At 42.7% G+C, this 53739-nt stretch overlaps 2 protein-coding genes across 6 annotated transcripts; one reads left to right on the forward strand and one right to left on the reverse strand.

Moving 5' to 3' along the window:
- Nucleotides 1–10145: 10145 nt before the first annotated feature.
- LOC124034508 (protein FAM219A-like) lies at nt 10146–43861 on the forward strand. 5 transcript variants are annotated; one of them, XM_046347795.1, is made up of 6 exons: nt 10146–10384; nt 34652–34754; nt 35831–35933; nt 36167–36247; nt 40283–40358; nt 42193–43861. In XM_046347795.1, exons 1-6 carry the CDS (start codon nt 10370–10372, stop codon nt 42349–42351), a joined length of 537 nt encoding a protein of 178 aa, XP_046203751.1. In that variant the 5' UTR covers nt 10146–10369; the 3' UTR covers nt 42352–43861. The 5 variants fall into 5 exon arrangements, with proteins under 5 accessions (XP_046203751.1, XP_046203745.1, XP_046203746.1 ...); XM_046347789.1 differs by lacking the exon at nt 10146–10384 and adding an exon at nt 32974–33301 and having other exon boundaries at nt 34637–34754; XM_046347790.1 differs by lacking the exon at nt 10146–10384 and adding an exon at nt 32977–33301.
- Nucleotides 43862–44228: 367 nt separating this feature from the next.
- On the reverse strand, nt 44229–48075 carry klf9 (Kruppel-like factor 9). The gene is made up of 2 exons (XM_046347788.1): nt 47241–48075; nt 44229–45400 (listed from the first exon to the last, which is right to left on the reverse strand). The coding sequence occupies exons 1-2, from the start codon at nt 47680–47682 to the stop codon at nt 45123–45125; spliced, it is 720 nt and encodes a 239-aa protein (XP_046203744.1). The 5' UTR covers nt 47683–48075; the 3' UTR covers nt 44229–45122.
- Nucleotides 48076–53739: the final 5664 nt, after the last annotated feature.

Below are 53739 nucleotides of genomic sequence, written 5' to 3' on the forward strand. Positions count from 1 at the left end.
CAGGGAGAGAGACAGGGAGAGAGACAGGGAGAGAGAGACAGGGAGAGAGAGACAGGGAGAGAGACAGGGAAAGAGAGACAGGGAGAGAGAGACAGGGAGAGAGACGGAGAGAGAGAGACAGGGAGAGAGAGACAGGGAGAGAGAGACAGAGAGAAAGACAGGGAGAGAGACAGGGAAAGAGAGACAGGGAGAGAGAGGCAGGGAGAGAGATGGAGAGAGAGAGACAGGGAGAGAGAGACAGGGAGAAAGACAGGGAGAGAGACAGGGAAAGAGAGACAGGGGGAGAGAGACAGGGAGAGAGACGGCGAGACAGGGAGAGAGACGGAGAGACAGGGAGAGAGACGAAGAGAGAGACAGAGAGAGACAGGGAGAGAGACAGGGAAAGAGAGACAGGGAGAGAGAGACAGGGAAAGAGAGACAGGGAGAGACAGACAGGGAGAGAGATGGAGAGAGAGAGACAGGGAGAGAGACGGAGAGAGAGACAGGGAGAGAGAGACAGGGAGAGAGACAGAAAGAGAGAGACAGGGAGAGAGAGACAGGGAGAGAGACGAGAGAGAGAGACAGGGAGAGAGACGGAGAGAGCGAGACAAGGAGAGAGAGACAGGGAGAGGGAGACTGAGAGAGAGACAGGGAGAGAGACAGGGAGAGAGACAGGGAGAGAGAGACAGGGAGAGAGACAGGGAAAGAAAGACAGGGAGAGAGAGACGGGGAGAGAGACGGAGAGAGAAAGAGACAGGGAGAGAGACGGAGAGAGAGACAGGGAGAGAGACGGAGAGAGAGACAGGGAGAGAGACAGGGAGAGGGAGACTGAGAGAGAGACAGGGAGAGAGAGACAGGGAGAGAGACGGAGAGAGAGAGACAGGGAGAGAGAGACAGGGAGAGAGACAGGGAGAGGGAGACTGAGAGAGAGACAGGGAGAGAGAGAGACAGGGAGAGAGAGAGACAGGGAGAGAGAGAGACAGGGAGAGAGACAGGGAGAGGGAGACTGAGAGAGAGACAGGGAGAGAGAGACAGGGAGAGAGACAGGGAGAGAGACGGAGAGAGAGAGACAGGGAGAGAGAGACAGGGAGAGAGACAGGGAGAGGGAGACTGAGAGAGAGACAGGGAGAGGGAGAGACAGGGAGAGAGAGAGACAGGGAGAGAGAGAGACAGGGAGAGAGAGATGGAGAGAAACAGGGAGAGGGAGACTGAGAGAGAGACAGGGAGAGAGAGAGAGTATCTAGTGTGTATGTGAACTGTGTTTGTGCGTAACCGTACGTGTTGTTGTTTTTTGTTTGTGTTTTTGTGTGTGTGCATGTGAGTGTTTATGTGTGTGTCTGAGCGGGCATGTGTGTGTTTATTTGTGTGTGTTTGTGTTGTGTGCTTCTGACAGACAGCAAATTTTGTGTTAGGGCTAGGATCCTTTTTTCAGAATTTCCTCCTGACTGACGTGCCCAAAGTAAACTGCTTGTTACTCAGGCCCAGAAGCAGGGATATGCATATAATTGGTACCATTGGATAGAAAAATCTTTGAAGTTTGAGTTTTGGTACAAAGAGTCACAGTTGGAAATCAGTCTGTGGGTGCGCGACGAAGATTGAACATACTTCTTTCCGTATGAAATATTATAGTTTAATTACATTTTAGGGTACCTGAGGATTGAATAGAAATGTAGTTTGACTTATTTTAACAAAGTTAGGATTCCTTTGTTTGCATGTTGAACGAGTGGATTACTGAAAACGATGGCGCCAACTAAACTGACTTTTTGGGATATAAAGAAGGATTTTATCTAACAAAACGACCATGCGTGTTTTAGCTGGGACCCTTGGGATTGCAAAGAGAGGAATATTTTCAAAAAGTACGTGATTATTTAATTGCAATTTGTGATTTTATGAAGCCTGTGCTGGTTTGAAAAATATGTTGATGTGGGGCGCCATCCTCAAACAATCGCATGGCATGCTTTGCTGTAAAGCTTATTGTAAATAGGACAAAATCAGTTAGATTAACAAGAACTCAACCTCTCTGCGCATGGAACCCGCTTGCGGACTGAAATTCCACAACATACGGTGATTGCTACATAAATAGTCATATTAAACATTCATGAAAATACAAGTGTCTCACGTGTATCGAAAGCCTAGAATCTTGCTGATCCAACTGCGTTGTCAGATTTTAAAAAGGATTTACTGCGAAAGAATACGATGCGATTATCTGAGCATAGAGCCCCATAATTTTTTAAAATCCAGCACAGGCGTAACATAATCACAAACTGCATTAAAATTAATTGTTTACCTTTGACGATCTTCGTCTGTTTGCAATTCCAATGCTCATTGTTACACAATGAATGATCTTTTGTTTGATAAAATCAATTTTTATAGCCTAACACCAAACATTTTGTGAACCGCTTGTGTTTTCGACGACACATTCCAGGTAAATAACCCACACAGAACGTGACTTTTCCAGTCATGTTTGGTTTCACTGCAATCAACTGGTTTGTTTGTAACACAATCAAACGTGATGGGCCATTTTGCGGGAAGTATTGACAGAAAGAAACCGATTTGAAGACAACAAGTCATAACATCATTGTGCACCAATGATTTGCCCGCTGTTTCATTGATTGACTGTCTTTTAACCCAATGACCACTGATCGTCTTGAAATCTAGCTGGGTAGATAGCCAATGAGCTAAGCTAAACGGCAATACACCATGTTAATGTGTTGCAAGACCAACCCATGCAGTAAGCTTCAGCGTAAAGTGAGTCATTCGCTATTGAAGTTTCATACCGGAAGGAGCTACACATGCACTGCATTGTTTGGTGAACGCGCAGGTTCAGCTGTTTATATATCAATCATTATGGCGACTAAGTAAGGGAAAGCTAAATCTAAGTTTAGATATACAGATGTACACACAATTTTTGAATAAATTGATTGGGAATGTTAGACAGAGATTGTTGTAGGACGCTTCATTTAGCGATTGTGGAGGAATATTTTTTGAACGGGAGAGGACATCGTTTTGGACTGGTAAGTTCTTATCATGCTAATGCCCTTGTTTGAAATTAATAATATAAAATATTATTTTAAATTTAGAAGCAATATAGAAACATGTAATGTCATGAAATGTGAGATGCGTGAGTCTGCCGCCCCACCCCAACCCACTTGAAATAGCCTATTTGAGGCTATTGAGGAGAGGGCAGGACCACATCAATGGCCAAAGTGAAATGGAGACAGTAGATACAGCTGGTCTGTTGTAATATAATAGAGACAGTAGATCTAGCTGAAATGTCATAATATAAAAGAGACAGTAGATCTAGCAGGTAATAATAATATAATAATATATTCAACCTAATATATTCAACCTTCAACCTTCAACTCACTATATGTATCTGTTTATTATACCTGTTGATCCAGGGCTCATATGAGAAATTATTCTAACTGAACATTTTCTTTCACAGTGACACTGACTCCGAATGGGAGTCTTATCCGGTGTCCTGTGTGAATTTAAGTATGCTCTCTCTAATTCTCTCTTTCTCTCTCTCGTAGGACCTGAGCCCTAGAACCATGCGTCAGGACTACCTGGCATGATGACTCCTTGCTGTCCCCAGTCCACCTGGCCTTGCCGCTGTTCCAGTTTCAACTGTTCTGCCTGCAGCTATGGAACCCTAAACTGTTCATTTTTACTCTTGAGGTGCTGTCCTGTTGCACCCTCTACAACCACTGTGATCTCCACCCGGCACAGCTAGAAGAGGACTGGCCACCCCTCATAGCCTGGTTCCTCTCTAGGTTTCTTCCTAGATTTTTGCCTTTCTAGGGAGTTTTTCCTAGCCACCGTGCTTCTACACCTGCAATGCTTGCTGTTTGGGGTTTTAGGCTGGGGCTATATACATTGATTTGATTTCATAGAGTATTGAGGGTCTTCCAAATATTGAAAGTGTGTAAATAGTTACCCATGTTATTTTGTAAATGTATATATGTCACGCCTTGGTCATTGTATTTTGTGTTTTTGTTATATGTTTGGGTAGGCCAGGGTGTGACATGGGTTTATATGTTGTGTTTCGTATTGGGGTTTGTATTATTTGGGATCGCGGCTGATTAGGGGTGTGGTATAGGCTTGGCTGCCTGAGGCGATTCTCAATTAGAGTCAGGTGCTTATCGTTGTCTCTGATTGGGAACCGTATTTAGGCAGCCTGAGTTCGCTTTGTATTTCGTGGGTGTTTGTACCTGTCTCTGTGTTGTAGTCACCAGATAGGCTGTAATTAGTTTCACGTTCCGTTCTGTTGTTTTTGTATTTAGTTTCAGTTATTTCATGTACCGCGTATTTTCTTTCAATTAAAGTCATGAGTAACCTACACGCTGCATTTCGGTCCGACTCTCTTCTTTCAACAGAAATTATTATTTTTTCCATTTTTTTGTCTCCCATTTTTTTCCTCCATTTTTTGGGGGGGGTGTGTTGGAATACCGTTTTGGTATTTTGTATATAGTTATTTGTTTCAAAATGTATACCTTCACAAATTTGGCCACTTGGGTACATTTGGGCTACTTGTGTGGGACACCTGGGTGACTTCATGATAAATGTTATGTAGCACACTCATTTTGGAAGTTATCATTCTGAAACTTTGCACAAGTACTGTTGCCCTCTTATATTATTCACTGAAATTGTCTCCATCATCCTATCTGAATGTTTGTTTTATCTTGTTCGTTTTAAAGATGATACAAAAATAAAAATAAAAAACATGTTTTTCATTTTTTTATCTAAACCAGATCTATTGTGTTATATTCTCCTACATTCAATTCACATGTACACAAACTTCAGTGTTTTCTTTCAAATGGTAAAAGGAATATGCATATCCTTGGTTCTGTGCCTGAGCTACAGGCTGTTAGATTTGGGTATGTCTTCAGGTGGAAATTGCACAAAGTAGGGTGGGAGCTGTAAGAGGTTAAGCTTTTAACTGATATAAGATACTAGTATGTTCATAAATGTTGAATATTACGATTATTTATTGGAATTGCGCGCCCTCCAGTTTCACTGGATGTTGTCGACTGGTGTTGCTGACAGGACGCCTAGCCCTTAAGTATTAAAGCCCTTCTCTCTCCTATATGGGGACTCTGGTGGCCTTCTAAACCGCAAGAACCCAGAGGGACTGTGAGAGGTCCACGGTACTGCCCGTTTGTGTCTGGTCTGCAACTACGAGAGTAAGCCTACCGTATTCACGTTCATCTCCAACTTCAATGACTGGATCGACCAGGTAAAAGAGAGATAAACCATGATCTCACACACAGGTCATTACAGTTTCTCAATTGCTAAAACACAATTTCTGAAACCTTGCTCCATTTCCTCAAAACATTGAACACAAAACCTCATCTTCAAGCACTATATACATAACCTCTGACTCCTCTCGCAAAATGAAACTTTCGCCTCAAAACAGTTTTACCTGTGTTCAAAATCAAACACTGCTCTCAAATTATAAACAAAGTGATCAAAATGATACTCTCAAGCAGTCAGTAAACAATACACCGAAAAATAGAAAACACATTGTTCAAAACTTCAATTCTCAGGGAGAAGTACATTTTTATATTTTTTCTCAATTGCTAAAACACTAAAACCCATTACAGTTTTTTTTGATTGCTTAAGCACGATTTTCAAAACAGGGCTTGTGTTTTCAAAACACTACACACAATTAGCACAACCACACACCCAATTAGCAAAACACTACAGATCATTTGCAAAATTAAACACTCTTGTAAAAACGATACACTTCTTTTTAAAAACCACACTTTGTTACCATATGAAACACACACATTTCACATTACTATACTCTGTTTGCACGAGTTACACTCTGCTGTGATAAACCTAAAACACTTTTAGCACTTCTACTTCCCTATGATTAGAGTAGTCTACTATCAACAAAGTACAAATATAATGTAAATTCACCAAACACTACACCAGACCAATGTTGCAGACTGAAGAAACTCATTTATTTCTCAACACGCCCAAAATGTTGACATGGAGATTCATAATACTGTAACCAAACGTCACTTTACGTATTGTAAGATCAAAAAAATCAAATAAAAATAACTAGACATTGTCTCTTCGCCTAGCTGGATCTGGCCAGAGAATTTCATCAACATCGCAGGCAATGTTGTCATTAGCAAGACACCTTGGAAAGAAACGTCTTGAATGACGAATCCATCCGTGCATTGCTGCTACCTCCATCTGGTCACAGGCCTCCTCCATGGCTTGGATGAGGGGTACCTCAGCCTGGAGACGGAGATCATATACCTTCCACCGCCATGCTGAGAAAAACTCTTCTATAGGGTTGAGGAATGGAGAGTATGGTGGAAGATATAGGACGGTGAAATGTGGATGTTGCTGAAACCAGTTCTGAACCAGAGCAGAGCGGTGGAAAGACACGTTGTCCCAGACAACAATGTATTGCATATGATCGATTTGATTTGCTGCTGTTATGTTGTGCAATTGGTCTAAGAATGTAAGTATGAGTGCTGTGTTGTAAGGGCCCATATGGGCATGGCGGTGGAGGACCCCATTCTGTGTAATGGCTGCACAGAGTGTTATATTACCCCCACGTTGCCCTGGGACATTGACTATAGCCCTGTGGCCAATGATGTTTCTTCCCCTCCTTCGTGTTCTCGTCAGGTTGAACCCAGCCTCATCTATGTAAATGAACTCATGCTGAATCTCCTCTCCATCCATTTGTAAAACTCTCTGAAAAACAGTGTCAGGCAAAATTGTGTAGTTCAGTGTATATCTAGTATACATATTACAGTACAGTAAAAGATTATGAGACAGTATGCAAGATCACACTGCTAAAGTGAATACATACCTCTGCATAATCATGCCGCAGTCGTTTCACCCTTTCGGAATTGCGCTCGAAAGGCACTCGATAAATTTGCTTCATTTGAATATGTTTTTTTTTTAGGATGCGTGCCAGTGTTGATGTTGAGACCTGATGGATGTCGTTGAAAATGGCGTGGTTATTGACAATGTTAGCTTGGAGCTGCTTGAGTGTTATAGCATTGTTGGCCAAAACCATGTTTACTATCTCCCTCTCTTGCTGTTCTGTGAACATAGGAGGCCTTCCCCTTGTCGTCCCTGACCCTCAACCCTATGTAGAAAAAAACAGTATAAAATAGTACAGTAATTTCACAGGAAAAGGTAACAGAAGTGCTGATAGTGCATAGAATACAGTACTGTAAGCAGTTACTGAAACCGTGCAGATGTTTTTGACATGATGATATTTTTACAATACCTATTTTCCAGTCTAAATGTTCTCATCACACTTGCCACTGTATATCGGCTTAGATTTGGCTGTACTCCCAGTCCAGCCTCCCTCAGCGTCAGGCCGTGGTTGACAACGTGGTCAACCAGTGTTGCGCGGATCTCATTTGTCAGATTCGGTCCTCTTTGAGCACCTTCTTGTCTTCCTCCTCGTCCTCGTCGTCGTCCTCGTCGTCATCGTCCTCCTCCTCCTCCTCCTCCTCCTCCTCCTCCTCCTCCTCCTCCTCCTCCTCCTCCTCCTCCTCCTCCTCCTTCTCTCTGACTCTTTCCATTGTGCTTGAAGGCCGATGAACTCACCTGCTGCTTTTTATAGTGCTAATACACCTGATTGGTGTGTCTACAATTAAGCAAACGAGTGTTTGCACACCTGATAACTGTGTTGAACCAATAGGTTGGAGGGTGTGGTAATCTGACAGTCAGTGCTTTGGTATTGCACGGATGTGACTTCATGATAGATTTTTGTGTGTAATGTATGTTAAGTGTGTTTAATGTTTTGCAAATCACTGTGTGTAGAGTTTTGCAACAAGTGTGAGGTTGACAATGTGCTTATAGTTGTGCAAATATTGGATTTAGAAAAATGGCTCTGTGATGTCTTTGTGCTTATTCTGTTATTTCAGGAATCATTTCATCTACTCCAGTTCACAAAACGTTCTAACAGTCACCACAAGATGTCCTCAGTCACTCATGAGAAAAATAAAGGATTTCTATAAGATGTTTGCTTTGTGGGAGATATATATTCCTATACATTTATCTTCACACACACTTAAAAGCCCATTGCAGTTAAAATGTGATTTTCCTGTGTTTTAAATATATTTCCACACTATAAGGTTGGTATAATACTGTGGAATGGTGAAAATGATGATAATGCCCTTTTAGTGTCAGCTGTTTGAAAAGACCACCTCAACTTTCAGCCTGTTTTGGTGGCATGGAGTATTGGCCTGCCTGGTGACATCACCAGGCGATAATTTAGTCAATAGACTAATAAGAAAGAGAGTCCCACACCTCTCTGACAATAACAGCTAGTTTTCAGTTTTCCACCCCACACTCAGACACTCCCAGACAGTCCTAGCAAAATTAGTTCTTGAAAAATTACTCTTTGCTAAGAAGCAATTCTTTTCTAATAAGTTACCATTTTAATTGAAAACAATTACACTAAGGTACTTAATTGTTACCCAGAAATTATTTGCTATCGAAATAAAAAAATGGCTTTGTGGAACTTTAATAATTTCACAATTCAAAATAAGTGGTTTTGTTCATGCTGTTTACTTAATATTTGCTAATAGGAAAGTTTTGAGACATTCCTCTGGACGATTTGTGAAGATTATTTTCTTCTCGAGCAATTTGGGCCTGTTTTAAGAACAGCAAAATGTAACCCTGTGTGTTCACCCCACTACAGAAAGATAGACATCTAGTTCTACACTTTATTCTGTCAGGCATATTCTGCGAATAAAGAGGTTTCATTAAAACCCTAATATGCGTCTGGGTGAGCCAGGCTGAGGTATGCTCTCCCAACAGTCTTCTTTCATCTTCAGCTTTTGATGTGATTACACTACACAGAATTGGCAGACAGGCTGTGGATGAGAAAGCCACAGAACAAAGGCAAGGGGAAATTAAGTTTACATTTGAATTTAGTCTCTCTCTCTACCTCTCTTACTCACATACTGTATACACTCGCTTGCTCGTACACACACACACACACACACACACACACACACACACACACACACACACACACACACACACACACACACACACACACACACACACACACACACACACACACACACACACACACACACACACACACACACACACACACACACACACACACACCGACTTCCTGTGTTTTGACAGGGAAATTTGTATTTGAGGGAAGACATTGATAGGCAGACAGTATGTCATGTCCGATTAGAGCAGGTCACTGTCACACCGACTGTGTTTGTGTGTGTATGTATGTGTGTGCATGTGCGTGTGTGCATGTGTGTGCATGTGGTGTGTGTGTGAGTGCATACATGGAGTTTATCAGTGTCTTAGTGTATGTTTTCTGTGTCTATGAGTGCACATAATAGTTGTAAACATATTTTGAACCTACACATCAAGGGGTCAATTAAAGTCATTCAATACAAGAAGTATTACTTGCTGTTTGGTGTTTTCAATAAACAATAGCCCAAGCTAAACTGTTTGTGTGTAAACAAACCTCTTTTGTGCTAAGCCCAAGCAGAATTTTAACTGTCTATCCTTCAAGAATATATAGGCCTAGACTACATAAAAAAATCTATACACTGGTTGAATCAACCTTGTTTCCACATCATTTCAATGAATTTGCTTCGAACCAGGTGGAATGAATGTTGAATTGACCTCTGTGCCCAGTGTGTTATGACCATTGGACAGATCCCAGATCACACCTTTAAAATAGTTGATTGAATCTGTTGTTGCTCCGGGGTTTATCCTGCTTTTCCAGGGGAGATTTTGTCTGGCGCGGGGTCTGGTCTGAAAAGAGCTTTGTCTTCACTACCACCCCTCCCACGCTCTGAAAGGACCACAGGGGCACAGCTTGCCGCCTTGCATACTAAATGTGCAATGCCCGCCTCACCAATTCGTGCAATGACATAGCTGTTTTTCAATGTCAGGAAGTTCACTATGATGATTTTCTAGGGCGTTATATATAACGGGACAGTGTATATTACAGTAGCCTATACACCACAGTGTGTGAGATAGAAAGCCATTGATGGGATGTTCTTGGAGTTAGCCTATAGGCTACTTAAAATAGCTGAATCTCCTCTGTGCCTGAGCAGCGAGAGGGAGGAGAGGGAGAGAGGGAGTGTGCGACATCACAGTGATCCACATTGACAGTGACATCACTACTCAACTAACGGGTGGGACTTCGCAGGCTTTCTCATTCCAGCAGTGTGCTGTGGATATTGAATCACTACCTAACTGTCAGGAAAATGTGCCTGGTACTTGGTGGCAACTGCCTTGTCAAACAATAATAATGCACTTTTGTGCCTTAACTTTATTCCTGAGAATGAAACCGAATCCGTTGCAGAGTCTGCTCGATGTTGGATCTGTGCATCTGTTGATTCCGGATGGTGCGATCTGCTGAATGAAGCGGGAACAGGTGAGTGAGTGAGCGAGGGTTTGTGGGCGCATTTTCTAAGTACCTATTGGTCTAAGTTATTGATGATGACTATCATTAGAATAGAACAAGTTGAACAACAGTAGCACAAAATGTTTTTCTCCGATTTTCCCACACTGTGACGGAAACTGTAATTTATAGAGTGGTTTTAGGTATTATCAACAGTGAAATACTCTGAGATATTTTATTGCAGCATACTGTAAATGATGGTACATTGTGAGAAATTTGCTGTGTTTCCAATGGTGCTGTAATTCCACCCCACAGAATACAGTACCAAACCAAATCTATGGATCGCTAAAAATCTTTAGACCACTAGTGGGTCCGTGGTATTGTTGTTTCTGGCTCATTAACCCTTTACACTCGTGGGAATTTGGCCTATATGGATAAATTGAATTAATCTGATTTTATTAGGATCCCTGTTAGCCGAAGCCAATGGTGACAGCTAGTCTTACTGGGGTCCGATATATAACGAAAAATATTACTGACAAAATACTTGACAAATTACATACATTTACAAACATTAACATGTCGTGTGCATGTGTGTGTATCTATCAGTTACACATACATGTCAATACATGCACACATAAAGTAGGTCACATGGGGGAGAGGAGTTGTGCCATGAGGTATTGCTGTATTTGTTTTAAAAAACAGATTTGTTGCCCTTTTGCACTATATGAGATGGAAGGGTGTTCCATGCAATCATGACTCTGTATAATATTGTACGTTTCCTTGAATTTGTTCTGGAACTGGGGACTGTGAAAAGACCCCTGGCGGCATGTCTGCTGGTGTAAGTGTGTGTGTCAGTGCTGTGTGTAAGTTGACTATGCAAGCAAATTGGAATTTCCAAAACATTGTTTCTTATGAAAACAAGAAGTCTATCCACAAATCTTAGCCTAGAGAGACTGGCATGCATAGTATTGATATTAGCCCTCTGACTATAATGAAGAGCAAAACCTGCCGGTCTGTTCTAGGCCAGCTGCAGCTTAACGAGGTCCTGACCATATGAATGGATAATAATCGAGATAAAACTAGACCCTGCAGGACTTGCTTTGAGGCGTGTGGTGTCAAAAAGCCAGAGCATCTCTTTATCACGGACAGACCTCTCCCCATCTTTACAACCATTGAATCTATATCTTTTGACCATGACAGTTTATAATCTAAGGTAAAAACAATAAATGTAGTCTTCTCAACTTGCTCAACAGCCACACCATTCATTACCAGATTCAGCTGAGGTCTAGAACTTGGGGAATGATTTGTAACAAATACAAAGCTCTTAGTTTTAGAGATGTTCAGTTCCACTTTATTATTGGACATTAATTCTAAAACTGACTGCAACTCTTTGTTTAGGGTTGTGGTGATTTCACGAGCTGTGGTTGCTGATACAGATAAGGTCGAATCATCAGAATACATAGACACACAAGCTTTGTGTAATGCTTGTGGCAGGTCATTGGCAGAAATAGAGTAGAGTGCCAAAAGAGCTGCCCTACAATTCACCACATTTGACATGTTTAACATGAAAGAAGCTTCCATTAAAGAAAACCCTATGTGTTCTATCAGAAAGATACAGTGCCTTCAGAAAGTTTTCATACCCCTTGACTTTTTCCATATTTTGTCATGTTACAGCCTGAATTCAAAACGTCTACACACAAATCTGTACAAAGTATCCCATAATGACGAAGTGAAAACAAGTTTGTTTTTGTTTTTTTCAAATTTATTGAAAAAAATGATAAAATAATATCTCATTTACATAAGTATTCACACCCCTGATTCAATACTTTGTGGAAGCACCTTTGGCAATGATACCCAGCTGTGAGTCTTTCTGGTTAAGTCTCTAAGAGCTTTCCATACCTGGATTGTGCAATATTTGCACATTATTCAAATCGGTGGTTGATCATTACTAGACAACCATTTTCAGTTCTTGCCATAGATTCAAGTAGATTTAAGTCAAAACTGTAACCCACCCACTCAGGAACATTCACTGTTTCTTAGTAAGCAACTCCACTGTAGATTAGACTTGTGTTTTAATGTCTTGCTGAAAGATGAATTCATCTCGCAGTCTACAGTCTCTGGTGGAAAGCAGACTGAGATAGGTTTTCCTTTAGAATTTTGCCTGTGATTAGTTCCATTCCGTTTCTTTTTTATCCTGAAAAACTCCCCAGTCCTTAACGATTACAAGCATACCCATAACATGATGCCGACACCACTATGCTTGACAATATGGAGAGTGGTACTCTGTCATGTGTTGTATTGGATTTTCCCCAACCATAACACTTTGTATTCAGGACACAAAGTGAATTGCTTTGCCACATTTGCAGTATTTATTTAGTGCCTTGTTGCAAACAGAATGCATGTTTTGGAATATTATTCTTTTCACTCTGTCGATAAGGTTAGTATTGTGGAGTAACTACAATGTTGTTGATCCATCTTCAGTTTTCACCTATTCTGTGTGTGTGTGTGTGTGAGAGAGAGAGTTACATGATACATGCATGCTCACAACCGTGCACACACACACACACACACACACACACACACACACACACACACACACACACACACACACACACACACACACACACACACACACACACACACACACACACACACACACACACACACACACACACACACACACACACACACACACACACACACACACACACACACACACACACACACACACACACGCACAGATAGACTCTTATTGTTCGGTTGTGTCCAGAGAACACAATCTAATCCCCTCATCCACATCCAGCCCCATCCCATTCTAACAAACTCTTGTTGTCCATAGCCATTGCATAACAGTCAGCAGTGAGTTTCTCACTGTATTGACCCTATGGTATTGACCATGTCTGGGGGTGAGGAGACCGGCCTATATCCTGCACTTTGACTCACTTGTGACTGTAATCAAATTGACATTCCCTCAGTCAGTCTGTCTGTCCCTAGTTACACCTGAGGCATATTCAGGATGGTAGCAAATAGATAGAAAAGCTTTATGTAGAACAGATATGAATGCCTGTCATGTAGAATAGGGAATCATGTTAGCTCTATTCATTGCATTTCTATCTGAAACATTTTCAAAATGTTACCTCGCTGAATATACACCTGGTCTTTCAACCAGCATGCAATTCCTCCACATCAACACCAGTGGCACCACTGACAGTCTTACAGGGATGGGCAACTAGTCCTCGGGGGCCGGAGTGGTGTTACACTTTTTCTCCATCCCTAGCAAACACAGCTGATTAAACTGATGTTATTCTAAACTGAAGATCATGATTAGATGATTAGGTGTGATATCTGGAGCTGGGAAAAAAACTGTGACACCAATCAGCCCTCGAGGACTGGAATTGCGCATCCCTGTAACAGGACGTGTGTCATCCTCAATAGATCCAATACGCACCAGTCCACCAGGTTGGATCCCAAAAAGAATGAATGACTGATGTGTGAAACATGATGTGATATGATCCTTAACTCTGCGCTACTACTTTGCATTCTCCAACACTACCACAGTTCAGATCGGAAGTGAACAGACTCAAGAATTAATGTATATTGATGCAAACCATTTGGCTTTCCATACTGTATGTTGCACATGATAACCTCCAATGCCATTTTAACCTGCTGCTTTCTTCTTTTCTGTCTGTCTCCAGTCAGATGTTCATCTAATCTACTCTTTCTCCTGTACTCTCTGTGGTACCATGTGGTCTCATTTTCCCTCTCATCGGTAATAGTTTTACAGAACATTCTGGCAGAGAGCTGACAGGGAAATTGCGCCGAAAAACAGTTTAGAGCTTGCCTGGATCTTCCGTGGCGTGATGCCACATCCAATAAACCCCACCCATTCTCATTGGTATAAAATTAACTCTATTACCGGGAGTCAATCAAGTGCATCATTGCCACGACCCTTACTCAAAAAAATACCTGTCTTGATTACGATTGGCTGAGAGTGGCAGGGAGAGAGGAGAGAAGTTTGAAATGAGTTTGCCTCACTCAGTCGATGCATCATTGCAGGCCTCATTGGAATGCATTGTAGAGGGATGCATAGATCAAATCAAATCAAATGTATTTATATAGCCCTTCGTACATCAGCTGATATCTCAAAGTGCTGTACAGAAACCCAGCCTAAAACCCCAAACAGCAAGCAATGCAGGTGTAGAAGCACGGTGGCTAGGAAAAACTCCCTAGAAAGGCCAAAACCTAAGAAGAAACCTAGAGAGGAACCAGGCTATGTGTGGTGGCCAGTCCTCTTCTGGCTGTGCCGGGTGGAGATTATAACAGAACATGGCCAAGATGTTCAAATGTTCATAAATGACCAGCATGGTCGAATAATAACAAGGCAGAACAGTTGAAACTGGAGCAGCAGCACAGTCAGGTGGACCGGGGACAGCAAGGAGTCATCATGTCAGGTAGTCCTGGGGCACGGTCCTAGGACTCAGATCCTCCGAGAGAGAGAAAGAGAGAATTAGAGAGAGCATATGTGGGGTGGCCCGTCCTCTTCTGGCTGTGCCGTATGGAGATTATAACAGAACATGGCCAAGATGTTCAAATGTTCATAAATGACCAGCATGGTCAAATAATAGTAAGGCAGAACAGTTGAAACTGGAGCAGCAGCATGGCCAGGTGGACTAGGGACAGCAAGGAGTCATCATGTCAGGTAGACCTGGGGCATGGTCCTAGGGCTCAGGTCAGTTGAAACTGGAGCAGCAGCATGGCCAGGTGGACTGGGGACAGCAAGGAGTCATCATGTCAGGTAGTCCTGGGGCATGGTCCTAGGGCTCAGGTCCTCCGAGAGAGAGAAAGAAAGAAGGAGAGAATTAGAGAACACACACTTAGATTCACACAGGACACCGAATAGGACAGGAGAAGTACTCCAGATATAACAAACTGACCCTAGCCCCCCGACACAAACTACTGCAGCATAAATACTGGAGGCTGAGACAGGAGGGGACAGGAGACACTGTGGCCCCATCCGAGGACACCCCCGGACAGGGCCAAACAGGAAGGATATAACCCCACCCACTTTGCCAAAGCACAGCCCCCACACCACTAGAGGGATATCTTCAACCACCAACTTACCATCCTGAGACAAGGCTGAGTATAGCCCACAAAGATCTCCGCCACGGCACAGCCCAAGGGGGGGGGGGGGGAGGGGGGAGGGCGCCAACCCAGACAGGATGACCACAACAGTGAATCAACCCACTCAGGTGACGCACCCCTGCAGGGACGGCATGAGAGAGCCCCAGTAAGCCAGTGACTCAGCCCCTGTAATAGGGTTAGAGGCAGAGAATCCCAGTGGAAAGAGGGGAACCGGCCAGGCAGAGGCAGCAAGGGCGGTTCGTTGCTCCAGAGCCTTTCCGTTCACCTTCCCACTCCTGGGCCAGACTACACTCAATCATATGACCCACTGAAGAGATGAGTCTTCAGTAAAGACTTAAAGGTTGAGACCGAGTTTGCGTCTCTGACATGGGTAGGCAGACCATTCCATAAAAATGGAGCTCTATAGGAGAAAGCCCTGCCTCCAGCTGTTTGCTTAGACATTCTATGGACAATTAGGAGGCCTGCGTCTTGTGAGCGTAGCATACGTGTAGGTATGTACGGCAGGACCAAATCAGAGAGATAGGTAGGAGCAAGCCCATGTAATGCTTTGTAGGTTAGCAGTAAAACCTTAAAATCAGCCCTTGCTTTGACAGGAAGCCGGTGTAGAGAGGCTAGCACTGGAGTAATATGATCAAATTTTTTGGTTCTAGTCAGGATTCTAGCAGCCGTATTTAGCACTAACTGAAGTTTATTTAGTGCTTTATCCGGGTAGCCGGAAAGTAGAGCATTGCAGTAGTCTAACCTAGAAGTGACAAAAGCATGGATTAATTTTTCTGCATCATTTTTGGACAGAAAGTTTCTGATTTTTGCAATATTACGTAGATGGAAAAAAGCTGTCCTCTAAATGGTCTTGATATGTTCTTCAAAAGAGAGATCAGGGTCCAGAGTAACGCAGAGAGATGTGTGGTCTCATTGGAATGCATTGTAGAGGGATGCATAGAGAGATGTGTGGCCTCATTGGAATGCATTGTAGAGGGATGCATAGAGAGATGTGTGGCCTCATTGGAATGCATTGTAGAGGGATGCATAGAGAGATGTGTGGCCTCATTGGAATGCAATGTAGAGGGATGCATAGAGAGATGTGTGGCCTCATTGGAATGCATTGTAGAGGGATGCATAGAGAGATGTGTGGCCTCATTGGAATGCATTGTAGAGGGATGTATAGAGAGATGAATGAGTTGGTTCTCTATATTGAAGTGTGATTGAAATATCATTCACTGACACAAAAACCATCACACACTCACTCAGACACACACACACAGGCCCAGGTTGATATCAACACATCCACAAGCCTGCATCTAAACACACACTCACTCAGACACACACAGGCCCAGGTTGATATCAACACATCCACAAAACTGCATCTAAACACACACTCACTCAGACACACACATACAGGCTCAGGTTGATATCAACATATCCACAAACCTGCATCTAAACACACACTCACTCAGACACACACATACAGGCTCAGGTTGATATCAACACATCCACAAACCTGCATCTAAACACACACTCACTCAGACACACACATACAGGCTCAGGTTGATATCAACACATCCACAAACCTGCATCTAAACACACACTCACTCAGACACACACATACAGGCTCAGGTTGATATCAACACATCCACAAACCTGCATCTAAACACACACTCACTCAGACACACACATACAGGCTCAGGTTGATATCAACACATCCACAAACCTGCATCTAAACACACACTCACAGGGTCCACTACACAAACAAATAAGAATGCGCAGTTAGATTACATATTTATAATATCTGTAGATTACATTTGGACATGTTTTAAGTATTGTGGACTCTTAAGAAGACTGCTTTCAGTGTTTGAATCAAGTTCAATGACATCTATTGCTCTTAAGACACCTCATGAAGTGAATCAGCTGTTAGTGATATGGTCATCCATCCCCAGTTAAAACCTGTCGTGTGCTAGTCTGGCCTGGAGAACAGGTCCCCTTAGGAAAGAGCATGATCACCTTGAGTACATTGTCCCCTCTCCGGGAGGTCCGGACCTGGAGAAAGACTGCCCATTATCTCAGTGTGTACTATATGTTTGTGTGTAAGGCGGTTGTTCACATAGGTGCATCTACATGTTTAAAATGTGCGTGCATTAAATCTCACATTTTCCTCTTTGCTCAGGGACCACTTGTTGGGGCTAACACAAGAGACAGCAGAGTATGAAGCCCACAGCGGACCGTGGACTAGGATGTGCCAGGAAACCTCTGAGTCGGGCTTGAGTGGAACGTGGAGGATTTGTATTCATTGAACTTGAAATTTAGTGTGAACCAGGACGCTGACCATGGGGACAGAGTTGAGCACTGGTCTATCTGCATGGACCATCATGGCCATTGTGTGTAACTCTATAGTGGGCATCCTCACCCTTATCCTCTTCGTCATCCTCTACAAGGCCTGCAAGGTGCCCTCTTGCCAAGAGAGGTCAGCAGTGCTGACAGTAGCCCGGGAGCAGAAATGAGGGGCGAGCAGAAATGCTTACTGACTACAGCCTGATGATGGACGCACAGAGGAAAAAGACTTCTTGGCCAAACAGACTGCCACTGACTGTTAACTAACACAATGAGTGAACACTAAAAAAAACTATGTTTCGGGGTCCTTATCTGTCAAGTCATTCTCTCCATCGATCTCTCTATCACCCCCCTCCACACACCTCTTTCTTTCTGCCTCTCTTTGTCTCTCCCGACCACATTACGTAAACAAAAACACCAGCATAAATCCTCTTATCTCCTTGGCTCTGCTCTGGGACTGTCCATCTGTCAGTCTGTTTACACTCAGCAGTCTGGCCTCCCCCTGCTCATCTGCACTAAACCACAATCTGGGGAATGAGGAAAAGGGTAAATGAGAAAGGAAATGAGGAGAGAGAGGGAGTGATAGAGGGAAAGAGAACAGCCCTCATCTCATCAGAGACAACTTGATGTTGACTAACTGGAGAAATAATGATGCCAGGGATAGTGAAATAGACCACAAGAGACAGAGCAGAGAGAGAGATAGAGAGATAGATGATGCCAGGGACAGTGAAATAGACCACAAGAGACAGAGCAGAGAGGGAGATAGAGAGATAGATGATGCCAGGGATAGTGAAATAGACCACAAGAGACAGAGCAGAGAGGGAGATAGAGAGATAGATGATGCCAGGGATAGTGAAATAGACCACAAGAGAGACAGAGCAGAGGGAGATAGAGAGATAGATGATGCCAGGGATAGTGAAATAGACCACAAGAGAGACAGAGCAGAGAGGGAGATAGAGAGATAGATGATGCCAGGGACAGTGAAATAGACCACAAGAGAGACAGAGCAGAGAGGGAGATAGAGAGATAGATGATGCCAGAGACAGTGAAATAGACCACAAGAGAGACAGAGCAGAGAGGGAGATAGAGAGATAGATAGATGATGCCAGAGACAGTGAAATAGACCACAAGAGAGACAGAGCAGAGAGGGAGATAGAGAGATAGATGCGGAACAAAGGACGGACGTGAAAGACAAGAGGGAAAAGGATGTTTTGATGAGGTGTTGTTTACTAAAAGAACGCTCAAGGCCTGAGTTCAAAGTCTCCAGCATCCACAGATCAACTCTCAAGGGTTTATGAAAAACAACGACTGAGGGAAATGAAAGGAACACTTTCATATGTCTGTCTGCCACTGAATGGGCTCCTACAAAACACTAAAGTATTGTTATTTATAGACAAGCTTCCAAAGGAGTGACACTCGAAGAGATAATGAGACTCAATGTGACTATTTTAAAAAGTCTCCTGTAGCTAACGGTGGTGTGACGCAGAAAATCAAAATGACTTCCTGAAACAGATGGATCTACCATGTACTGTGCCATGTCATTCAGCATTCCATACATGTAATTATGACGGTGATGCTGTTTTGTAAGAATCATGGACATTTTCATTGTATTTTTTATTAACTCAATAAAATGTTTTACCTTTGTGTACCTTTGGGGATGTATATTACTGACCTACATAAATCATGTCACCACAATCAGCACAAAATAACAACCATAACATTGTGTTCACAGTGCATGATTATCCATCACAATATTGGGAGGAAAGTGCAACTATTACAATGTGGTAAAGACAGGAGCCAGCAGGTCTTGAATCACGTTTTCCATAGAGTGTGCGTCTCATTAGTGTGTGTCACTGCTGTCGGTGCTTTAAGTTGCTGAATTAGCCTGAATTATCTTTGGAAACCTATGAAAAAACAACTGTGCATGTTCTCACCGCTCATTAATATTTCAGGACCTCTGAGCTCTGCAGGTCATTCAGTGTCTCATGTTCATGTGCTCCAGCAACTCCTGATTTACAAATGAATCACTGTTACTGGAGGATACACAGTCAACTCTTCATGAGGCGCAGGTACTTCATCCAGACAAAAACTCAAAAAGTTCCATTACAGTACTTTAGAAACATGTCAAATGATGTATGGAATCAATCTTTGGGATGTTTTTAACATAAAACATCAATAATGTGCCAACCGGAGAATTCCTTTGTCTTCAGAATAGCACTGGAACGAGAGGTAACTCTGTCGGGAGCGCGCGTCATGAGACCAAGGCTCTCTGCCAGACCACTGACTCAAAGAGCTCTTATGAGCCCCTCCTTTATAGTAGAATCCTCAAACCAGTTTCTAAAGACAGTTGACATCTAGTGTATTCAGTAGGCCAAGCTTTGAAAAACTACAAACCAAAGATATCCCACTTCCTGGTTGGATTTTTCTCAGGTTTTTGCCTGCCATATACTCACATATACTCACAGACATCATTCAAACAGTTTCAGAAACTTCAGAGTGTTTTCTATCCAATATTACTATTAATATGCATATTTTATATTATTGTTAAACACCCCTTATTTCCCTCCCTTCGGAATAGTTCAATGAAGTCCATTTCCAAGTCCATTATTCTACAGATATATATATATTTTTGGGAAGTAATTATCCTCTAGGCCATTTAGTCTTTCCGAACCTGCCAGGTTTTCCTAACCTGCTCTACCATCCTTCCTCTAACCTGCAGTGTTTCCTAACCTGCTCTACCGTCCTTCCTCTAACCTGCAGGTTTTCCTAACCTGCTCTACCATCCTTCCTCTAACCTGCAGTGTTTCCTAACCTGCTCTACCATCCTTCCTCTAACCTGTAGTGTTTCCTAACCTGCTCTACCATCCTTCCTCTAACCTGCAGTGTTTCCTAACCTGCTCTACCATCCTTCCTCCCTGTTGACACCTGGCTCTGCCCATGTGTCAATATTTCTGCATATCTAAACAATGACTTAGGTTGTATGGGCAACTTATCCTTGTACCAAATCTCTTCTGGATCCCCCTATTCCTGTCTAGGATGTGCGACTCCTTCTAATGCCCTTGCTTCATCCCTCTGTGTCCATGCCCTACAGACTTCTATCGTGTCTGGTTATGCTCCGTCCCCAGCTCTGGGGTTGGATAAGGTTATGAGTGGGAATTGGGGTATCTTCTCATCATCATCTAACTATTCTGTGTTCCTTCTATCTTCTCTCAATCCTGTCTTATTATCACATTCTAACCTTCGTAACTCTCCAGGTCTCCTGCTCCTCACTCCCAGTCTCTCCCTCTCATTCTCCTCAAATTCCTTCTGCTCTCTCTCTCTATCTTGCTCACTTCCTGACCCCCCCCCCTCTCCTCCTCCTAATACTCCCAAACCATCAAGGTCACCTTAGGCCTCCGCATAGGGTGGGGTAGCCCTTCTCCATCTGCCTTTTCTACTATCTGTCTGTCGCTCTTTCTTATAACAGTCAGTATCAAATATTGGTTGTTTCCAAATATTGACTAAATGCCTCACTGTCTCCCTGTCTGCAGGGATTGTTTTTGAAAAATCAACATGTCTATGGTAGTAATCTCTAAGATTATTACCTGGTTGATAAAGTTTATCTCGATTACTCTCAATGATCCTAAATCACCACAGATTTCATATATCCCTGTCCTGTTGGCTTAGAATATGTTCTAAATACTTAACATGAGTCTACCATCATTAAACTTATTCTTGCTACTTTATAACCTTATTCAACAACACATATAATAATACTATGATATCAATTTCACAGCCTTGTTGCATACAACAACAGCTGGCTGAAATAAAACTTTGCTAGATTACTAAACATTACTTAAGCCAAAATAGTGGGAGTTTCAAAATAACCTTATGACAGTTTTTTATAAACCCACCTTCGCCCCATTTCTAACCCATAATTCTCCATGAGTGTTGTATAAAAAATACTACTACTGGTCCAAAGATAAAATAAAGTTTCAAATAACAATCAGATCAAAATCCCTACTCTGAAACCATCCAAAGAGAAAAATGATTGTACCCTTATGGCCATAGGGAGAGAGACTGAATTAAGGAAGTCTTCTCGTCATCAAAGGTTATGCCCTATCTTTCTTCTCATTGGTTCAAATTACAAATAGATCAAAGAACTATAAACTCCATCATAATTATCAATTACACAAATTACCTTAAAGTCAGTATCACAAATGACCTCAAATTCATTATCCAAATGGCCCTCCCATGAGGCTGATCAGACCACACAGGAGAGCTATGATAGAGGTCAAAAGTCATATCACCCTTTCAAAGAAGTGTTTCTTACTATATTAGACAACTTAAAGAAAAACCATCAAACAATTTCTACATGTTGTATCCCAGGTTCCCAGAACATTCCCTTATCTAAAGAATTTATGTGTTTAATTAAAACTCAGAAAATAAAACTTTGTCACGCCCTGACCTTAGTTATCTTTGTTTTCTTAATTATTTGGTTAGGTCAGGGTGTGACAAGGGTGGTTTGTTTAGTTTTTGTATTGTCTATGGGTTTTTGTATGCCTAGGGGTTTTCTAGTCTAAGTGTTTATATGTCTATGGTTGCCTAGATTGGGGACCATATTTAGGTAGGCATATTCCTTGGTTATTTTGTGGGTTGTTATTCTATGTTTAGTTGCCTGTTCTGCACTAGCCATATTGCTTCACGGGTTCGTTTTGTTGTTTTGTTTAGTTCTGTTCAGTGTTCTCTCTTTTATTAAAGAGTTATGTTCGCTTAACACGCTGCGCCTTGGTCTCCTCTTTATGACGACCGTGACAGAACAACCCACCAAAAAAGGACCAAGCAGCGTGCTAAAACGGAGTGGACATCTTGTACCCGGGAGAAAGAGGAGTGGAGGACATCCTGGACCCGGGAGGAAGTGATGGCAGGGGACAAGACCCAGCCATGGAAGCAGGTGGAGATAGCACAGGAGGAACGGCATTGATATGAGGGTACACGGCTGGCACGTAAGCCAGAGAGGCAGCCCCAAGATTTTTGGGGGGAGAAGCGACAGTGTCCAGTCCGGAGAGTCCGGCGACAGTGCCCAGTCCGGAGAGTCCGGCGACAGTACCCAGTCCGGAGCGTCCGGCGACAGTGCCCAGTCCGGAGCGTCCGGCGACAGTGCCCAGTCCGGAGCGTCCGGCGACAGTGCCCAGTCCGGAGCATCCGGCGACAGTACCCAGTCCGGAGCGTCCGGCGACAGTGCCCATTCCGGAGAGTCCGGCGACAGTACCCAGTCCGGAGCGTCCGGCGACAGTGCCCAGTCCGTAGCGTCCGGCGACAGTACCCAGTCCGGAGCGTCCGGCGACAGTGCCCAGTCCGTAGCGTCCGGCGACAGTACCCAGTCCGGAGCGTCCGGCGACAGTGCCCAGTCCGGAGCGTCCGGCGACAGTGCCCAGTCCGGAGCGTCCGGCGACAGTACCCAGTCCGGAGCGTCCGGCGACAGTGCCCAGTCCGGAGCGTCCGGCTACAGTACCCAGTCCGGAGCGTCTGGTGACAGTGCCCAGTCCAGAACCTCCAACGACGGACCACAGTCCAGAACCTCCAACGACGGGACCTACGGTGAGGATCCGCAGTCCAGAGCATCCGGCGATGATCCACAGGTCAGTGCTACAAGAGCGGACTCAGTGTTAAGAAGGGGGAAGGCATCCACAACCAAAGCCGCCACCAAGGTTAGATGCCCACTCAGACCCTCCCATATAGGTTAAGGTTTGCGGCCGGGAGTCCGCAACTTTAGGGGGTGGGTCACACCATGACCTTAGTTATTATTTATGTGTTTAATTAAAACTCAGAAAATAAGACTTTGTCATGCCCTGACCTTAGTTATCTTTGTTTTCTTTATTATTTGGTTAGGTCAGGGTGTGACAAGGGTGGTTAGTTTAGTTTTTGTATTATCTAGAGATTTTTCTCGTCTATGTGTTTATATGTCTATGGTTTCCTAGATTGGTTCTCTATCAGAGGCAGCTGTTTATCGTTGTCTCTGATTGGGAACCATATTTAGGTAGCCATATTCCTTGGTTATTTTGTGGGTTGTTATTCTATGTTCAGTTGCCTGTTCTGCACTCGCGATATTGCTTCACGGTTCGTTTTGTTGTTTTGTGTAGTTCTGTTCAGTGTTCTCTCTTTTATTAAAGAGTTATGTTCACTTATCACACTGCGCCTTGGTCTCCTCTTTATGACGACCATGACAAACTTCTAAAATTCCATATGTGTGTACCTCCTTAAGATATCGTGTCTCTAGGAAAAATGGAAATCTCCTCAACCCAAAGGCAACCCCCAGGTTCTAAACAAACAAAACATTTCCAGGCCTTTTCAATTTGGTAGAAATATGCCTCTATCTCACTCGCTCCCTTCAAGATTACATCCCCCAGAAAACATTTCCAAAGAGACAATGAAGCACACCTTTTCCCAGAAGAAAAACACAACCACTTGGTCAGTATTTCATTATACTACACCGATTCAGAAACTCAAACGTTGACTACAAACAAAACCAAATGATAATTCCATTGTACTCCAATCATTAGTTTTAAACTTTCTCAATGGTTATACAGTGGGGAGAACAAGTACGGTATTTGATACACTGACGATTTTGCAGGTCCCCCTACTTACAAAGCATGTAGAGGTCTGTCATTTTTATCATAGGTACACTTCATCTGTGAGAGACAGAATCTAAAACAAAAATCCAGAAAATCACATTATATGATTTTTAAGTAATTAATTAGCATTTTATTGCAGGACATAAGTATTTGATCACCTACCAACCAGTAAGAATTCCGGCTCTCAAAGACCTGTTAGTTTTTCTTGAAGAAGCCCTACTGTTCTCCACTCATTACCTGTATTAACTGCCCCTGTTTGAACTTGTTACCTATATAAAAGACACCTGTCCACACACTCAACCAAACAGACTCCAACCTCTACACAATGGTCAAGACCAGAGAACTGTGTAAGGACATCAGGGATACAATTGTAGACCTGCACAAGGCTGGGATGGGCTACAGGACAATAGGCAAGCAGCTTGGTGAGAAGGCAACGACTGTTGGCTCAATTATTAGAAAATGGAAGAAGTTCAAGATGACGGTCAATCACCCTCGGTCTGGGGCTCCATGCAAGATCTCACCTTGTGGGGCATCACTGATCATGAGGAAGGTGAGGGATCAGCCCAGAACTACAAGGCAGGACCTGGTCAATGACCTGAAGAGAGCTGGGACCACAGTCTCAAAGAAAACCATTAGTAACACACTACGCCATCATAGATTAAAATCCTGCAGCGCAAGCAAGGTCCCCCTGCTCAAGCCAGCGCATGTCCAGGCCCATCTGAAGTTTGGCAATGACCATCTGGATGATCCAGAGGAGGAATGGGAGTCGGTCACGTGGTCTGATGAGACAAACTAGAGCTTTTTGGTCTAAACTCCACTCGCCGTGTTTGGAGGAAGAAGAAGGAGGAGTACAACCCCAAGAACACTATCCCAACCGTGAAGCATGGAGGTGGAAACATCATTCTTTGGGGATGCTTTTCTGCAAAGGCGACAGGACGACTGCACTGTATTGAGGGGAGGATGGATGGGGCCATGTATCGCGAGATCTTGGCCAAATACCTCCTTCCCTCATTAAGAGCATTGAAGATGGGTCGTGGCTGGGTCTTCCAGCATGACAACGACCCAAAACACACAGCCAGGGCAACTAAGGTGTGGCTCCGTATTAAGCATCTCAAGGTCCTGGAGTGGCCTAGCCAGTCTCCAGACCTGAACCCAATAGAAAATCTTTGGAGGGAGCTGAAAGTCCGTATTGCCCAGCGACAGTCCCGAAACCTGAAGGATCTGGAGAAGGTCTGTATGGAGGAGTGGGCCAAAATCCCTGCTGCAGTGTGTGCAAACCTGGTCAAGAACTACAGGAAACATATGATCTCTGTAATTACAAACAAAGGTTTCTGTAACAAATATTAAAGTTTTGCTTTTCTGATCAAATACTTATGTCATGCAATAAAATGCAAATTAATTACTTAAAAATCACACAATGTCTCTCACAGTTGAAATGTACCTATGATAAAAAATTACAGACCTCTATATGCTTTGTAAGTAGGAAAACCTGCAAAATCGGCAGTGTATCAAATACTTCTTCTCCCCACTCTATGTACTTAATTGAACATGCGCTACCCTTGGATACAATACTGTACTTCAAATCTATGAAATTCCCCTACTTAACTTTCTACTTGACTAGTTTGGCCCAAGCTTGTCTCTGCCTCTCTCTTTCTCTCCCGATTTGTCGCACCTGTCCTTCCCCTTATGTTTGTAATTATGGTGGTTGTGTCCTACTCGGTCACAATGTTGACAGGGAGCCTTACATTCCTGGGCGAAATGTCCCGTCTTATCGCAATTGAAATATTTTCTATTGTCTGATCCTGTCCATTTTTTTCCGTCTCTCTTAGGTCCATTCCCTTTAAAGCCTCCTTTATGTTTGTCTACAATTTCCCCGATAGTTACTGTCAGATGCTCAGACTCAACCTGTTCTCTCTTTTTACAGTCTTAGTGATTATGGCCCACTTTATTGCAGTGTTTACATGGTGCCTCACAATCTCTAGCAAAATGACCCGGTTTGTGACAGTTAAAGCATCCATCTCCCCCTTTCTTTTGACTGTCTCTATCCACTTTTCTCGACTTTCTCCCTTGCTCTACCTCTATCCACTTTGTCAATAAGGTAGCTAAATCCTGTCCTCCTTTCTGTGCCTCTTCCTCTCTTCCTCCCTCAGCTCCCTGAGGACCAGCATAAGGGGAAGGGGGTAATGGGACGGGTGGAACCTGATGTGGCTGCCTCCGTTTCATTACCACCACCTCGTCGTCTGGATTTCCCCTCCCCCTGGTCTGGGTATAATTTGGGTTTAGGTGATGTCTCTGTGGGAGATGTGGGAGTCCTCTCTGTCAGCTCCTGGCTACCCAATTCTTCCTCCTTAGTAGCTCGCTTTTTTCTGGCCCCCTTAGATCTCACACTTTATCCAACCATAAGTTCTACTTATTCTTAGTTGTTCCTTGTGACTTTTGACTGATAATTATTTGCGTGTGAGAGATATATTTATCTTCTTATTCTATGTGTGTGCATTTAAGACTGATTCAGTTACCTCTATGTGTCTCACAATTGATTTGGATGTCACTACTCGCTATGTGTGTGCTCACACTCTATGCTCACAATCTATGTGTATCTCTTAACCTGTGTGCTTTTCCTTTCTTGAAACTTTATCTATAGAGGTGTCTTTCGGTCAGACATTAGGTCTCACCCGTATACAACCTATAAGCTATCTCCCAGGGTTTGTAAAGTCCTAGTTAACAGCCTATTTTTCTGTTGTTCCTTGTGCTTTTGACTCGTTAATATCTCATATCTCACTGCACTATATTAGGCTTCCCTTCTTCAATGGATAATCAGACCTAGACATGCGCCTCCTAAAGATCTGAACATCCCCTCCTAAGCGTATTTAGACAGAGAACCTATATTAATACAATCAAGTCTCTGACCTCCTCTCTCATAATTATATTATTATATTTTGCCTCCCAATCTACGTTTTTGTGCCAATGTCTTTCAACCAATTTTACGTTTAAGGTCTCAACATTTAGCTAGTTTATTTTGGTAGTCATTACGGACCCCCCCTCCTCCTATTTGAATTTATACCCAATTCCTATCTTCCATTTGCACAGAATACTTGCTTCCCTTTAAAACCTTTTTTTCCACACAAAATTCAAAAGAAAGGTCACCAGATATAAACTCCTCCGGATATTTTAGAGTCTAACACCCAGAATACATTAAAATTCTTTACTCATCTCCGGTTAATTCCGGCATTCCCTTAAAATCCTTTACCTCATTTAATGCAATCATACAGATATTATCCCCTATATCCGTGAATAAAGAGCACCGACCTTATTATTTGCAGCTGAGGTTTCAATGTGGTTTAGATTTTGTCAATGGAACCTCAATTTCCAGAGGGCAGGACTTTAACATACGGATCTCTGATCCATCCGTGCACGGTTTTTGGGTGCTCCCATGGGAGGACAGAAAACAGGTATTGAAATCCGGATTCGAAGGACCAAGCTGTCACGAGAATTTTCAATCCCAACTTTCAATCAATAGCTTTGACCAAATCCCAGAGGTTTGTAAGACCATGGGTAAAATAATAATTAGGCAAAGACTCAGCTTCATGCAAAAGGTCTGTACAGTTTATTCCATTATATAGAGACATCCATTTTATAGCTGCGCACATACTTCCACACAAACAGTAGGTTTCCTACGCACATACTTCCACACAAACAGTAGGTATCCTACGCACATAATTCCACACAAACAGTAGGTATCCTACGCACATAATTCCACACAAACAGTAGGTATCCTACGCACATACTTCCACACAAACAGTAGGTATCCTAAGCACATACTTCCACACAAACAGTAGGTGAGTTTTATCCTTCTCCATAGTTCTCACCACTGTGTATCACTACCCAGCCGACAGTTCCATTCCCCCGAGATTAGGGAAACCTTGAGAAGTACTCCTTATGCTATTATAAATTCCTCAGAGGCCTAGCCAGGTCGGTCCAAACACAGTTTAACTGTTTTCTGTGTTTTTCTTCGGCACATACATACAAGTTCAAATCCTAAGCTACGTCTTGCTCAGACAGTCTGTGTTTTTCCACTATTCAGATACATTGTTTAATCTAATTCTGACTAAAACTACACACATCATCAGATTAACATTTTATGATTCTAATCAATTTCATACAATTATAAGGTTTCAGAATGGAATTATTTTATCATTATCTTTCAACATATACATTATTTTATCACAAACACATGGTACCAAACTCATGGTACCAAACTCACGGTATTAATTTCATTATATCGAACACATGGTACCAAACTCATGATATCAAACACATGGTTTGTGTCAGGATTTGGCCAGGGTTGTTCCGGTTTTTGGTCACTAGATGCCCCCATTGTGCATTTTGACCTTTTCTTTTCCCTTGATCCCCATTATTATTTGCACCTGTGCCTCGTTTCCCCTGATTGTATTTAAACCCTTTGTTTTACTCAGTTCTTTGCTCTGTGTTTGTATGTTAGCACCCAGCCCTAGTACTCTGTGAACTCTTGTTGATACCGGTGGACTCTCTTGTGGAATTCTGTTTTTGGTTCTTGTTTGTTTTTAAGTATCTTTTGAGGCTTTTTTGTGCTATACCTTCCACCTTGTGGATTTACCTTTTTGTCTTGGAGGATTACCTTTGTTCTTGTGGAATTGCTTTTGAGGTTGTGGAGTTACATGTTTTCCTGAAGAACTTCACTTTTTACTTCATTAAATACACCGTCTCAAGTACTGCTGTGTCTGCCTCATCTTCTGGGTTCTGCTGACTATTCGTGGCTCAGTTGGTTTAGTGACTGTTTCTCACTCCGGAGACCCGGGTTTGTAACCGGGTTCTGACAGAATTTAACCGGAACAACCCTGGCCAAATCCTGACAGTTTGATACTATTCCATTCACTCCATTCAAGACATTATTATAATCTGTCCTCCCCTCAGCAGCTTCCTGTGGTTTCACTCGATCAGCATGTTTATCAGAGAGGAGTCTCTCCACAGCTGTCCCCTCAACCACAGTCTGGACTACAGTCTGCTCTTTAGCTGCTTGCAGCCTGTCTCTCTCTCTCTGTCTGCCTCTCTCTGTCAAAATGTTTCAGGTGACTTCACCAATTATGTCTGAAAGGTGCTCAACCAACTTGAGTAGAGGTGCAACCTAAAAATGTGTAAACATCATTGGACTGGAAAAGGCTTTAAAAGATGGATTTTCGGCCAATAATGGCCTCCTTCAGAATTATCACAAAGGGAATGGTCAAGTTCATATAGAGCTTAGGGCAAACAATTAGGGACAAAACTCTCTTCAGCTGGTGATGCTAATGAGAGACGGCGGTAGACCGTGTAGGGTGGTGCTCAGAGTTGTGGGGTGTAGGGTGGTGCTCAGAGTTGTGGGGTAATATGGTCAATGTCTCCAGCTATTGATGAAATACAGAACTGGAATCTGTAAAAAAACAAACTATTAGAAAACTGGGCAAGCTTTTTTCAACTATAGTATGTGTAATTGTTGTACAACGATTACTATATAATACATGTTGAATATGTTGGATATTGGAAAATATAAGTAAAGGTTTTTAGGAGATATTCAATGTTTAGGCTAGAGGAGGAAATTTAAAATAAAATCCAATGTGGGATTGAGCTCCTACAAATGAAAGATCTTAATTTGAGCCAGTTTTCTAAAAATAAAGTTCTCCTGCAACGGGGTGATCAAATTAAGATCCGACATCTGTATCACCAAAATAGCGACTTGAGTTAATGTGATATGTCCCACCGTATTTTAAGCACAAAAGGCTGAAATTTCCCTCTCGCAAAGAAGCACTAAGGTCTTATGGAGGATAGTTCACTTTACTGTCACAAATTTGAAATGACGTGTTCCGACCTGACCCCTGAAAATCTGACCTTCTCTGTTGGGGTTAGAAGAAACTGGCAATTCTCCACCACTCACTCATATCAACATGGTAAGCTTGGATCCATGGCATCCCTCCAGGATTGGGAAAGGAGTACATAAGCCAGTAGGATTAGTGGTGTTTACTCATTCAGTTCTCCAATTGACTCATCCTGGTGGAGATTTAAGAGCTGGACTCAGCATGGCATTACATAACACGTTGAGAATATATTGCAAAAGCAGAATGCCTAATAAACAGAGGACCGTACAATAATCTGCCTCTCCATCTACACCGCTGGAGGCATAGCATAACCTACATCCAGGTAGAGAAGCTGGGATGAAGTCACTGAAGATAGAGGTCTGTGTGTGTGTGTGTGTGTGTGTGTGTGTGTGTGTGTGTGTGTGTGTGTGTGTGTGTGTGTGTGTGTGTGTGTGTGTGTGTGTGTGTGTGTGTGTGTGTGTGTGTGTGTGTGTGTGTTATTGAAAGATAATGAGGCATGGGAAACAGAGTAGTGGAAGTGAATAATGAATGAGTCACCATGCAGCACTAAGGTTCTAATCACATCACATCTGCATAGTGGGTGGCATTGAGATTCCCAGAGATAGATAACCATTCTGAAATTGGGTTTATCAAGCCAATTCACAATCGCAAATCACTATGATTCAACATAATGTTCTCTGAGAATGATATTGTCTAATTCTGGAAAGAGCAGCTAGTATTCTGCCAACAGATTACAAAATAAAACAAGCATGCAAAATGGTGTGTGTGTGTGTGTGTGTGTGTGTGTGTGTGTGTGTGTGTGTGTGTGTGTGTGTGTGTGTGTGTGTGTGTGTGTGTGTGTGTGTGTGTGTGTGTGTGTGTGTGTGTGTGTGTGTGTGTGTGTGTGTGTGTGTGTGTGTGTAAGGCTTATTAACTAATTGCTATGAGTTGACTGTGTATCCTCCAGTAACAGTGATTCATTTGTAAATCAGGAGTTGCTGGAGCACATGAACATGAGACACTGAATGACCTGCAGAGCTCAGAGATCCTGAAATATTAATGAGCGGTGAGAACATGCACAGTTGTTTTTTTTACAAAGATACCATGAATGCACATTAAAAAGACGTCATAGACTTACCTATGAAAATGATTTCTGAACAGATTGAAGATATACTATAGGTATCCCAGGATCCCAGGCCTGAGTGACAATGGCCAAAACAGATCTGGGACCAGTCTAATTCAGCAATTTACGGTACCTACAGTAGTGACGCACACTAATGAGACGCACACTCTATGGTAACTATACAGTATATGGAAGGAATCCTAATAGAACGTAATATTGGCCTGTGTAAAGCGTACGTGTGATTATCAATGGACAGTTACCACGAGTCACAACCAGCTGGCTAGTGGACAGAGCCGCACCTGTAGTGACAGCCATGTTTCCTTATGCTATTGTTCCCATTGCCCTTTCCCCACGAATGTTGAATCGGAAACAGATAGGGAATACATTTGAAGATTTTTAACTACATAGATTCCATGTGCTTGATGCCATTCCATTTGCGCCGTTCCAGCCATTATTATGAGCTGTCCTCTCCTCAGCAGCCTCCACTCACACACACACACACACACACACACACACACACACACACACACACACACACACACACACACACACACACACACACACACACACACACACACACACACACACACACACACACACACACACACACACACACACACACACACACAATGCGTTGGGTCAATATGAGGGACCATAAGCCTACCACAGCCTCTGCTGTCTTTAGTTTGTCTCATTGCCCCCAGTTGACTATTATCACAAAACCTATGTTTGGAGCGCCATCTGCTGGTTCATACTGGCCAAGACAACTGGCCCTTGAAATTATAATTTAAAAAAATATTATCGTCTTCGTTAGTATTGATGCAGTTCGTACATGATATTGCTGCTCTCTGCTGTAAAGGCAACGACAACATGTTGTTTTAATTGGGGAGAATAGGCAGCCTATAATAGATGTGATCCGACAAAGAATTAGGCCTAATATGTTTAGAAAAAAACACTTTGCTTTTATTAAAAAACAAGTTTAAAAATGTCATATTAGAGAAGAGGTCTGGCACACCTCTGAGCCTGGTTCATCTTTAGGTTTTTCCTAAGGAGTTCATCCTGGCCACTGTGCTTCTGCTTATGCATTGCTTTCCCTTTGGGGTTTAGGCCAAATATATGTTATTTACTTTGTGACAACTGCTGATATAAAAAGGGATTTATAAAATATATTTTGTCATTCTTGTATTTTATATAGCCTATATTTAAGCGTCAAGGCACGATGGGTGTGGTATATGGCCAATATACCACTGCTAAGAGCTGTTCTTATCACGACACAACTCGGAGTGCCTGGATACAGCCCTTAGCCGTGGTATATTAGCCATATACCACAAACAACCGATGTGCCTTATTGATATTATAAACTGGTTACCAACGTAATTAGAGCAGTAAAAAACATGTTTTGTATAAGGTCTGATATGCCCCGGCTGTCAGCCAATCAGCATTCGGGGCTCGAACCACTCAGTTTATAAATAGTAGTATCTTTATTGGAGTTATGCCATAAAGAATCACTGGTCCACATTGTCAGGCCATTGTGGAACAGGTTTATGCTCATTCTCGGGCGGCAGTAAGGCGGGCGAGACCATTATGGGCGAGACCGATTAACGGATCCGTACCCGGAAGTGGGTGGTTGAGTCACCGACTGGTCACTACAGATACAGCCTGCTGGGATGAGGCAAAGAACCGGAGAATCGCAGAGATTGATAGAAATCTGAGAAACCGAAAATCTCAGCCATAATTGATCACACTAAAACACACGGCGCTGCCGTATTATTAATTACCTTGGCATAAACGGTAGAAATAACACCTCGCCAAAATGATGGAAGAGATACCGGTAGATAGATTTCAGGTGCCTAGCGCTGTTCAGGCGGAGATGCAGCCGCTTGTAAGTGGGATGTTTTTTATAGGCTACAACTTGTGATGATAAATTAATGCATTGGCTAATACAGTATGTTCCTCTACTGTTAGACTAGGCTACTACATTTTTGACGCTATCAATTTAGCCTGTAATGTATTGTTGAATTTCGATAATGGCCTGGTGTTAATTTGTTGCATGTTGTTTTAGCTGTCTGATAAATGTAGAAAATGTCGCATTATTGGTAGGCAACCATAAGGTCACGAGAGTATGCCTGGCTTTATGGCGATGAGAAGCGAATTTAAGACGACCTTGATCAATATCCGTTTTTCAAGTGATCGAGCTGCGTAGTGAGCATCGGTGATGCTTGGCGAAAATAACCATCCCAACCTCGCAGAGCCATCCGCTCTTGGGACAAACAAATGAGACAAAGCCTGTCATTCCAAAAATCGTAGGTAGTGGATTGGCATGTATGTAACACATCATGTTATTATTTAATTGTTTGCTATTTATGAATATTACAAAGCAATTGGCTGGCCTATCGGAGCGAGTAAGGCCTAGCCCCCCTTCGATTACTTCATCATGCGGTGACTGCGTGGAGCGGTACCCTCCACGGCAGCATATGGCGTTTCACTCAGAATCAAACCTGCTAGTTGCATCAGATGCTGTAGGCATATAGTTAGTGTTGTGTCTCAGTAGACCATGTTAGTTTGCTGTATCGAGTTCGTTTTTCAAGTCCATGGGTGGGCAATAATTTTGGCTTAAGGACCCGCATCTAGATTTTAAAAAATTCAGTGGAGGGCCACACAATTTTTTTCCTGAGCAATTTGTTAATCAGAAGCAATTTGCGGGCCTGAAAGGGGGAAGTTATTTTAAAACGTATAGGTCCATTATAATTTCTACATACTTGATGTCTAGTTTTAGACATTCAAGAGTGGTCTTCCTTTTTTACTCAAATGTCCCTCGGGCCAGATTGAATGGTCTGAAGGGCCGGATTTGGTCCGTGGGCCATATGTTGCCCACCCCTGCTTTGGTGGAACCTATCTGGAATACCATGATTCAGCGAAAGTGTTTGTCTGTATCTGCAGTGGCGTAGCTTTTGGGAGTTGTGAGTGTAATGTGTGTCATGGCAGTCAATGAATAGACTGTGTACAATTAAGATGTGACAACCTGACAACCTTTGATGTATGTGTAAAGTGCATATGTGTGTGTGAGCCGGACAGGAAATCTCACAAGTATATTTTTCTAATACAGTAGCAATAGGCCTATTGTATTTACTAGCCTATACATAATGACAATGTCATATAAACATCCCAGAACGTGAGTCGTGTGACACCAATCTCTCACTACTGTGATGCAATTTAGAACCTCTCTCTCCAGGACCCGGCATCGTCCACGGCTTCTTCAGAGGCAGACTCAGACACGAGGGAGGGCGAGCCAGTCACTATTAACTACAAGCCCTCTCCTCTGCAGATGAAGATAGGTGAGCGTAAGAGGTCTCAGCAGAACCTAGTACCTCTGTTTATTTCAGCACCTTGGACAGTGGTCACATGTCCGGAGAGCAATACAAAGATGTGGGGAGAAATACAAGGTTCTGTAGAAGGGAGCAATACAAGGTTCTGTAGAAGGGAGCAATACAAGGTACTGTAGAAGGGAGCAATACAAGGTACTGTAGAAGGGAGCAATACGATGGCTAGGTTTAGTGTCAAAGCTTAAAAGGCATACATACCTGTATAAACACATTGAAACACCTCATTGGGATGACCAGAAAATGACATGGTAAAATAATGACTGAATTGAACCATTTTGTAAAAAGACATGTCTTTGATGAGCAAACCCTACTCATGATCCCCTTTGAACAAATGTTCCCATAACATCTGGGATGAGGGAGGGAGTCACTGTTACTGTTGGATGGCCCTAGTCCCGCACACCAGATATTTCCTTGCCAAGCCCAGAAGGTCTGTTATATCAAAACCTCAAACTAGCAAGCTGTAGTCATTAGCCTGACTTATGTACCCCCTATTCCCATCCATATGCTTGTGTCAGGCAAAATGAAGATTTTAGAAAATGTATTTGTGTTCTTTCTTTTTTATGGGGAAAGTTTTCCCCACAAGTGCGACACATCACCCACAGATTAGGATACTATCATTATTTTTTGTCTATGTGAAGCTTCGCCCTTTAGTTAGAAGGTAGCTAACTAGCTACCATGTATATGTTTCTATTTGGAACCACGCCTTGTAGGTCTAGTAATGTGATTTGCTAAGATCGAATAATGACAAAATACCTTACTCTGTAAATTCACTCAGAATGTTGACTCAGTAAGTTCATTAGGGCCAGAATTGAGTCGTTCTTGCACCAGGTGTGAATGTGCTGTGTGTGTATAGTCTGGGGATGTGGTGATGGCCTTGGTCTGTCATCTTTGACACATCTCTGACTCAAAACCAGATGACCAGTTGAATGGTGTCAGGAGACGGGTTATCTGAGAGCTGCCATGGCAGGATTGTGTCTGTGACCCTCTATATTTGTCAATCCTCTGATGTCACATCTTGTGATGTACAGAGAAACAGCGAGAGCTGGCCAGGAAGGGATCACTGAAGAATGGCAATGCAGGAAGTCCAGTGAACCAGCAGCCCAAGAAGAACAATGTCATGGCCAGAACACGGTGAGAGCTGACCTCGGTCCTGACTAGGGCCTCCTCCCTTTTGGCCCTTCATTCATTGTTTTCTTTCTCCCTATGTCCCTCTTCACTGGTATCTTACAACCCCTCCCATTTCTTTCACTCTCACTCACTCTCTTCCTCCTGGTCTGTTCTACCTCTTCCTTCTTGTGTTCTCACTATCCTGCCAACCTCTACCTTTCCCACTTTTTCACTCACTCTCTCTCTCCTCTCCACAGGCTGGTGGTGCCCAATAAGGGCTACTCCTCCTTAGACCAGAGCCCTGATGAGAAGCCCCTGGTGGCCCTAGATACAGACAGGTAGGTGATATCGTACACACATAATGTCACGTGTCCACCATCACCCTTTACTATATCAGACCTGCCAACATGGATACAGTATTTAGGTTATCAAATCAAATTTGATTTGTCACATGCGCCAAATACAACAGGTAGACCTTACCGTGAAATGCTTACTTACAGGCCCTTAACCAACAATGCAGTTAATAAAATATTTACTAAATAAACTCGAAAAAAAAAAAAATCATCAATCAAAAAGTAACACAAGACATTTACATAACAATAACTAGGCTATATACAGGGGGTACCGGTACCGAGTCAATGTGCGGGGGTACGGGTTAGTCGAGGTCATTTGTAAAGTGACTATGCGTAGATAATAAACAGCGAGTAGCAACAGTGTAAAAAAAATTCAATGTAAATAGTCCAGGTAGCCATCTGATTAGTTTAGTTGTTCAGCAGTGTTATGGCTTGGGGGTAGAAGCTGTTAAAGAGCATTTTGGTCCTAGAGTTGGCGTTCCGGTACTGCTTGCCGTGCGGTAGCAGCTTGGCCCCAGTGAAGTACAGGGCAATACGCACTACCCTCTGTAGCGCCTTGCGGTCAGATGCCGAACAGTTGCCATACCAGGTGGTGGCATAGCGTCATCCGGGTTAGGGAGGGATTGGTCGGTAGGGCTGTCCTTGTCTCATCGCGCACCATCGACTCCTGTGGCGAGCCGGGCACAGTGCGCACTAACCAAGGTTGCCAGGTGCACAGTGTTTCCTCCGACACATTGGTGCGGATGGCTTCCACTGCGGCTTGGTTGGGTTGTGTATTGGAGTATGCATGACTTTCAACCTTCGTCTCTCCCGAGCCCGTACGGGAGTTGTAGCGATGAGACAAGATAGTAGCTACTACAACAATTGGATACCACGAAATTGGGGATAAAAAGGGGTAAAATTAAAACATATATATTTTTTAAAAGATGCTCTCGGTGATGCAGCTGTAGAGCTTTTTGAGGATCTGGGGTCCCGTGCCAAATCTTTTCAGTCTCCTGAGGGGGAAAAAGTGTTGTCGTGCCGTCTTCACAACTGTCTTGGTGTGTTTGGATAGTTTGTTGGTGATGTAGACACCAAGGAACTTGAAACTCTCGACCCACTCCACTTCAGTCCCATCAATGTTAATGGGGGCTTGTTCGGCCCTCCTTTTCTTGTAGTCCTCAATCAGCTCCTTCGTCTTGCTCACATTGAGGGAGATGTTTTTGTCCTTGCACCACACTGCCAGGTCTCTGACCTCCCTATAGGCTCTCATTGTTGTCGGTGATCAGGCTGTTGTTTCGCAAACTTAATGATGGTGTTGGAGTCGTGCTTGGCCATGTACTGGACATTTACTCCGGAGGTGCTGACCTGTTGCACCCTCAACAACCACTGTGATTATTATTATTTGACCCTGCTGGTCATCTATGAACATTTGAACCTCTTGGCCATGTTCTGTTATAATCTCCACCCGGCACAACCAGAAGAGGACTGGCAACCCCTCATAGCCTGGTTCCTCTCTAGGTTTCTTCCTAGGTTCTGGCCTTTCTAGGGAGTTTTTCCTAGCCACCGTACTTCAACACCTGCATTGCTTGCTGTTTGGGGTTTTAGGCTGGGTTTCTGTACAGCACTTTGTGACATCAGCTGATTTAAGAAGGGCTTTATGAATACATTTGATTTCTTGATGTAGTCGTGGGTGAACAGGGAGTATAGGAGGGAACTAAGCATGCACCCCTGAGGTGCCCCAGTGTTGAGGATCAGCGTGGAATATGTGTGGTTGCCTACTCTTACCACCTGGGTGTGGCCCATCAGGAAGTCCAGGATCCAGTTGCAGAGGGAGGTGTTTAGTCCCAGGGTCCTTAGTTTAGTAATGAGGTTTGTGGCCACTATGGTCTTGAACGCTGAGCTACAGTCAATTAACAGCATTCTCACATAGGTGTTCCTTTTGTTCACGTGGGAAAGGGCAGTGCGATCATTTAGGCAGGTTATCGTCACTTTCTTGGGCACAGGGACTATGGTGGTCTGCTTGACACATGTAGGTATTACAGACTCGGCCAGGGGGAGGTTGAAAATGTCAGTGAAGACACTTGCCAGTTGGTCCGCGCATGCTTTGAGTAAACGTCCTGGTAATCCGTCTGGCCCTGCGGCTTTGTAAATGTTGACCTGTTTAAAGGTCTTGCTTACATCGGGTACAGAGAGCGTGATCACACAGCTTCAGTGTTGTTTGCCTCAAAGCGAGCATAAAAAGCATCTAGCTCGTCTGGTAGCCTCGCATCACTGGGCAGCTCGCAGTTGGGTTTCCCTTTGTAGTTCATAATAGTTTTCAAGCCCTGCCACATCTGACGAGCGTCAGAGCGGGTGTAGTAGGATTCAATCTTAGTCCTGTATTGACGCTTTGCCTGTTTGATGGTTCGTCTGAGGGCATAGCAGTATTTCTTATAAGCGTTTGGATTAATGTCCCGCTCCTTGAAAGCGGCAGCTCGAGCCTTTAGCTTGGTGTGGATGTTGCCTGTAATCCATGGTTTCTGGTTGGGAAATGTACACTGCTGTACAAAAGTTTGTTTTTCAAAGAAAAGCACATTTTTTATCCATTAAAATAACATCAAATTGATCAGAAATACAGAAATACAGTGTAGACATTAGCTAACACAACATGCCAATTGAACACAGGAGTGATGGTTGCTGATAATGGGCCTCTGTATGCCTATGTAGATATTACATTACAAATCAGCCGTTTCCAGCTACAATAGTAATTTACAACATTAACAATGTCTACATTGTATTTCGGATCAATTTGATGTTATTTTAATGGACAAAAATGTAGTGTATTCACTGTGGGGACGATGTTGTCGATACACTTGTTGATGAACCTGGTGACTGCGGTAGTATACTCCTCAATGCCATTGGATGAATCCCGGAACATATTCCAGTCTGTGTTAGCAAAACAGTCCTGTAGCGTAGTATCCGAGTCATCTGACCACTTCCGTATTGAGAGAGTCACTGGTACTTCCTGCTTTAGAGAATTATGGTCAGATATGCAAATTTGGTGGGCAGGGGAGAGCTTTGTATGCATCTCTGTGTGTGGAGTTAAGGTGGTCTAGAGTTTTTTTTCCCTCTGGTTGCACGTGACATTTGCCTGCATTAAAGTCCACGGCCACCAGGAGCGTCGCTTCTGGATGAGCGTTTTCTTGTTTGCTTATGGCCTTATAAAGCTTGTTGTATGCGGTCTTTGTGCCAGCATCGGTTTGTGGTGGTAAATAGACGGCTACGAATGATATAGATGTGAACTCTCTTGGTAGATAGGGTGATCCACAGCTTATCATTAGGTATTCTAACTCAGGTGAGCAATATCGCGAGACTTCTTTAATATTAGACATTGCACACTAATAGTTATTGACAAATAGACACACACCCCAGTATCTCGTCTTAGCAGACATAGCTTCTCTGTCCTGCCGAAACACGGAGAAGCCAGCCAGCTCTATATTATCTGTGTCGTCATTCAGCCAAGTCTCTGTGAAACATAAGATATTACAGTTTTTAATGTCACGTTGGTAGGATAGTCTTAATCGTAGATCGTCCAGTTTGTTTTCCAATGATTGCACATTGACCAATAATACCGAGGGTAGTGGTGGTTTACTCACTCGTCGACAAATTCTCACAAGGCACCCAGACCTCCGCCCCTGTATTTCCATCTTTTCTTCATGCGAATGACTGGATGAGGGCCTGGTCTCCGGGAAGCAGTATATCCTTTGCGTTGGACTCATTAAAGAAAAAATCTTCGACCAGTTTGAGGTGAGTAATCGCTGTTCTGATGTCCAGAAGCTCTTTTTGGTCATAAGAGACTGTAGCAGCTACATTATGTAGAAAATGAGTTACAAACAATGCGAAAAAACAAAAAAAATAGAACAGTTGGTTAGGAGCCCGTAAAACTGCAGCCTTCCCATTCGGCGCCATTGTGACAGGCATGAGGTGAATGTACATATAAGATTAACAGTGATGACATGAATCTATGTTAATGACCATCCACTTCCCTTTATGTTGCAGTGACGATGACTTCGACATGTCCAGATATTCCTCATCGGGATACTCCTCAGCCGAGGTGAGATGTGTGAGGGACCAGGTACCTATGCACTCTGGGTAACACTACCTAAGCCCGGGAACAGATACAACAGCCGACATAAGGAGAAACGAGATGAGACAAAACTAACCAGTTTTAGAATTTTGTGTTGTAGAACAGCTGCCTAAAGAACAGCTGCCTAAAGAATGGGCATTCAGATCAAAAATACAATACATGTGGTTGCGACCGTTTCCACTGTGATGGTGCCTCTACAATTTATTTAGTTTTTATTTATTTAACCATTATTTAACAAGGAAAGTCAATTAAGAACAAAGTCTTATTTACAATGATGGCCTACCCCGGCCAAACCCTAACCCGGACAACGCTGGGCTAATTGTGCGTCGCCCTATGGGACTCCCAATCTCGGCCGGTTGTGATACAGCCTGGACCACAATGACTGATGTACTTTGAAACAAAGCTGCCTCTGGTTGTAACAAGTTGTTGTAGCAAATTAGTATCATGAAATGCATGCACCAGAAACATGGTAGACTTTCGTGACTTGTCAGAGAAATATCAGCAAGTAAGGCTAGCTAACTGCAGCAAAATAGCTATCTGTCTGGTAGGCTAGCTAGCTAACGGCTTGGCTAAACACAGAACATCTGCACACTGTTAAATGGACACGTCTCTTCTTTAGCTAATATTTTAGATATTGAATCTTAGAAACTCCAGCAGCTGACATGAGATGTTCTAAAACTAGATCAAGCAAACCTCAAACTGCATAAAAACTGTCTTGTCTCGTCTCAGCTGTTGTATCTGTACTGGACTTTACAGTCATGCCTGGCCATTGCTACTCATCCCCACCACACTTACAATCTTCATGTTCTCTCCCTTCACAAACCTCCTTACAGTAAATGCAGATTACTGTTGGATAAAATCTCAGGCTACCTTTATTAATTTAAGGTCACCACAACTGACCCATTCTCAAAACCACTTACATTACATATTTTAGCCGTATGTCTTTGTCATTAAACCATTTAGCTACTGTAACAAGACTGTCTTCAAAAGCCTGATATGATCGCTGAATTAAGTCAACTTCAACAATTTATGATAAAACAGTGATTTTGACTGACCATCCCCTACACCCTCTTATGGCTTTCACAGTGTAACAATATGACTAGCCTTCAGTTACATGGGTACTCCTTGAAGACTACTTATCTGAGAATACTCATCTGGGAGGAGACACACTAGTCTAAGCCTCTCTGATTCCTCCTGGTCATTATTGTGTAATACAAGTGAAAATAAAAGCAAGGTCAGTTGATAAAAAAGGGGTGTAGGGGATCGTCAGTCATGTTACTTAGGGCTTTCACCGTGTGAAAAGCCTTTAGTTACATGGGTACTCCTTGAAGACTACTTAATAGTCTTAAGTCTATGGTAGAGTTTCTGCTGCCCCAGTAATGTGACATTCCCCTACACCCTCTAGTAACATGACTGACCATCCCCTACACCCTCTAGTAACATGACTGACCATCCCCTACAATACCTTAGTAACATGACTGACCATCCCCTACAACACCTTAGTAACATGACTGACCATCCCCTACACCCTCTAGTAACATGACTGACCATCCCCTACAACACCTTAGTAACATGACTGACCATCCCCTACACCCTCTGGTAACATGACTGACAATCACCTACACCCTCTTGTAACATGACTGACCATCCCCTACACCGTCTAGTAACATTACTGACCATCCCCTACACCCTCTAGTAACATGACTGACCATCCCCTACAATACCTTAGTAACATGACTGACCATCCCCTACAACACCTTAGTAACATGACTGACCATACCTTATACCCCCTAGTCACATGTCCATATGTCCACCCTTGCAGCAAATCAACCAGGACCTGAATATCCAGCTGTTGAAGGATGGTTACCGGCTGGACGAGATCCCTGACGACGAAGACCTGGACCTGATCCTGCCCAAATCTGTCAACCCCACCTGCATGTGCTGCCAAGCCACCTCCTCCACCGCCTGTCAAATCCAGTAGCCCACACATCTGCTGTGAGTTTACTCTGCCATTAGAGCGGCGACAGAGAGCATTGATAGAATATGAGAATTATAAGAAAACAAATAATCAACTTATCGGGCAGAAAGTTAAATGTAAAAAGAAAAAATAGGAAAAAAAGGAAAATTAAGACAAACAAAAAAATGTTAAAATACGACTAACAGTGATTACTTCCTCCTATGGTAGGACATGCACTTCTGTTTGTGTTTGAGATCTGGGAGGAGACACATTAGTCTAGGCCTCTCTGATGCCTCTTCCTGGTCAATATTGTGTAATACAAGCAAAAATAAAAACAAGGTCATTTGATTTAAAATATAATTTTCATGTCCCTAAATAGGAAATATTATCTTAACTGCTGGTGATAAAGCTGCTCTGCTTACTTGACTTTGTCATATTTATTGCGTTTTATTTAGTTCATTTTTGTAGTTATATACTTTTTATTTAAAGGATCTGTATGATTGTATGTAATGGGGTGTGTTATCTGGTATCTGATACTGTAATTTGGTCCTGAAAGCAGGGTTGTCTAGCACCGGCCTGTCTAGCAGACTCATTCAGTCTACCTTGACACTCTTGCCCTGTTTCTTATTGTACTGGTTGGAGGAATTTATGGTTTTTAGGAATGAATGCATTGCAAAGGGATGACATTCATGATGAGCACCTACTGTAAAGGGATTGGGAAATGTATCTGAATTGGCTGTTTGTTCCCACATCTTACACACTCTGCTACTTTGTCCATTCTTCATTGATGTATCACTTTTGAATGTGTTATTCTTGCACATTTGAGTTTGTTTGGGTTCTAAGGTAATATGTGTATGGTGATTAAGGTGATTGCTAACCTGTGATGACCCTTATTCAAGAGGATGATACAGCACTCTATCATTGGACTCATTCTACAACACAATACTTTTCCAGTTTGCTTACACAATTCACCCCAGTAGAGGCCAAAGGGAACAAGTGGTTTTGTTAAGTAAAAGTATAAGCCAACTTTAGATAGCTTTTTGGATACAGGCTGTTGACATCCTACCATGCCCCTCCCACAATGTGTCTAACTAATCACTCCTGCTATCTTGATTGGCACAATCATTCTAAATAGTGTCAATAGAGCAGACACGCAGCAGGGGGTGGGGTGCAGTTTATTTTCCTCTTGTGATTGGTTGGAAAGTGATCAAAGGATCATAAGTATCATTAACTTTGAGTACTAATCCCTCACTGAGTCCTTCACTCGACCACCTCAGAGTTGATTTGCGATTAGAGTATGCCTTAAAGTAAAGAATATTCAAACAAAATGTGTGTATTTATTGCCAGTCTCATGACCTAATGTATTTTAAAGGGATTTGCAGTATGAATGTACGCATTTTTTTTTTCATTTAGACAGGTGATTATTATTATTTATTTTACTATTGTGTTCTCATGTAGACACTTACATTCAAGTATTTAACAATGTTACTGTCCTGTGTAGTGTATAACATCAATAAACACAAAGCCAACTGAACCTGCTTGGGGTGTCTACTGCATACTGGGGAATTTTTCTAAATGCATTTCTGTAGCCAGGTGCATTGATAATGTAGCGAAAACTCTCTCACAGCGTGACGGCAGGTACTAAGTTCATGAGACATTTAACAATGAACATGTAATGGAATACACTGTTTAAATAAGTAAGCGTACTAAGTTCATTAGTAATCTAACAATGAACATGTAATGGAATACACTGTTTAAATAAGTAAGCCTACATGCTGACTGGAATGTATTTAGCTACATAAAAAAATGCATATGGGGAAAAAAGAATGGATGAAATTTGGCCTAGAAAATGATGACACCATCTTGGCTCCCTAGAAAATGACACAACCTCACATAGATCATACTGATGTACAAAGAATTGTTTTAATGTTAAAAATATCTGACATAATTAACTACACAGGTATTTACAGTGAGCAATACTATCATAAATTAGTTATCCACAGGTTGACAGATGGAGCTTCAGACTTTCAGAAAATTAGAACAACTTCAAAACGTCCAAGAATGCTGAGCATGAATTCAATCTGAAAGGCACAAAGTATTACACAATCCCCTATACAAATACAAAAATAATGTACAAAGTTCAAAATGTTTTGCAATACTGCAAATGTTGTAATAGTAATCTAAGCTGCAACAAACAACTTTACATTCTATTTGGATAGTTTCAGTTGGCAATTTGACACCTATCTCAGTTGTACGAGTAACCCGTCTGTGACTTGGAACACATTTCACTGCACTGCTTTGTGTTATAACATAACCATCATTTAGGCAATTCATTATCAACTACTAGCACACACACACACAACTACCAAGGTGATGTATACCATTACATTATGGAGCACTTTAATACATAAGGCCTCTCATTGTCTGGTAGTGTAAAAACAAAATAAATGTCAAATAAAAAAATGACATACTTCACATATATTATTACATTGCTACTTGATGTACAGTATTCCTTGTAGAACGAGTAAATTAAATATTAAGCGAAAAGGTGAATGGTTCTACGATTGATACCGCTTTTCTCATTCCAGTGATAATATTGCTCACACCACTAGGGGTCACTAGAGACCAGTTATTACCAAACAGGGCACTGTTCAATAGTGCACTGGGCCCACAGTAGATAAAACATTTTCATAACATTTTGCCCCCCAAAAAAGTGTGTTTGTTTATTGGGTAAATAAAGTAACTAGCCTACTTTCACCTCCCTGTAGTGTATTTTGGTTGTGCGTGTGTGTGTCTCACACCTCAGTAGGGCTCTGGTCTTCAGAGTCGCAGGAGGAGAAGGAGGCGGAGGAGCGGCTTCTTCTGACCGTGGGGCCCTGAAGCATGCTGGGGTGAAAGCCTGCGTGGCGGCGGGCATGTTTGGTCAGATGATCACTCCTCATGAAACACTTGTCACATAGCGGGCAGGTGAAGCGCTTCTCCCCCGTATGTGTTCGGTAGTGGCGTGTCAACTCGTCTGAACGCGAAAACCTCTTAGTGCAGTCTGGCCAGGTACACTGGAATGGTCTCTCACCTGGAGAATCATAGCCACCAAGAGGACAAAGAGAAGGAAGAGGGAATAAGTGGAGTCATTCTGAGGAGTTCTCAATGACAGAATGAAGGTCAACATTTTTCATAATAAATCAAATTGGCTAACATTCCATCTCTACAGGTGTGCAACTGAGTGAAAATTCAGGGAATGAGACATCACTTACCATTAAGCACTTAAGAGCTGTTATAATATTGAATTCTTATAACAAGGCTATATAACAATAATATGTTCTCTATGTATCAACATTTATACAAAATGATACATATGTCAGGAACATTATAAGATTTGTATACAATTATCTTAAGGGGATTCTACATGCTCATTATTATACCGACTGATCAATAGCATTTGTACTACAAATAGGGCTAATTCATTCAAGTGTTGAATTCCTTCATGACCAGGTAGCCTAGAAACAAAAATATGAGTGTAATGAAATATGTGATGTAAGAGGAAGGGTGTTGCATGGTTACCAAGGACAATATGTGGGCTTGAGTGGGTTTATTACAATAATATATCCAGGCTACACATTAAACATAGGTAACAGGTCCTTAACACTTGGTTGAAATGGTGCGCTATAGACAGGCTGGTTGATTAGCAACAAAACTGACGTGTGCGCAACTATGGGGCAAAACAGACAGGGTTTACTTAGACCGTTGACAACATGTAAACTATATTTCTTCTCCAAATGTTTATTGAAAACATAAATACATTTGAACAATGAGTACCTGTTGCCTCTAATACATTGCTACAGTTGTTGGTATTATCTATATAGTCACTTTACCCCTACCTACATGCACATATTACCGCAATTACCTCGACTAAACTGTACCTCTGCACATTGACTGGGTACTGGTACCCCTTGTATATATCCTCGTTATTGTGTTATTATTTTTCCTTTAGATTATTTAGCACATTTTTCTTACATACTTTTTAAAAACTCTGCAAGTAACGTTAAGCATTCCAGGGTAAGGTCGTTGTATTCGGCGCATGTGACAAATACAATTTATATTAATATGAAAATAAATAAAATGTACAAATGAAATGCTAGCTAGCTAGTCAAAACACCTCAAAACAAGACACGGTATCAATAACAAAATACAAAGAGCTGAAACGACCCACCTAGGATTCCGCAGGACAGCTTCTTGTCATTGTTGCTAGCTATCGGACCATTCACAATCATAACAACGCACGTCTTCCGGACACATCCATGAGCGCGCATCATTTTTGTGACGTTTTCGACCAACCGTCTATAATGACGCGTTCACAATCTAGTCGGAACTCTGAAATTCCCGACTTGTAACTGGTTGAATGCGGCACGTATAGAACTACAACCAATTAGCAAGTCAGAAATCTCAGTTTCCTAATTCTGACTAGCACGTGAACAAGACCTATGCAGCCTAGTAGAAGTTTGAATAGAGTACCACAGTATGAGTCATAATACCCATAAAATTGTTCCAATCGTTTTTCTACCATTCATCTTTCCCATAGGGGATTTTAGAAACACTTAAAATAAGGGCTGTGTTTCGTGTTGGCTTACGTTACATTTCGATAACCGTGTAAATCTCTCTAGGACAATGTGACTTTAATCAATATATTCAGCTCTATTTATTTACTGTCATATTCAAAAATGCAAATTAGCATCAAAATAAACATGCAAGACTAAGGATAAGAGCGTCTGCTAAATGACTTAAATGTAAATGTAATGTCCCCAAACCACTAGGTTTTATGGGTATTATAACACCTCCACTCTATGTGCCATATCTACATGTGTATGTATGTATGTATGTATGTATCTATGTAGCCTAACCTTTACAACACTTACCAGTGTGCACTCTAAGGTGGGCTTTAAGATGGGAAGACTTGCCATACATCTTCCCACAGCCGCTGAACGGGCAACAATGTCTCTTCTCTGAGGACACATGCAATATCACAGCCTTCTTGTTCCGTGACTGTTTTTCTGTCGAGGTATGTTGCGCCCTTGCTGTGTCCCCGCTCACCCTGTGACCGCACAGGGATCCGTTAACCATGCTGTTGGCATCACTTTGGCCCAGACATCTACTACCCCCACCACATGTCTCACTGCGTGTTATCTGGTTACATTTGTTCAGGTCGAGCAAAATCATCGCCACCATTAACAAAGTCCTGTTTTCTTGGTTCTCTTTCGACATGTCTTCTTTCGGTTTGGCACCGGGACAGCGGTCCTCCGGTGGCCGGCGGTTAGCGATGGAGACTAAACACTCAGCAGCGAGATCAACCTCCGACATTGCCGAAGCCTTTATTTATTTAACCGGTGACAAAAATATGTTCCCTAAACGGATGTTGATATTCTCTCCTTGTAATTTATCAAGTGGGTTATCTTCACACCACAGGGATTTTAGGAAACATGTGGTTTTCAGTTTCACGTGTCGTCTTTTTGTCTCAAAAAGAATACTATTTTACAGAAACGGATCAAATAAACGCTCTTTTGTAACTAGGCTACTAACTATATAATTATCTTGATGTTTGATTTACTCCTCTGTAGCCTGTAAATAATAAATACGGTCCTGGAATAGTGGTGTAGGTTCTGCTGTCTTCTTTCTCTCCTCGCAAATGCGTCAACTTGTTCTATTTTACAGCATGAAGCTGTTCCCAACTCCAAGAAACAAATTCGCGGAATCCCAGGGTGTCATAATAAAACAGGGCTGCAATTGGCTACGAGTAGAGGTGACGTATTTTTTGTACACACAACTTGGAATAGCTTGTTCATATTCATTGATGGAAGGGATGGTCGGCCAATCACTGGATGAACAATATGGAAAGGGGGACTGTTTCTGTCGTGCCACACATCATTGTTGACCAGACTGCGCGAGTGTTCTTTTTCAAGGGTTAAGACAAGGCGCATTGCAACACATTTCCTCTAGCTAATTTCCGTAACACATTTCTTCAGCAGCGAACACGTCTCTTTGAGAAAAACGATTATTTTATCCCCTTAAATGTAAGTGTGTTTCTCTCAAGCGTAGCCTATAGCCTCACGTGACAATTAAAAATGTACATTTATTTGGGAATATCCAGCGCTCAAGATGCAAGGACTGACTAGATCCATAACGTCGACATAGTTCTGACCCTGTTTTATGCTAAACTCGTGAGGCATTCATGGATTACATTCTTCAAGAATCAATGGGAAAATATCAAGAATTATAAATTCTGTAGCGAATTCGAGGTGTAGCCCCAATTAGGACTTGATTGATCCAGCTACTATCAAGCCAACACCTTAAATTATAGCGCCCCCCCCCCCCCACCCCATCAAGAATTATAAATACTGTCCTGGAATTCGAGGTGTAGCCCCAATTAGGACTTGATTGATCCAGCTACTATCAAGCCAACACCTTAAATTATAGCGCCCCCCCCCCACCCCAACACACCCATGTCTGGTGGCCTAGTATAGCCTATAACAGGATATAGGCTATACGAGTGTGGGAGGACGTCGTGACCATAGAGGTCACTAGGTGTTGTGTTAAGGTCACTACAATACTATTGAACAGCTTCCCAAATCCCGAACTTTAGCCTACTTTGAACTTTTGGGGTTATTTTCTTAGCTCTGGGTTATACACTGAATGTACAAAACATTTGTAACACTTTCTCTTTCCATGAGAGACTGATCCCTTATAGCAAAAGGAGTTGCAATTCAATATTAGGAAGATGTACCTAATGTTTTGTTCACTCAGCGTATAGCCTAATAATCATTCTATTTTAATTTGATTTACCAACACAAGCTATAGGCTACATGTTAATCTACTAACCTTGCATAGCCTATTATAACCACAGCGTGTCTTCATGATGTTTCAGTGGTTTGTCATTTTACTCTCAAGGGAACTCACTAATTTAAAACAATGTTGCTCTACTTGAGTTTCTGATAATGCATTTCTCTGTTACAACTATGGCATACCCATCTGCAAATGCATACATAGCCTGAAGTTCAGGTCCTGAGTGGTAGGAGAAATCAGCCAATGAGGCTGCTTGTAACAAGAGCCTCTCCAAATGTAAACCCCTTTCTCCGAAATCACCAGGACACAGTTCGAAGAAAAAACAAACAGTGTTGCCACTTGTCAGGGGAGAATATGTTGCTACTACAGTCCCCTGGTTTAATTAGGCTTGAGGCTTATTCTATTCTACCCCAACCCGGTTAGACTATGCCTAGGACCTAGCCTAATACCAGAATTAAATTATAGCGCCCCCCCCCCACCCCAACACACCCATGTCTGGTGGCCTAGTATAGCCTATAACAGGATATAGGCTATACGAGTGTGGGAGGACGTCGTGACCATAGGCTATCGCCTGAATCTACAGTCTGCACTGGAATTCTCTATTGCCCATAAACACGTCGTTGGATGTCTGTTATTGCCGCTACATCCCTCACCGACAGCATATCACGTTGGTACGCTCTAACATGTTATTCTAACCAACACCGCCTCCCTGTGTGTCCACGTGCGACTGTAGAACAGAATGTTCTTTTCGGTGAACTGAGTATGAACTCGTGCGCCATTGCAGTTAAGAGGGCCAAGTTCCTCGAAGATTAGGCTACAGCTATAGAGCTCCCCAGTTTGTAGTCCTAATACCCAGAAAAGACGTGTCTGGTTCGTTCAGTCATCCTTATAGGAAAATTAATGGGGAAAGAATAGAATTATGGAATAGGCTAAACACCGAAAATACGGTCTCAGTAGATCGTATACGTTTTGTTGTACGAGATAATAGCAGTCAGTTAACATGACCTTTATGAATTATGAAGCCTTTGTGTTTTTTATCATTACATCAATTATTCAAAATGTACAAAAAGTGACGTTAGTTGATGAATATTGTCTCATTTAACAAAACGTATAAGATCTCATAAACTTCCCGTTTTTACCACATACCTTATTTTCGTCGATTATCAACCCCCCTTACAAAAACGCCATTGATTTTCCTCATAGGCTTTGTTCAACGAACCATGGCAGAGTTAGTGCCTACAAAAAGACGCCATTACTATTTCTCTCTATTGGCATGCATCTTTGTTTTCATACAGGCCTATCTGCAATCTATAACAGTTGTCCCAGATAGCCTACGTTACAAACAAACATATAGTAATGCGTTTTCACACAATTCTTACATTTTAGTAATTTAGCAGACGATCTTATCCAGAGCGATTTCAAGTTGTGAGTGCATACATTTTCGTACTGTTTTAAGCTATCGTTTGTATCAGAGTTCGGCAATTTGTTACATTGTATTTTTTTTAAATTTGTTTTAAAATTTGTTTCACGTTGCCAAATGTCAAACGGACTAAAATGCCCAAACAAAAACATGTTTCCATGCAAGTCATTTGTTTATTGGACAAACATACTCACCTTAAATCCATTTTTGATTATCATAAAGCATCACTTGTGTCTCCCAATCATCATATTGCTTTCGCTTTGGTCTTCCAACAGCATGCGCCAGGAAAGAGCGCAATAGCCGCTTTAACTACGACATTAATAGGCTATATTCAGTAGTTTATATCCCTAATCTGCATAACATGCGCTCAAAAATGTCCTGCTACTCACAACATGTTTCAGAGATTTCAAGTTATGATGCTGCATGGATTTCATCAAATGCTCGCAGTCAAACAACCAATAATAATGCGCGACTAGTGTTCTTTTTCTGTGTTTGGTCCAGACTGCGTTCAAAACTGCAGCTGTTGTTCGAATTGAATTGGGCCGAGATCACACTTTTTGAGCGAACCATGGTGCGTTGTTTAGTGTGCTCCCAAGTGTGGATAGAGTATTCACACCAGTCCAAAGGGGGTACACTCACCAGAGTTCGGCAAAACCTTTCGGCAATACTGCACCAAAACAATTTGGTGTGAAAATCATCTTTACTTAGAGAACTCGTTGAATGATCGATGTGTGTGGATGTGGTCCGTTCACTGAACCCGCAGTCAGCATCTGCTTGGACTGGTATGAACACTGTCTGCACTCCGGAGCGCACTAAACAATGCATCACGGTTTACGGTTTAGGGTGATCTCGGTCCGATTCCATTCGTAGGCTACCATGGTGCGGTTTGCTGCAGGTGAGAACCCAGTCCAGACCAAACACAGGAAAAGAACCAGAGGCTCTCAGTATTGTTGCTTGGTTGTTTGACTGTGCAGTACCATATTTTGCCAGTCTGTAACTTGATATCTCTGAAACATTCCGTGATAAGCAGTTCACTTACAGTAAGAGCTCATTATCTGATGCAGATTAGGGGAGACGGGGGCTATACCGGGGATATAGGCTCAGTGGCGACCTGTCATTCAGTATTTTGAGCCCAACCTATTTAGCTATGTACAGTGCATTTGGAAAGTATTCAGACTCCTTGACTTTTTCCACATTTTGTTACATTACAGCCTTATTATAAAATGTATTAAATAAAAACAAGTTCTCAGCAATATACACACAATACCCCATAATGACGAAGCGAAAACAGGTTTTTAGAAATGCAAATTTATAACAAGTAAAAAACAGAAAAACCTTATTTACATAATTATTCAGACCCTTTGCTATGAGACTCAAAATTGAGCTCAGGTGCATCCTGTTTCCTATCGATCATCCTTGTTTCTACAACTTGATTGGAGTCCACCTGTGGCTGTGGTAAATTCAATTGATTGGACATGATTTGGAAAGGCACACACCTGTCTATATGTAACTGACAGTTAGACTTACTGTCATGTTTTGTCATATATTGTCTTGTCCTTGTGCTTTCCCTTCTGTTCGTTTCCCCCTGCTGGTCTTATTAGGTTCTTTCCCTCTTTCTATCCCTCTCTCTCCCCTTCCCTCTCTCTCTCTCTCTCTCTCTCTCTCTCTCTCTCTCTCTCTCTCTCTCTCTATCATTCCGTTCCTGCTCCCAGCTGTTCCTCATTCTCCTAACTACCTCATTTACTCTTTCACACCTGTCCCCTATTTTGCCCTCTGATTAGAGTCCCTATTTCTCCCTCTGTTTTCCGCTTCTGTCCTTGTCGGATCATTGTTTCATGTGTGCTGTGCTGTGTTCTTGTTCCGTCGTGTTTTTGCCTTCTTCAGATGCTGCGTGTGAGCAGGTGTCTATGTCAGCTACGGCCTGTGCCTTCCCGAAGCGACCTGCAGTCTGTGGTCGCGTCTCCAGTCGTTCCTCTCTACTGACGAGAGGATTTTAGTTTTCCTGTTTGTATTTTCCTGAGATAATTTCCAGGATTATCGTTTTTGTTAAAGACTGGAATAAAGACTCTGTTTCTGTTAAGTCGCGTTTGGGTCCTCATTCACCAGCATAACAGAATGATCCTACCAAGAATGGACCCAGCGACTACGGATTCTCTCTACTCTACTGTCGAGTTCCAGGGAGCGATGCTCGGCAGACACGAGCAGGAATTGTCTGCTGCTCGTCATGCCGTTGAGACCCTGGCCGCTCAGGTCTCCGACCTATCAGGACAGTTTCAGAGTCTTCGTCTCGTGCCACCAGCTACTTCCTGGTCTTCCGAGTCTCCGGAACCTAGGGTTAATAACCCACCATGTTACTCTGGGCAGCCCACTGAGTGCCGCTCCTTTCTCACCCAGTGTGATATTGTGTTCTCTCTCCAGCCCAACACATACTCAAGAGAGAGAGCTCGGATCGCCTACGTCATATCACTCCTTACTGGTCTGGCTCGGGAGTGGGGCACAGCTATCTGGGAGGCAAGGGCTGAGTGTACTAACGATTATCTGAACTTTAAAGAGGAGATGATATGGGTTTTTGATCGTTCTGTTTTTGGGAAAGAAGCTTCCTGGTCCCTGTCTTCCCTATGTCAAGGTAATCGATCCATAACGGATTACTCTATAGAGTTTCGCACTCTTGCTGCCTCCAGTAACTGGAACGAGCAGGCGTTGCTCGCTCGTTTTCTGGAGGGACTCCACGCTAAGGTTAAGGATGAGATTCTCTCCCGGGAGGTTCCATCCAGCGTGGATTCTTTGATTGAACTCGCTATTCGCATTGAACGATGGGTAGATCTTCGTCACCGAGCTCATAGAAGAGAGCTCGCGTTAACCGTGTCCCCCCTCTCCCCGACACTACCATCTTTCCCTACTGACTCAGGTGTTGAGCCCATGCAGCTGGGGGGTATTTGCATCTCGACTAAGGAGAGGGAACGGAGAATCACCAACCGCCTCTGTCTCTATTGCGGTTCCGCTGGTCATTTTGTCATTTCATGTCCAGTTAAAGGCCAGAGCTCATCAGTAAGCGGAGGGCGACTGATAAGCGCTACTACACTGTCCTCTCCGTCAAGTACCTGTACTACCTTGCCGGTCCATCTATGCTGGACCGGATCGGCAGCTTCCTGCAGTGC

The sequence above is a fragment of the Oncorhynchus gorbuscha genome, linkage group LG04 (genome assembly GCF_021184085.1).
Source record: "Oncorhynchus gorbuscha isolate QuinsamMale2020 ecotype Even-year linkage group LG04, OgorEven_v1.0, whole genome shotgun sequence".
Lineage (NCBI taxonomy): Eukaryota > Metazoa > Chordata > Actinopteri > Salmoniformes > Salmonidae > Oncorhynchus > Oncorhynchus gorbuscha.

Bases quoted from the DNA above. Each gene is read 5' to 3' on its own strand.
- LOC124034508 (XM_046347789.1), top strand. From the start codon at position 33,233: ATGATGGAAGAGATACCGGTAGATAGATTTCAGGTGCCTAGCGCTGTT. The intron at 35,934-36,166 runs GTGAGAGCTGAC...TCCTCTCCACAG, and splicing joins AATGTCATGGCCAGAACACG to GCTGGTGGTGCCCAATAAGG. The intron at 40,359-42,192 runs GTACCTATGCAC...CCACCCTTGCAG, and splicing joins TGAGATGTGTGAGGGACCAG to CAAATCAACCAGGACCTGAA.
- klf9 (XM_046347788.1), bottom strand. From the start codon at position 47,682: ATGTCGGAGGTTGATCTCGCTGCTGAGTGTTTAGTCTCCATCGCTAAC. The intron at 45,401-47,240 runs GTAAGTGTTGTA...ATGATTCTCCAG, and splicing joins CCACCTTAGAGTGCACACTG to GTGAGAGACCATTCCAGTGT.